This window comes from Callorhinus ursinus, unplaced genomic scaffold (assembly GCF_003265705.2).
Source record: "Callorhinus ursinus isolate GAN/ISIS: 27379988/994484 unplaced genomic scaffold, GSC_fseal_2.0 scaffold39, whole genome shotgun sequence".
Lineage (NCBI taxonomy): Eukaryota > Metazoa > Chordata > Mammalia > Carnivora > Otariidae > Callorhinus > Callorhinus ursinus.
Genome location: NW_027397101.1, coordinates 1,436,666 through 1,508,053, shown reverse-complemented (window position 1 = coordinate 1,508,053; position 71,388 = coordinate 1,436,666). Strand labels below are relative to the sequence as shown.

Here is a 71,388-nt window from a genome sequence, read left to right as displayed (position 1 = left end):
TGTTATCTCCTAGGATGTTCCTAAATGCCTTAGGATTTCACTGTAGTGAATTTAAAAAGAAAACAAGAACAGGAAGCTTTGGAGTGGATTTCCTGGGATTTAATCCCCACTCCATCGCTAAATAATTTACTTGTGCCAATGTTTTAAAATCTGTAAAATAGAATGGTATAGTGTCGTTCTAAGATTTAAATGAGATTATTTGTTCTCCAAGATGACGAGCCATTTGCTTTTTATTAGTCCTTCCTAAGATCTTATTTAAATAACAGTAAAAGTTATGTTTGGGGTAAAAATCCACAACATTGAAGAGAAAGGAAGGAAAGCCTCAGCAAACAAGTGATTTTAACAAATTTCTGGGAGACAGAAAGAGGATGGAGGATTAATGACTGATGAAGAGAGCAGGAGGGGCCACTACTTAGAATATATTCTGAGCAGAAAAGATGGCCATGGAGGAAAGCATCAACCTTACTCAGAGAAACCCAAAATGCTTAGAACTAGGAAATTCCTGTTAGGAAGGACACAAGAGTGAGAGTGGGGTCTGAAAGCAGGGGTATTATTTAAAGCTTGCATATAGAAAGCACCCACTCTCCTCTCAAAATCCAGAGAGCAAAATATTTATCAGGCAGGTGATTATCTTCTAGGAAAAAAAAGATAATAAATTAAAAAGCCATTTTCTATAAAGAAATTTATTGGGGGCGCTTGGGTGGCTCAGATGGTTGAGCGTCTGCCTTCGGCTCAGGTCGTGATCCCGGGGTCCTGGGATCGAGTCCTGCATCGGGCTCCCTGCTTGGTAAGGAGTCTGCTTCTCCCTCTGCTTCTCTCTCTCTCTGTCTCTCATGAATAAATAAATAAAATCTTTAAAAAAAAAGAAATTTATCGGACCATCTAAGAAGAATTAGGGCAGCTGAACTGGGCACTGTTGTCCTAGAAGTCCACCCAGGTATACAAAGTTCAAAGTCAATCTTTCTACTGCCTCATTCTTAAAAGTAAATGGACTCAATGCAAAGGAAACAATCAACAAAACTAAAAGGCAGCCTAAAGAATGGGAGAAAATATTTGCAAATGACATATCTGATAAAGCGTTAGTATCAACATAGCCAAACGATGGAAAGAGTCCATTGACCAATGAATGGATAAAGAAGATGTGGTATATATTTACAATGGAATACAATTCAGCCATCAAAAAGAATGAAATCTTGCCATTTGCAGTGACGTGAAGGGAGCTATATTATATCATGCTAAGTGAAATAAGTCCATCAGAGAAAGACAAATACCATATGATCTTACTCATACGTGGAATTTAGGAAACAAAACGGATGAACATGTGAGAAGGGGAAAAAAGAGAAGGAGAGAGGGGGAGGCAACATAAGAGACTCTTAATGATAGAGAACTGAGGGGGTGATGGAGGGAGGGAGGTGGGTGGGGATGGACTAAATGGGCAATGGGTATTAAGGAGGGCACTTGTGATCATGAGCATAGGGTGTTATATGTAAGTGATGACTCACTAAATTCTATTCCTGAAACCAATATTACACTATTTAACTAACTAGAATTTAAATAAAACTTTGGAAGAACAAAAAAGTATAAGTGTAGGTAGAATATTAAGTTTTAAAACATGCCAGACTTAGAAAATTTACCTCAAATACCCCAGTTTTAGAAAGTTACTTGAGGATATACTCCCACAAAAATTAGAGCATATAAAATCAGATCTCAGAAAGAGTAGATCCAAGTCAGGAGAAAAATGGGAGATAATCTAGGATGAAAGCTGAAAGGCAGGCTTAGAAAATACTGAGTAGATTAAAGCAATGACTCTGAAAAGAGGTATCTAACATCCAGTGTCTAAATCTTTGTTTCTAAGACCACTCTCTAATAAAAGGAAACAGAGCTTTTTGAGAAATGCCTGATCCTAGGTCTGGAGCAGGAACTATATGAGTTTAGAGCATCTCATAGTATCAGAAAGTACAGAAGTGTTTAAAAAAAAATTGGGATGTGTCAAAGGGACACAGGAGCAAGAGAAAGAGCTCCCAAAAGCCAAAGCTGGAACGATTTGAACAACAAAATAAAGTAATACTGAATTATAACCCACAGTATAAAGTGAATATCCATAAGTCCATATTGATATGACAATAAATTAATTAGGGAGAAGAGATAAATCTTCATGCAGAAGAATTTTCAATAATTTACGCAGATACTCTGCTCTCAAGGAAGAGATCATAAATCCCCACTCCTTACGTGTAGGTTACACACAGTGGACTTCTTCCCAAAGCATACAGTATGGAACGCTGTAGGGAAAGAGAAAAAATACCTTTACAGTGGAGAAACTGACAAACACTATCTCAGCCAGATGATCAAGGTGAATGTGAGTGAATCATGCTGATAATATGTATCCTTAATATGGTGTGATGAAAATGACACTTTACCTCTGTGGTCTTTCTCCCAACACCCAGAGGCTCAGTATAATCATGAAAAAACATTATAAAACATTACAAAAACTCCACTGAAAGGGTATCTGACAAAATACTTGACCAGCACTCCTCAAAATTGTCAATGTTATCAAAAACAAGGAAAGAGGTAGAAACTGTTAAAACCAAGAAAAGCCTAAGGAGACATGACAACTAGATGTAATGTGGCATCCTGGAGGAGAAAAAGACATTAGGTAAAGCTAAAAAATCTGAATAAGGGGCGCCTGGGTGGCTCAGTTGTTGAGCGTCTGCCTGAGGCTCAGGTCATGATCCCAGAGTCCTGCGATCAAGCCCGGCATCTGTCTTCCTGTTCGGGCGGGAGGCTTGTTTCTCCCTCTCCCACTCCCCCCGCTTGTGTTCCTGTTCTCGCTGTCTCTCTCTCTCTGTGAAATAAATAAATAAAATCTTTAAAAAATATCTGAATAAAATATGGACTTTAGTAAAAATGTAGCAATACTGATTCATTAATTGTAACAAATGTACCATCCTAATGTAAGAGGTTAATAGTAGGGGAAACTGAGCGTAGGATGTTTTAAAAACTCTGTGCTAACGTCTCAATTTTTCTGTGAATCTAAAATGCCTATTATTGGGATGTCTGGATGGCTCAGGTGGTTAAGCGGCTGCCTTCAGCTCGGGTCATGACCTTAGGGCCCTGGGATGGAGTCCCACACCAGGCTCCTTGCTCAGCAGGGAGCCTGCTTTTCCTTCTCCCTTTGCCCCTCCCCCTGCTTGTGCACAATCTCTCTCTGACAAATAAATAAAATCTTTAATTTAAAAAATGCCTGGGGCACCTGGGTGGCTCAGTTGGTTAAGCGACTGCCTTCGGCTCAGGTCATGATCCTGGAGTCCCAGGATCGAGTCCCACATCGGGCTCCCCATTCAGCAGGGAGTCTGCTTCTCCCTCTGACCCTCTTCCCTCTCATGCTCTCTATCTCTCATTCTCTCTCTCTCAAATAAATAAATAAAATCTTTAAAAAAAGATTAAAAAAATAATAATAAATGCCTATTATTAAAAAAAAAAGAGGTATCCAGGAAAAGGGGAAGATTCAAAAGATTTGATACTGTCCCTAATAAGTTGGAAGAACTTAATGATGAGATAACGGTGAAAAACTTCCCTAAAAATGGAAAGACAAACTCCAGCTCTATATAAAGATTGGCAATCCCAATAAACTACATACACCCATGCAATGACCATACTTAAATAGCTGTAACAATGTGACCACTGCTTAATGATTTTTAAGTTTTATATTAAGTTTCTAGAAAAAAAACAGATGTCATAAATCTGATTAATCAACAGAATACAAATGCTATCAGTCTCATAATGGTAAATAGAGGTATAACTGCTCAAAGCTAAGAGGTGGAAGGTGGAGATACGAAATGGAAGGGAAAGTTATGAATACGAATAAGCCTGCTGTGAAATGAGTTAGAAGAAATAGTCTATAGTTGAAAGAAGAAATGAATATTTTGATTTGATTGGCATATTGATTTTGATCTGAAGATACCTGAGAAACAGCAGATGCAGGAAAGACTCCCTAACTTTTCTTTTCTACCTAAAAGCAGGTCTTGAGGGGCACCTGGGCGGCTCAGTCGGTTAAGCGTCTGCCTTCGGCTCAGGTCATGATCCCAAAGTCCTGGGATCGAGCCCCACGTCGGGCACCCTGCTCGGTGGGGAGCCTCCTCCTCCTCTCACCACTCATGTGCTCTCTCTCACTATCTCTGTGTCTCTCTCTCAAATAATCTTTAAAAAAATAATAATAAATAAATAAAAGCAGGTCTTGAAATTCCCCACAAGGAAGGTGCCCTCCTTGTTCCAGGAAGAGAAGTTTGTTATCACCATAAGAGTCAACACTAAAATGGACCTGTACAAACAAACCTACTAAAATGACCCTTATCTTCCATTAGTTTCTCCCCTGTATTTCCTAGTCACTGTTCCACAATTTCCTAGCCCCTAGCCCAAGTTCCTGTCTTGTCCCCAACCCACAATTTATTATTTTTTGTTTTAAAAGGTATGTAAGCTTTTGGGCCTAACAGCTTCTTCAGGTCTTCATTTTCCTTTTGAAGACTCCTGTGTACACATAAAAAATATTAAACAAAATTTGTATGGTTTTCTCCTGTTAATCTGTCTAATGTCAGTTTAATTCTGAGGCCCAACCACATGACCTAGGAGGGGTGAAGTTTTCCCTCCCCGACAGTAACCAATAGAGAAACTAAAAAGAGTAATACAGTTATACAGTGAGGAGGGAGGGGAGGGGCAGAGAGATGGGGAAATCAAATATGCTAAAACTTTATCAGAGCTGGAATTTCATAGATAGATGTCTAACTAGTAAAAAATCTCCTATTATTTAGACAGTAGGGAAAAAATCAACAGATACACTAAAAACAGAGTTTAGGAGTGAGGAAGCTGAAGGGAGTGGGGGTGGAAAAGAATGAAAAGGGGATTGTTGCTTTTCATTATGCATCTGTCTATACCATGTAATTTTGTTAAATATGTTTAGGTACTACCTTGATAAAAGGATTGGTAATGTTCTGAAAATCTTTTAATGTAATAATCTTTGTAAAGCATTTAGCACAGTGCCTGGCATTCAGCAAGGAGCTTACAGCCTGGGCAAATTTTCTTGTATGTATTCTTCATCTACATGCAGCACAAAATCTTCAAATCCTACCTACTTCCAGGTTGGGACAATAGAGTGTACTCTGTTAACCAGATCTTCTAAATATTCTGCTCAAAGTAAGACTTCTCAGGACCTTTCACTGGGGCTCAGTAAGAAATAAAACACAGGAGAAAAAAAAAGTGCTGTTCATAATTTTAAATACTGTTAAAGTTAGTAAACAGCATTTAAATACTCTTAAATACTATTAAAGTTACTAAAATACAAAGCTGTTTCCTTTCTCTCAACTTTTTATGTTTTTTTTTAAGATTTTATTTATTTATTTGAGAGAGAGAGAGCATGAGCAGGGTGGGGAGGGGAATGGGGAAAGGGAGAATCGACTCCTCACTGAGCAAGGAACCCGATCCAGGGCTCCACCGCAGGACCCTGGGATCATGACCTGAATGAAGGCAAATGCTTAACCAGCTGAGCCACCCAGGCACCCTCAAGGACAGTTCTAAATGCAAATATAAGAACATGTAACTCATCTGTGGAACCATCAAAATTACAGAATCCTTATTTTGCAGCTCACTGATGTATATGTACTTTATTCTTACCAGAACAGTGGAAACACTGCAACTCGTTTTTATTTCATTTAATATGCACACATTCAATCAAATACTCTACCCTCAGTTGACGGCTGAATAAGGAAGAACTGAGGGAAAAAAGAACTATGGGTTGCCCTATCTTCCTCTCTCCTTCTATGTCATCTTTTTCAGGGACGTGGTTGGCTAAAACAGGCAAGTGACACAAGTAAGAAAGGACAATAGCATTCCTAGGTTATTTGTGTTTAATATGTCATTGTCTTCTTTCTGCCAGGTAAGTTCTGGTTCAAAAAGAAACATGGGCTCTAGAACTGTCAGCCACCCTACCTCGCCTCTTACTCAGAGGGAAACCCAACACTCCTTGCACTCCTTTGAGACTTGCTAACTCTGGCACTGTGTGTCCACTGGAATTGTGAAATCACGGGCACCTCAAAAGCTATGCACCAACAGGGCAGCAAGGAAGAGCATCAGATACACACATATTGTGCCTAGCCCCTCTGTTCCAGAGCATCCTCTGCAGTCCTACTGGATTCAGTTACAAAGCACAAGTCCAAATATAAAATTATCAAGAATTTCAAGACAGCAACAGCAGAGCATTGAACCAAGTGTGGAGGGAGCCCTGCTGGGTAGGCAGCCCTGTGACACTACACAGGTCACACACCCATGTAGGTGACTTTGCTAGGTTCACAAATTTAATTTGATTTTAAGAACACACAAAAAGTGACATCTCACACACTCAAGTTTGTGGAGTTAAGATTCATACCTGCAACAAGTGAGAGTTTTGTCCAAAATTATATTAATACAAAACTAGAATTTGGGTTGTCTCTTAAAAATGACAAACTGGTCTTAGGAATTAGGTTTGAACTTACTTATAACCTACCCAGATAGCAGAGATTCTGTGATATAACTGACTTTGTCATATTTGTGATTATACTTTTTAACTCTTAAAAAGCTAAATTTCCTTACAATGATCTTATTGTATGTTTATTTTAAAATATTGCACTGTCACTCTGATTACTCCTTTGACTATCTCCCAGACTACAAGATCCCTAGATGAAGAATTTGTTGTAATTCCAGCTGCTAATACAAGAAATATTCAATAAATGCTAAATGTTTGAGTGAATGAATGAGGAAATATGGTAGCAAGATATTTGTTTACCTTGTAAAAGAACAAAAAAATGAAATAAGAATTTTATTTTGTTCTCTGGATTTTTCCCCTTTTAGATCCCCTGAGTAACCAGGAAAGCTTTCCCTTGCTTCAGCTTCCCTTCCCAGTTTTTGGTAAGAGTGTGCCTGGAATCATTCAGGGCATTAAGCTAGAGGGAGGTACAAGAGGAAAATGAGAAATTGGAAAGGGGAGGAGAATTCCCTGAGACTGGAAAGCAGATGGTGGGGTATGGGACCCCAAATAATGAGACCATGTTCCCCTTCCTGCCAGTGCCCTAATAGGTGACAGGACTCAAGAAGAATGACTGCTTGGTCCACCTAGGAAAGTTGGACTTGACAGTGGGCTCAAACACCTAAAGAAACCAGAGTAAAGGGTCAAACAGCCTAATGGACAATCTACGGGGAAGCTGAAAAGAAGCAAGTTTTTAAAAATTCTGGTGAGAGGGGTGCCTGGGTGGCTCAGCTGTTAAGCTTCTGCCTTCAGCTCAGGTCATGATCCCAGGGTCCTGGGATGGAGCCCCGCATCGGGCTCCCCACTCAGCAGGAAGCCTCTTTCCCCTCTCACACTCCCTTTGCTTGTGTTCCCTCTCTTGCTGTCTCTCTCTGTCAAATAAATAAATAAAAACTTTTTATTTTAAAAATAAAAATAAATAAAAATTCTGGTGAGAACAAAAAACCACTACATTACCCTTCATCTTCCTGCACCATTGATATGCCCTAAGCTATTGCTGGAGCTTCAATCCTTGGCAAACCTAGATGTACCCAGCATAGTACAAAAGGAATTATTTGGGTTTATGCCATAAGTATATCAGCAGTAAACAGCGTAAGGGACCAGTAGGGCCTCACCAAGTGTTCAGTTCTTTCTAAAGCCCTCTGGAAATGTCTCATGATTTTAAGGAATGGAAACCCAACTATTATCTGTGACTGAGTTTTCTACCAGCCCAAGGACAGGGCTTAGTCAAATTAAAGATGTAGGAGAAAATGTGTGCTGCAATAGAAAATTGTCTTGTCTAGAGAACACCCCTCCTTGTTATGATAATGATCATTGTATAGGAGCTATTTTACAAGTCTGTAAGTTGTAGATAAGTCATAGCAATGCAAAATAATTCTCGTCTGTAGACCTGCCAAATTCTGTCTTATCTGACAGAGGTTCAGATGCATTCCCCCTCCTCCTGCGCTGCGGAAAGATCAGTTTTGCCTGCATTTGTACATTAATTTCAACATTCCTTTATTACATATAAATTTGTGCTTTTTAAAACTTTTCCTCTCAACCAGTTATAACATCTGCCTGGTTATTTCATTGCTTGAGTTAAATAAAATCTATAAAGTGTTCAATGTTATATCTGTATGGGAGCCTGAATTTACTTTTTAAAAAGTTATCTTTTCACAGAAAGTAATAAATGTAAGATTTCTTGTATCTCTGAGTTTATAAAGATTCATATCAGCAACAAACATGTGACAAAATAAGCCCTAGAAAGAGCTAACTGAAAATTACTTAAGGATGGGTGCCTGGGTGGCTCAGTCGGTTAAGCATCTGCATTTGGCTCAGGTCATGATCTCAGGGTCCTGGGATAGAGCCCCAAATCGGGCTCCCTGCTCAGCAGGGAGTCTGCTTCTCCCTCTCCTTCTGCTGCTCCCCCTGTTTGTGCTCGCCCTCTCTCTCTGTCAAATAAATAAAATTTAAAAAAAAAGAAAGAAAATGATTTAAGGTAATCAACACTGTGGAACAGAATCACAGGTTGTCCTAACTAGTTCTTTTACCTCTTTAGGATACAGTTCAGTCTGTACTCTACTTTAATTTCTTCTCTGAGCTACAACTGATCTTGGAAATAAATTGATATTATAGTTCATACTCATTAGATAATTGAAATGCACCACTCATCAACAAAGTCAAAAGGTATTTTAATCTATTATATAAAGACAGGTCTATACCAGTAACTCTGAATTAAATGAAGCATATCCAACACAGAATATTTAAAATTCTGTCTCTCTCTCTCCAACCACTTCCATGCTACTTGGCTTCATCACTCTGGCTGATGAAGAACAGACTAGCAAGGGGCAAGGGGAAGAGAACATCTTTTAGAAAACCTATTACCTGAGCATCCTTGATCAAGAGATAATGATGGCTTAGGGTTAGAATGATTCAAACAGGGAGAAGAGTAAATATATTGGAGCTGTGTTCTGGAGGTAATACTTAAAAGAATATTGCCTATTATCAAACCACTACTATAGATATGTGATAATAGATATTCTTCCCTCCCCTCCCCGCTTTTAAATTTTTAACTGTGGTAAGAGAATAGCAATTCTTTTTTTTTTTTGAGAGAGAGAGAGAGCACAAACAGGGGTAGGGGGAGGGCAGGGGGTGGCAGAGAGAGAGAATCTTAAGCAGGCTCCACGCCCACCACAGAGCCCAAAACAGGGCTTGATCTCACAACTCTGAGATCATGACCTAAGCCAAAATCAAGAGTTGGATGCTCAACCGACTGAGCCACCTAGGCATCCCAAGAGAATAGCAATTCTTAACCACATGTATTAGTCAAAGCTAATCAAGAAAACAGAACTCAAGGCAGGTAAATCAACAGAAAAACTTAATATGGAGAACTAGTTACAAAGGAGTTGAAAATGCTGACAAGCCTGAGGGAATCGTGAGGCAACCCAGAGATGAGCAAAGAAAACAGGAAGCTTTAACCCTGGGGCTAGAGGGATCAAGACAGGAAGTAATTACCCAACTAAAATCTGGGTGCCTGGCTGGCTCAGTTGGAATAGCATGTGACTCTTGATCTTGGGGTTGTAAGTTCAACCCCCATGTTGGGTGTAGAGATTACTAAAATAAATAAACTTTAAAAAAAAGAAAAAACTAAAATCAATTAGAAAGGGATGAGTATTAATTTTCTATTGTGTAACAAATTAACACTTAAACTTAGTGGCTTAAAACAACACACATTTATTATCCCACCATTTCTATGGGTGAAAAGTAAGGCACAGAGAAGCTGGGTTCCATGCTTAGGGTCCTAAGACTGCAGTCAAGGTACTGGCCAGGGCTTGTTGCATCTGACACTTAACTAGGGAAGGATCTGTATGCTACAAAAAAAACAAAAAACAAAAAAACACCATTACTGAAACATCTGGCAAAACTGGAATGATATCTGGGGCGCCTGTGTGTCTCAGTCGGTTGTGTCTGCCTTCCACTCGGGTCATGATCACAGAATCTTGGGATTGAGCCCTGCACCAATCCCTGCTGAGCAGGTAGCCTGCTTCTCCCTCTTGCTCTGCCTCTCCCCCTTCACCCCGTTCGTGTTCTTGTTTACTTTGCTCTCTCTCAAATAAATGAAAAAAATCTTCAAAAAAAAAACAAAACTGGAATGAAGTCTGAGAGTTAGACAGTAGTAACATAGTATTTCCTGATTTTGATGGTGCTATTCTGATTATGTACATTTACTACAACTGTTTATGGGAAGTGCTTGCTAAACTATTTGGAGGTAATATGACTTGAGTTTGCATTTCCATATAAATTTTAGAATCAGCTTGATATACACTAAAATATCCTGCTGAGAATTTGATATTGCATTGAATCCATAGATCAATTTGGGGAGAATTGACATCTTTAAAATATTAAATGTTCCAATTGAGTATTCAGTTCATAACTGAATTTACCCAGATCTTTAGTGTTTTTCAGTGTTTTGTAGTTTTTAGTGTACAAGCCTTGCATATCTTTCACTATATCTATTCCAAAGATTGATTTTTTTATGCTGTTGTAAATAGTAGTTTCTTTTCATTTTTGTTGTTGGTATATAAAAACACAACTTTTCTACAAAAATTTTTAAGATTTTTTTATGATAGAGCAAGCACAAGCAGGGGGACGGGTAGAGGGAGAAGCAGACCCCCTGCTGAGCAGAGAGCCTTTCTCGAGGCTTGATCCCAGGACCCTGTGATCACGACCTAAGCCAAAGGCAGACACTTAAGGACTGAGCCACCCAGGCACCACAACTTTTTTTTTTTAAACACAACTCTTTTTATATTATTCTACATATAGGAACCTTGCCAAGTACACTTAATACTTCTAATTGTTTATAGATTTTAATCTTCTACATACACACTGTCATTTACAAATAAGGTTTATTTCTTCCTCAAGAATACTTAAGTTTGGGGGTGCCTGGGTAGCTCAGTCGTTAAGCGTCTGCCTTCAGCTCAGGTCATGATCTCAGGGTCCTGGGATGGAGCCCCGCATCGGGCTCCCTGCTCCACGGGAAGCCTGCTTCTCCCTCTCCCACTCCCTCTGCTTGTGTTCCCTCTCTCACTGTGTCTCTCTCTGTCAAATAAATAAAATCTTTAAAAAAAGAGTACTGGGGCGCCTGCGTGGCTCAGATGGTTAAGCGACTGCCTTCAGCTCAGGTCATGATCCCAGGGTCCTGGGATCGAGTCCCGCATCGGGCTCTCCAGTCGGCGGGGAGCCTGCTTCTCCCTCTGCTTCTCTCTCTCTCTCTCTCTGTCTCTCATGAATAAATGAATAAAATCTTTAAAAAAATAAAAAAATAAAATAAATAAAAATTTAAAAAATTAAAAAAATACTTGTTTTTTCTTGCCATTCACTATAGCTAGGACTTTCAGAAGAGTGTTGAATAGAAATAGTAAATAACAGACATCCTGATATTATTCCCAATCTCAAGTATGATGTCTGCTATAGGTTTTATGTAGATACTCTTTCTTAGAATAAGTTCTTATTAATTTGGTTCTTATTATGAATACATAAATTTTATCAAATGCTTTTTCTGCACCTATTGAAATGACCTTACAGCTTTTTTCTTTTGATGTGAATTACATTGATTGGTTAAACTATCCTTGCATTCCTGAAATAAACCCCATTTTGTCATTTATTCTCCTTTTCATATTTTTATATTGAATTTACTACACTGTATTTAGGTTGAACTTGTATTTTGAAATTATACTCATGAAAGGGTTGGTCTGTAATTCTTTCTTTTAATCTCCAATGTATGTTCAAAGTTATGCCAGCCTGGTAAAGTTAGGAAATGTTCTCTCATTGTCTAGTCTCCAGAAGAATTTATGTAGACTTGGTAATATTTGGAAGAATTCAGTGGGGATGCTATCAAGGCCTGAAATTAGTGGGAAGATTTTAAATAACAGATTTGGTTACTTTTTTCAATATATTTCACATACCACAAAATTCAGCCTTTTAAAATGTAAAATTGAGTGGCACTTAGTATTTTCATTAAATTATGCAGTCATCACCACTAAGTCTAGAACAGTTAAATCATCCCAAAAAGAAACTCCATATCCATTATCAGTTACTCACCAATCATCTTCCCTCCTGCCCCTGGTAACCACCAATTATGTTCTGTCTCTATGGATTTAACCATTATGGATTATTTCATATAAGTGGGACCATAAACCATGTGGTCTTTTGTGTTGCTTCTTTCACTTAGAATAATGTTTTTCAAGATTCATCCATGTTGTTGCATGTTTCAGGACTTCATTCCTTGTTATGAATGAATAACATTCCATTATATATATATATTATACACACACACACACACATTTTGTTTATCCATTCATCAGTTGATAGACATTTAGGTTATTTTGATTTGGGAGTTATTATGACTAATGCTGTTATGAACATTCATGTCCAAGTTTTTGTGTGAGCATATGCTTTCAATTTTCTTGGATATGAACGGAATTGCTAAATCATATGGTAACTATATTTGACATTTGAGGAACTGCCAGACTGTTTTCCAAAGTGGCTGTACCATTTTACAGTCCCATCCGCAACATGAGGGTTCCAATTTCCCCACATCCTTGCCAACAACTGCCATTGTCTGTCTTTTCAATTACAGTCATCCTAGTGGGTATGAAATAGTATTTCATTGTGGCTTCACTTGTATTTCCCTAATGACTAATGATGTTCAGTATCATCTCATGTATTTATTGGCAATTTGTATATCTCCTTTAGAAAGGTAACTTTATCTACTCAGATATTTTGCCTGTTTTTACATTGTCTTTTTACTGCTGAGTTGCAGAATTGTTTATATATTCCAGATACTAGTCTCTTACAAATATGTGATTTGCTCCCATTGCTCCATTCTTTCATTCTCCCATTCTGAAGGCTGTCTTCACTTTCTTGAGTGTTTTTTGAAGCACAACTTTTTTTTTTAATTTTGATAAGGTCCAATTTATCTATTTTTGATTTGGTTGCTTGTACTTCACGGGACATATCTAAGAAATGACTGCCTCATCCAAGGTCACAAAAACTTACAACTATGTTTTCTTCCAGTGTTTTATAGTTACAGTTCTTACATTTAGGTATTTGATCCGTCTTGAGTTACTTTTTGGATACAGTGTGAGGTAGGGATTCAAGCTCATTCTTTGGCATGTGGCTATGCAGTTGTCCCAACCCCTTTTATTGAAAAGACTATTATTTCTGCTCATCAAATAGATGCAACTACTTTAACAAATATGGAGCTATTCAGATTTCTCCTTTCCCTTCTTTTTTTTTTTTTTTTTTTTTTTTTTTAGTAATCCTTACACCCAACATGGGGGCTCAAACTCACAACTCTGAGATCAAGAGTCACATGCTCTTCCAACTGAGCCAGAAAGGCACCCTTAGATTTTTTCTTCTTATATTTTTTCACTTATTTGACCACTTCATCTAAAAAACTTTTTTTTAAGATTTTATTTATTTGAGAAAGAGCACAAGCAGGGGAAGCAGCAGGCAGATGGAGAGGAAGAAGCAGGCTCCCCGCTGAGCAGGGTCCCAGGACCCCGGATCACGACCCGAGCCGAAGGCAGACAATTAACCAAATGAGCCACCCAGGCGCCCCACTTCACCTAAATTTTTAAGTTATTTATAATACCTTCTTGAAAGATTTTTAATGAATGCAGAAGCAGTGAGTGAAATCTCCATTTCATTTCTGATATTTGTGCCGGCACACTTTTTTCTTCATTTGTCTTGCTGCAGATTTGTCTTCTCAAAGAAGCAATTCTTAACTTTGTTAATCCTATTATGTTTGCTTTCTATTCCAATAAATTAAGCTCTTTTTTTCTTTTCTTTGTGCTTAATTTAGTTTTTATAACTTGAGATAAATGCTTCACTCATTTTTAGCCTTATTCCTTTCTAATAAATTAAGATATTAAGTCCCCTCTAAGCACAGCTTCATGCCTCACAAACTTTGATGTTCTATTTTCGTAATAAAATTTTTTCTAACTTCCATTGTGATTTCTTCCTTAACTCAAGATTACTTCAGAGTATGTTTTATAGTTTCTAAACATGAGATTTTTTTTAAAATCTTTTTTTTCCTAGCTTATTTTCCTTTTTTTTCCTAAAGTAAGCTTTATGCTCCAGATGCGTGGGTGGCTCAGTCGGTAAAGCCTCTGCCTTCAGCTTGGGTCATGATCCTGGGGTCCTGGGATCGAGTCCCCCATTGGGCTCCCTACTCCACGGGGAGCCTGCTTCTCCTTCTGCCTCTACCTCCCTCTCTTGGTCTCTCATGAATAAATAAAATCTTTAAAAATTAATTAATTAATTAATTAATTAAGCTTTATGCCCAACATGGAACTTAAACTTACAGCCTGAGATCATGAGTCGTATGCTCCACTGACGGATCCAGCCAGGCAACCCCTCTAGTTTATTTATGGTCAGAGAATATACTCTGTATGGTTAATAATTTTTTGACACTTTAAACTTACTTTCTATTAAGCATGTGGCCAACTTTTTGAAATATCCAACATGTACATGAAAAAAACATGTATTATGTATTGGTTGAGTACAGCAGCCTATACATGGTGTTTAGTTCTATTGTATTTTCTATAACCCTACCGACTATTTTTTTATGACTGTAATCTTCTGTGATTGTGCATTTCTCTATTTTTCCTTGTTTTCTGATAAATTTAGAAGCTATTGAATTCTATAAATTTAAAATGGCTAAACATGGGGCGCCTGGGTGGCTCAGATGGTTAAGCATCTGCCTTCAGCTCAGGTCATGATCCCAGGGTCCTGGGATCAAGTCCTGCATCGGGCTCCCTGCTCCTTGGGAGCCTGCTTCTCCCTCTGCCTCTCTCTCTCTCTCTCATTAATAAATAAATAAAATCTATAAAAATAAATAAATAAATAAATAAATAAATAAATAAATAAATAAAATGGCTAAACATTTCTGGTGAATTTGTCCTTTTCTCATTATCAACTATCCCTCTCTACTACTACTTAGTTTTTTGCCTGAAATTGTTTGCTATTAATATAGCCACAGTATCTTTCTTTTGTTTAGTGTTTATGTATCTTTCTTCACCTTTCACCTTTCTGCATCCTTACATTTTGTGTCTCTCTTGTATGTATCTGGGCTTTATCATTATCTGAAAATGTCTTTTATTGGAGGCTCTTACCCCCATTTACACTTACTGCAATTTCTGATCCATTTGGATTTAAAATGTACCACCTCGCCAATTGTTTTCCCTGTCACTTTTCCTTTTTTTTTCTGTTTTGCTTTCTTTTGGGTTGAGTGCCTTTTTTTTCCTATTGTTCCATTTTATACCATTATACTTTCACAAACCTTTCAGTGTGGTAAATATTATACCCCTAAATATTACACCATGCTACTCTGAATATTCAAGTTTAAAATGACAGCTTAATCTTTCCTTAGACATAAGGATCTTAAAACACTTTTCCATTTATCCCCCTCAACTTACATGCAATTTTCATGTACTTTAGTCCTCCATTTTTTTAAACACTTGAAAACATTATTTTTGTTTTAAAATCACTATTAATTTAAATCCCCATATTTATCCCGTTGTTCATCATTTCTTCTTGCATCTTCAAGCTTCTATCTAGTATCATTTTCCTTCTGCTTAATGACATCATTTTTGTGTAGTTTATTAGGAAAAATTTCTCTTTTTGTGTGAAATTTTAATTTTACCTTTCGAACTCTTATTAAGGACGTTTTTGCTTTGTGCAGAACTCTAGATTAGCAGTTATTTTATTCCATCACTTTGAAGGTGCCATTCCACTGTCTTCTGATTGCCATTGTTTTTATTATTTTATTTTTTTTATTTATTTATTTGAGAGCGAGAATGAGATAGAGAGAGTATGAGAGGGGGGAGGGTCAGAGGGAGAAGCAGACTCTCTGCTCAGCAGGGAGCCCAATGTAGGACTCGATCCCGGGACTCCAGGATCATGACCTGAGCCAAAGGCAGTCGCTCAATCAACTGAGCCACACAGGCACCCATATTTTTTTTTTAAGATTTTTATTTTATTTATTTGGCAGAGAGAGAGATAGTGAGAGCAGGAACACAAGCAGGGGGAGTGGGAGAGGGAGAGGCAGGCTTCCCGCCGAGCAGGGAGCCCAATGCGGGGCTTGATCCCAGGACCCTGGGATCATGACCTGAGCTGAAGGCAGTCACTTAACTGACTGAGCCACCCAGGCGCCCCAACTGCCATTGTTTTTACTGAGTAGTCAGTTGCCATATATTTAGTCCTTTGAACCATGCCTTATTCCTTACACTGCTCTAGACTTTTTTTTTCCTAGTTTTCAGTGGTAATATTTGCATAATTTTCTGAATATATTTTGTTTGAGGTTTGTGGGACTTCCAAAACCTGTAGCTCGATGATTTTCATTTTAGAAATTCCTTAAGCAGTAACTCCAAATAATCCTTTTTTCTCTTTCTGGGACTAGTTACATTAAAATTAGCCCATCTCTCTGTTATATTCTTTTCTGTTTTTTTTTTTTAAGATTTTATTTATTTGACAGAGAGAAACACAGCAAGAGAGGGAACACAAGCAGGAGGAGTGGGAGAGGGAAAAGCAGACTTCCCGCAGAGCAGGGAGCCCAATGCGGAGCTCGATCCCAGGACCCTGGGATCATGACCTGAGCTGAAGGCAGTCACTTAACTGACTGAGCCACCCAGGCGCCCCTCTTTTCTGGTTCTTTTCTGTCCTTTGGACTCTCTATACATCATTCTGAATTTTTTTCTTCTGACCAAATTTAATTCACTATTCCTACAGCTATATTTCACCTGATGTTAAACTCATTCACTAAATTCTTAATTTTAGCTTTTTGTTTTTTAAATTCCTAATTCCCTACTGAATTTTGTTCAAAAATTTAACAGTAGAATGAGAGAAGCAAATAAGTACAGTAAAACATACATAATACTAGTCGGTACAATGTATAGGACAGCATGAAAGTAGGCAGGGAGATAGTTCAATGGGCACCTAAAGCTTAAGTTGAGTTGGAAATCTATATGAAATCAATCTGGGAGGGAGGGGGATCACCATGAGCTTCAGTATAAAAACATGAGGTATATGCCCCACGTTTGGGGAATTACAAATTGATATGACTAAAATTTAGGGACAGACTAGGTAGGTGGAGAGTAACGGAGCAAGATGAAGCTGAAAAAGAAAGCAAGAGCCAGATCACAAAAGACCTTACACACTAGATGAAGAGTTTGTACTTCACCCTAGAAGTAAGGGGGAAGGAGGAGGTTAATATTAAAGATTAACAAAGAGAAAACAACAAATTTATTCTAGAAAGACCATTCAGGCAGAATTATGGGAAAAGGTTTCAGGACAAAGTAAGTCACAGATCAATAAGTAAACCTACTGGAATAATCGAGGCCAGAGAAGACCAGAACCAGAATCACAGCACCAATATAGAAGGATGTACCCAGTCTTCAGTGACTGAATATGAAGAGAAAATGAGGTCCAATCCCAGCTTTCAAGGACTAGTCACAGAGGTAAATGTTCAGGAGAACATTTAAAAGAAAGATCACAAAAGATAATGCCACCTCACTTAGATCTCTTGTAGTAAAAGAGTTATGCAAGTATACAGAAGAGGTAAAATCTGTGTTGTGCCTTGAATTCTGATTATCATCCTTCAAACACAATGACAAAGATTTTAAAAATACTTTTTACTATATCTGTATCGTAATTGTACATATGTATTTCTCTTCTAGATATTTTCCTATTACGTTATTTTAACTAAAAACACCGTGTTTTTTTCTTATTTGTTTAATGTTTTAAAACTTAAGACACTTTAGGGCACCTATCTGGCTCAGTCCATATAGCATACAACTCCTGATCTCATGGTCAGGAATTCAAGCCCCACACTGGGTGTAAAGGTTACTTTAAAAAAAACTGACTTTAAATTTCTGAAGACAAAAGATTAATAAAAGTGACTTTACTTTGCAAATGTGACTTTTTAACAGCAGCATTTAAAAAAAAAAAATTTCAGTATTCCCAACAAAACTAAAGGTAGGCTTATATATAGCACTAATTCAGAAAGGGGATGGGGGGCCGCCTGGGTGGCTCAGTCGGTTAAGTGTGCCTTCAGCTCAGGTCATGAGCCCCGTCAGGCTCTCTGCTCAGCGGGGAGCCTTCTTCTCCCTCTCCCTCTGCCTGCTGCTCCCCATTTGTACTCTCTCTGTCATAAATACATAAAATCTTTAAAAAAAAAGGGGGGGATAATACATAAGACATGCACAAAACACCTTATTTTAATCCAAAAAAAGTATTTACTGAATCTTATATTCAAGTTTTCAATATGCCATTTGAAATAAATTCTCCTTGAAAATAATTAAACCACTCAATATAATCTCTGAAATAATATCTAGTTAACCTAAAATTTGCCTTAAGTAAACCAGACAAATATTTACTATCAGCAAAATAAAAACAAAGCATTTTTGCATCTGAAAGCCTGACATTCTGATCCACTGGATTTAGATTTTTTCCCTAAGTATAATAATATTAAAAAATCTCTTTGGGTACTCAACATATTAGAAGTACAACTACCTGTTTATAATTGCTAACTTCAAACAATATGACTCATCAGTAAACACCAACACAATACTTTAGCAATCATCTTATGTGGAATGACAAGTGGAAAACAAAACAACAAAGGGTCACCAAATTCTTTCATCTGTTACTATAAAAAAAATTTATTTAAAAAACATAAATACACAAACATGATTAAACATTTAAAAATTAAACTGAAATAAGTTATAAGACTTCCTTTTTCCCTTTTACAAAAAAAGTTTCAAACATAAAAGGTCAAATTTAGTTCTAAATATTTTCTTGGGTTTTTTTTTTTAATTGTTTTCTAATACTATTTTATTAAATTATTTATCCAGTCGCTTCTTTAGGTTCTCAAGGTGTTCCATTTCAACATCTTCTAATGCCAATACCATTGCTTTAGACAAGGAGGGATTATATGAAATAGTCATTAAACAGCACAAATCTATTAAATCTCTCTGACACTTCTGCAAACCATCCAGGAACTTCTGGTATTGAAGAGGATCTTTTTTTAACTGTTTCATTTCTGGTACTGAAAACCCTATCAAACTAGTAAGTATTTCATCTACAAAGTCTACATCTAGATATGCAGTACCATCGGAAATCTTTGCTGTTATACTCCAAATGCCACCAGAACTTGAAAGATTTCCAGTTAAGGTTACAATAAATGCTTTGACCTTCACTGTTGTAACTTCCTTTGGTTTGCTGGCCATTAGAACAGACAAATAGATAAAGGGTGGAGAATATAAATCCATGGCAATAGAAAGATTAGCGCTGTTCTCTGATGATCTTAAAGAACAAGTCTGTAAATGGTGATCATTTTCATTAGAAATGTGTGAACTCCTTTTTGGTACATAATTTACCAGCTCTCCATTTGACACTGATATTTTATTATTTAAGGAATGTCCATCTGCACTAATGAAGGTTTGTTTTATTTTATTATCTGTCTCTGAGTCCTTATCTTTATTTGTAAAATCATGGGGAAGGGGTACATTATGAACTGAAAAAATACTACAGTTTTGCTCTCCAGAAGATGGACAACTAAAAGATTTGCCTTCATTAGTCATTTGTTCAGGTACATTTTTTTCATTCCAAATATTGTTTCCATTTTTGCAAATCAAAGAAAAATTATCCGGAGTATTAGGTTTATGTGAAAATCTCTCTATACTTTCATCTGGGGTTCTGTTCAAAGTCAATGGCTGCAATTCTTTAGTCTTCATTTGTTCTTTCTGGACCGTTTCTTCTAAAAGCAAAGCCTCCTCCAGTGAAAAGTCATCTAATTCCCCATCAGTGAAATACATAGATTGATTTGGTGGCTCCTCCTTTGGTTTTGGAGAAATAATATGTCGTGGTTCAAAACTTGACTGCTTTGTGGGAATAGTATTTGAGGAACTACCTGTACTGAAACATCTTCTTTCTAAGGAGATGTCATTATTTGCTACAAGCTCATTATTTTCATCAAGACTTGCCAAGAGTTCTTCATCAGAAGGTCCTAATGCAGGATCTAGAACATCTGTAATTCCAGGGATGCTTTGGTTAGGATTATTTGGTATGACTGAAACTATAGGATCAGGTTCCCCAACTAATCTTGCAAGTACTTTTTCTTGGGCATATTCCTCTAAAAGAGCATCTACTTCTCCTCCCAATACCTTCACATTTTCTGGTTTCAATAAGAGAACACCAAGACGGAAAGAAATGTTTCCATAAATCAAAATTTTTGTACCTGGGGGAAGATCACTATGAAGAGCTGGAATAGACTGATACTCCATTCCCTGCATTTGTACTATTCCATCAGTTAGCTGTAGCATCAACATTCGTGAAGGCTTTGCTTCCCAAGGTTTTGGGGTTACTTGTGTTTCAGCTGTAATTTGGTCATTTGTTGTATTCTTTCCTCTCAACTTTTGTATCTGGGAATACGCAGGTTGACTGACATCAACCAATGAATTAATCTGCAGAGCGAAAAATCCATTCAGTTCTCCTTTTGGAACTTCTAAAATGCCATCAGGTAAAAGAGGATGTTCCAAATCTCTCAGATCAGTAAGAAGCCATTGCTCAAACACTTGTTTATTCATTTGTGCCTGACTCAAATTAACATTATCATTTTCTTCTTGGATCCAGTTAATACAAGCTTTCAGCCACATTAGAGGTACTTTAACATGCCATGTAGCTAAAAGCCAGGTTTCAACTCTTAATGCAATATTAGTTACACTCATTTCTTTTAAAATAAAAGAAATATTATGCATGTATTACCTGAAAACAAAAAAACAAAAAAAATTATAATTCAGTACATTTAAATATAGTTTCTACAATTTTCTACAACCCACAGGTATAACCACACCCATTAGATTTTTCTCTCCTTAGCATCTTAAAATTCTTTGACTTTCTGCATGGCCAAAATTCAAATACCACAAGTCATCAGATTACAGATACAGTGAGAAAAGCAAAAGGTTTGAGACAGATATATTCAGGTTTGAAAGCTAACTGTCAAATTACAAGCTCTGTGACCTAATAAAAATCTCTTAACTTCTCTAACCCAGTTTTTTCATCTGTAAAATGTCAATACCACCAATCTATCTTCAAGGGTTCTTGTGAAGATTATATGATTAACATTTGTAAAGCATAATGTCAAACCTATGAAAGATAGTCAGTAAAAGGTAGTTATTATTATATTAATAATCAGATTCTAATCACTTAAAATTTAGTCAAGAAACAATAGTCACTAAGGTTCTCTTCATATCTATAATTCATATTCTATTAAAACTTTTACCATTGTGTTTGCCCATCTAGTACTTAAATATGTGGTCTATAATAAAAATATAACAAATAACAATAGATTCTGAACTGATGTAAAGAATCTTATTTGTTTGGCTAAATAAATCTCAACAGTCCTATACTTCTGATTTTCTCAGTATAAAAGTGGTTTCAAAACACTAAACATTAATTAACCCCGTGTTCATAAAAGTATTTTTTTTCCTCCCACAGATGAAAATATCTAGAGTTAAAATTTACAAAAGTTTTAATATGACCACAAGAAAACTTACCATTTGGAACAGGAACATAGGATTTGATGACAGGATTTGGAACTGGTTGTTCAGTGGAGTAACTGTTACCTCTACTGTTCAGAAATGACCCTGGGACAAGAAGCAGTAAGGGTTAAAAGGCGAAGCTGCAGAAAGAATACTGGTCTATTTGCAGGAGTGTAAGAGTTTGGTGGTATGGTTTTGGGGGTTCCTATTATCAGTCAGGGCAGAGTGGAGGTAAAATAATAAAAACATGAGGTTTGGAGTGAGCTAAACAGAAGCAAGTGACCATGAGAAATTTATACAGTCCCTCTAAGTGTGCTTCCTTGTCTATATGCTTAACTCATAGAGTTACTTGTAAAAATTAAAAAAGATAGGAGAGGATGGCCCACAAGGCACTGGCACAGGCACATATCTTGGGCAGCTGGGTCAGGTGACCCAAGGGAGTGATCCAGCTAGCCTCAGCATCCCCACCACCATGGCCAGTCAGTCACAGGATTTACAGCAGCTTCTATAGGCTGGGAAGTGGGTGCCCAGAAAGTGTCCAAGGTCCACAAGCAAAAAGAAATGGAAGCTGAAGCAGGCCAAGGCAGCTCAAGCTGAAATAGAATAGTACAGCCTAAAAAGAGAGAAAAGTGTCCAAGGCTGAAGAAATTGCAGCTCTGGGATCCCATGGCAGGGGTAGTACTGAAGTGGAGAAGGATACTCAAGAGATGATGACCATCCTCCAGCCCTAATTCCAAAACAGGGATTAAGTCCTACATAACCTCTTGGCCTTTGAGACATCAACCAGAAATCCATAAAAACTACCACATAAATGGACAGGGGAAGAAGAAAGAAGTGCTTGTTCCAAGGATTGGAATTTTGGATGCCTTCATGGAATATGAAATTTTAGCAAAGCTTGAATTATATTCTTGTGAAAAGGCAGTAAATTCTTTCTGCATATTATACAGTAGGTCCTTTTACTTTTTGGAGAATAATAAATCTAGCTTCTTTGTATGAACTTAAAGCTTATCCTAATGTAAATGGTAACTATAGTTAATAATACTGTACTTATTTGCAAACTGCTAAAAGAACAAATCTTAAAAATTCTCATCACAAGAAAAGAAATTCTGTAACTATATATGGTGATGTTAACTAGACTCATTGTGGTAATCATTTCACAACATATACAAATATCAAATCACCATGTTGAACCACTGAAACTAATAGAATGCTGTATATCAATTATACCTCAATTTTTTAAAAACACACACACACACAAAAGAGCTTACCTAAAGATTTCATTTTTTTACCTTGTATTTCTTAGAAATTTAGTACGTATACATTGTCTGGTTCCCTATGTCTTTTTTTTTTTTTCCACGCAGAACGTGCCCCCTTTAATACCCATCACCAAGCTAACCCATCCCCCCACCCCCCTCCCCTCTAGAACCCTCAGTTTGTTTTTCAGAGTTCCCTATGTCTTTTAACTCAAGCAACATATACATCAATAGTGACTTTTTCTTTATTAGATGTAAAATAAATGTTTTGAAAAAAAAGGGGGGGAATTACATGGTTTTCCCCCCTAAAGCTTTCTTGAGGATCAGCGGCTTTATCTATGAGAAAGTAGTAAATAGTTATTTGTAACCTGTGTTAAGCAGCAGACAGCCTTAAAATAGTCTTTTCTGGCTAAGAGTTAGAACAATAGGGGCGCCTGGATGGCTCAGTCAGTTGAGCACCTGATTCTCGATTTTTGGCTCGGGTGGTGATCTTGGAGACCTGCCTTGGGCTCCATGTTGAGTGTGGAGCCTCCTTGGGATTCTCTCTCTCCTTCTCCCCTCTGCCCCTTGCACACATGCATGTGCTCTCTCTCTCTCTCAAATAAATAAGTACATACATACATACACACTAGTATAACTGTTTGGGCTGCTTTTAGTTCCTCTTAATCAAAATTACTCTATGACAGAATTCAAGAACTGGTTACATGTTATTACATGTTATTATTGGGTATACTGATAATCATTTAAAAGTAAAGACTACCATGCACAAGAACAAAATAAAACAAAATAAAATAGATGGGAGAGCCAGTATATAGTCTAGTGATTCAGAGTATAACTGCCAAATTATCTCACACTTACAAACTTTGTGACCCTAAACAAGTGATCACATTATTAATTTAACAAATGGTTACAATTTAAAGGAGTTATAGTTGGGTTTACATGAATAACATTTTAAAGGAAGGGCTAAAAAGGTCATTATAATTACAGAACTGGTAAATCTTTAGAGTGAAAAAAAGAGAGAATATATTTTTTTAATTATATACAAAAACAATATAAAATTTCAAAGGTAGGAAAGGTCCCTGACCCATTGTGATGAAAACTGACCATGTAGAGATTGATCAAAAGACTCTTTAAGGCATTTAAGACTATGGCACCCCTATCCCAAGTCATAGAGACTGCTCCTAGAGAGGGTAAAAAAGATCTCTAGACTAGGGGATGCCAGAGTACAGCTAAAGTGGAGATAACATACTGAAAATAGGAGGAAGAAATAAATTCCTAATTCCCAAATGCTGACCACATACATATTACTCTCTTTTCCAGAAATACCACCGACTAGGCCTATACTCTCCTAGAAAGAAGACAAGAAAATCTTTCTTTGAGCAATCTTACTACCTTAACAGAAAAGACCTAAGGATATTAACACAAGAGTTTCTCCAATTAAACAGCCCATTTGAGACTGTATCCACAGTCTCAGAGTTTCAACCAGCTTTCTAGTTCCCCTCTCTTAACTATAACAAGATATCTGAGAAAAGCTTCTAACAAAAAGGCACATCAAACAAACAAAAAAATGCAATGCATTGACTATGAAGAGAGACAAAAACTTCAAAAAAGCTATCATTAATATCCTAAGATAATACCTGTGTAGTAAGAATAGGATTCTATAACAAGAAATATTCATAGGATAAAAAACAACTCTTAGAAATTTAAAATATGATAGTGGAAATGAAAGACAGTAGAACGAATGGAAGATAAAGTTAAGAAAATCTCTTCCAAAAGTAAAACATCAGTACAAAGAAATCAATGAAACACACAGGAGAAAAAAAGAAGAGCCCAGTTAGTCTAACAAACTAGCAGTTCCAGAAGGAGAAAAGAGAGAAAACAAAGGAGGGAGGGGGAAGGGATAATCAAAGAAATAAATTAAGAAAAATTTCCAGGGATGCCTCGGTGGCTCAGTCGATTAAAGCCTCTGCCTTCGGCTCAAATCATGATCCCAGTGTCCTGGGATCAAGTCCCTCATCGGGCTCCTTGTTCAGTGGGGAGCTGCTTCTCCTTCTGCCTGACGCTCCCCCTGCTTGTGCTCTCTCTCTCTCTCTCTCTCTGATAAATAAATAAAATCTTTAAAAAAAAAAAAAAAGAAAAAGAAAAATTTCCAGAACTTAATGATAAGAGCTTCTGGATGGAAAGAACCCAATACAATGAATAAAACAGACATACAACAAGGCATTATCTTTATGAAATTTTAGAATACAGGGATAAAGATGCTGCAAGCTTCCAGAGAAGGATGATAAACAATGAATGAAAATGGTTTTAGATTTCTCAATAGAAGCTGGAAGGTAAATGAGCAATTCCTTCAAATTTCTGAATGAAAATTATTTCCAACCTATAAACTTCTACCCAGGTAAAGCATCAATCAAGTATGACAGTGAAATAAAAACATTTTCAGATCAGCATTGTCTAAAATAATTTTTGTAATGGAGGATGTTCTCTAACATAACAGAGAAATAAACCAGGAAAGAGGAAGAAGTGAGGGGAAAAGCATTATAGTGAGAAGTATTTGCAGGATGTAAAGGCAAACAGCTCAGAGGCCTGAGGAGAAATTATTTTTCAAAGAAGATAAAATCATGTGAGACCACTATTTCTAGGATCTCATGTCTTTCTCTTTCTTGGTTTACACCTCTGTTAGTTAGAACATTAACATATCCCAATGTAGAGGAGAAATTTAAGTAACCGTAGGAGTTAGGGGTTGATCTGATGAAAAATGGTAAAGAAAACAAAAAAAGGCCACAAGAGAAAAGAAAATGTTGTACAGGAAAGATAAAGCAATATTTGTATACTACATGGCTTAGTTCTTTTTTTTTTTTTTTAAAGATTTTATTTATTTGAGAGAGGGAGAATGAGAGATAGAGAGCATGAGAGGGAAGAGGGTCAGAGGGAGAAGCAGACCCCTGCTGAGCAGGGAGCCTGATGTGGGACTCAATCCCAGGACTCCAGGATCATGACCTGAGCCGAAGGCAGTCGCTTAACCAACTGAGCCACCCAGGCGCCCCACGTGGCTTAGTTCTAAATAACATGTGTGTAGTAATAACAGACACTCTGAATTATCTGAAACTTCAACATAGTTATACAGATTTAATAGCAAAATGGAAAAAGATATGTGTGAGGGTAGGGGTGGGTGAGAAAGGTAGGTGGAGAGAGCTAAATTCTCATCTCTATAGTAAAAGTCAACAGATAATGCCTAAAACTGAAAAATCAAGATGTAGCAATATCTGTATGGTTTCCAGAGTTATAGAAGTAAATACAAAAATCAATCTCCTAGAGAAGTTGAAAATGGTTGCTTTTAGGGAAAGGGAACAAAGGAACAAACAAATCTGCTATTTTTCAAAATAATTCTTATTTTTTTTAAAGATTTTATTTATTTATTTGAGAGAAAGAATGAGAATGAGAGAGAGAGAGAGAGAGCATGAGATGGGGCAGGGTCAGAGGGAGAAGCAGACTCCCTGCCGAGCAGGGGGCCCGATGTGGGACTCGATCCTGGGACTCCAGGATCATGACCTGAGCCAAAGGCAGTTGCTTAACCAACTGAGCCACCCAGGTGCCCTCAAAATAATTCTTTAAAGTTTGATTTTTAAATATATATAAAACTTTTTATTTTAATCTTCTTCCATTGATTTCTTTGTACCAATGTTTACCTTTCATGTGCTCTGAGTTTTTCATTCCATTAGAAATAAACAAAATGGTACAAAAGTATGTATGTTTTAAAATTAAAGGTATGAGTTACAATAGCGATATATTGAGACAGATGGTAGCTACACCTGCGGTGAACGTAGCATAATACATAAACTTGTTGAATCATTGTTACACACCTGAAACTAATATAATATTGTATTAACTATACTAAAAAAAAAAAACCAAAGGTATGAAAGACAAAATGCTTTCCCCCGGAGATCAAGAATAAAACAGATGTTGGGGTGCCTGAGTGGCTCAGTCAGTTAAGCGTCTGACTCTTGATTTCAGCTCAGGTTATGATCTCAGGGTCGTGGGATCTAGCCCCACACTGGGCTCTGTGCTCAGCGCAGAGTCTGCTTGAGATTCTCTCTCCCTTTCCCTCTGTCCCTTCCTCTGCTCACACGCTCTCTAAATAAATAAAATCTTTTAAAAAAAGAATAAAACAGATGTCCTACTCACTTTGGCAGCACATATACTAAAATTGGAAGGATACAGAGAAGATGAGCATGGCCCCTATACAAGGATGACATGCAAATTCATCAAGTGTTCCAAATTTTTATGAAATAAAAACTAAAAAACAACAACAACAACACACACACAAAAAAGGAATAAAGCAGGGATGCCTGGGTGGCTCAGTCAGTTAAGCGACTGCCTTCAGCTCATGATCCTGGGGGTCCTGGGATCAAGTCCTGCATCAGGCTCCTTGCTCAGTGGGGTGCCTGCTTCTCCCTCTGCCTCCTATTGCCCCCTGGTTGTGCTTTCTCTCTCTCTCTCTCTCTCTCTCTGACAAATAAATAAAATCTTTAAAAATAAATAAATAAATAAAGCAGAGGTCTATTCTCAACATTTTAACATTTACTGGAGGCCTCTGTGAGTGCAATAAGGCAAGAAAAAGAAATAAAAGGTATATCGATTAAAACAGAAAAAAATAGCATGAAGATATATAGACCAAAAGAACAGCATGAAGAGCCCAGAAACAAGCCCTCATATATATATATATACTCCAGTGATCTTCGACAAGGGTGCCAAGAAAACACAAAAGAGAGGATAGCCTCTTCAATAAATGGTGCTGGGAAAACCAGATATTCACATGCAAAAGAATGAAAATGTACCCTTGTCTTATACCATATTCAAAAATTAACTCAAAATGGAGATCTAAATGTAAGACCTGCAACTATAAAACTACCAGAAGAAAATACAGGAGGAAAACCTTCATGACACTAGAATAGGCAATGATATCTTGGATGTGACACCAAAAGAATAAGTAACAAAAGCAAAAACAGACAAATAGAACTACATCAAACTTAAAAGTTCTGTTCAGGGGTGCCTGGGTGGCTCAGTCAGTTAAGTATCTGCCTTCGGCTCAGGTCAGTCCCACATCTGGCTCCCTGCTAGGTGGGGAGCCTGGTTCTTCCTCTTCTCCCTGCCAGTGTTTTCTCTCACTATCTCTGCCTCTCTCTCTCAAATAAATAAAATCTTAAAATAATTTTTTTAAATAAATAAAACTTCTGTTCAGCAAAGGAAACAAAAGAGTGAAAAAGCAACCCAGGAAATGGGAGAAACATTTGCAAACCATAATCTGATAAGGGTTTAATATTCAGAATATATAAAAAAACTCCTCAACTCAATAATTAAAAAAATATAATGGGCAAAAAACATACAGAAATTTTTCCAAAGATATACCAATGGCAAACAAACATATGAAAAGATGCCCACCATCATCATCATCATCATCATGAGAAATGCAAATCAAAACTGCAATGAGATATCACTTCAGATCCCTTACAATGGCAACTAGCCAAAACCAAAACCAAAACCAAAGAAAATAACAAGTGTTGGTGAAGATGTGGAGAAACTGGAACCCGTACCCACTGTTGGTGGGATTGTAAAATGGTGCAGCAGCTATGGAAAACAGAATGGAGGTACCTTAAAAATGAAAAACAGAACTGCCATATGATCCAGCAATCCCAGTTCTAGGTATATATCCAAAAGAATTGAAAACAGAATCTCCAAGAGGTATTTACAAACCCATATTCATTATGGCATTATTCACAATTGACAAGATGTAGAAGCAACCTAGTTGTTCAACAACAGATAAATGGATAAAGAAAATGTGGTACATAGATAAGAAGGAATATTAATTGGCCTAAAAAAGGGGGGGAGGGAAGAAAGCACATCATAGGCTATAACAAACATTAACCTTAAGGACATTATGCTCAGTGAAATAAGCTAATCACAAAAGACAAAAACTGCATAATTCTACTTACATGGAGTATGTAAAGTAATCAAACTCATAAAAACAGAAAGTAGATGTGGTTGCCAGAGATGAGGGGAGGGAAAAATGGGGAGTTGTTATTCAATGTATACCGAATCTCATTCATGCAGGATGAAAAAATTCCAGAGATCTATTGTACAACAATGTGTATATAGTTAACAATATCATAATGTACACTTAAAGTTGTTTAGAGATTAAATTTATGTGTGTTCTACAATAAGAGAGAAGTCAAGAGTGAAGGGAGAAAAAAACAAAAACAGAAATTACTTCTAAAATAAAGATAACATGAATGTTTATGAAGAAAGCACTGAAGAATCTACAAAATAGCTACATGGCCTAATAAATGAGTTAGCAAGATGCATCTTTTCCATGCTATTTGGTGCTACATTTTTCACATTTTTGTGCTTTTTGTTGCCGATTTCACTGTTTCAAATGGCCCCCAGCATAGTGCTGAAGTGCTGCCCTGTGTTCCTATGGGCAAGAAAGCTGCAATGTGTCAAATGGAAAAAAATGAATCTAACAAAATACATACAGGATATTTATCCTGGAAACTGCAAGTTACTGATGAAAGAAATCAAAGATGACTAAAACAAATGAAGAGAAAAAAAAATGAAGAGACCTGCTGTGTTGAAGACTCTTTCTTAAGGTTTCAGTTCTCCCCAGCTGATCTATAGATTTAATGCAATTCTATCCAAAATCCCAGCAATCTGGTTTTTTTTTTGTAAAAAATGACAAGCTGATTCAAAAAATTTGTAAGGAAAAAAATAATAAAATAACAATAAAATTTATAAGGAAAGGCAAAGGAACTGCAATAGTCAAGATAATTTTAAAAGCAAAATACAAAGTTAAAGGACTAACACTATCTGACTTCAAGACAGTATAAAATTTCATAATCAAGAGAGTGAGGTATGGCAAAAGGATTAACATATAACCCCATGTAAAGAGAAGACAGTCTAGAAATAGACCCAGGCATAATACAGCCAACTAATTTTCTACAAAGTTGCAGATTCAATGCAACTTCTACAAAGTTGCAAGTCAATGGAAACAGGATAGTCTTTTGAACAATTGGTGTTGAAACAACTGGACATTCATATGCAAAAATAGGAACCTCAACCAATACCCCACACCTTATATAAAAATTAACTCTAAATGAATCACAGACCTAAATGTGAAAACTGAAACTATAGAAAAGCTATAAGAAAAGTTAAGAGAAAAATCTTTGTGACCTTGGTTTCTTAAAAGTTTTCCTAGGGACAACATCAAAAGTTTATCTAAAAAACTATAAAAAAGAAAGAAAATAAATTGGCCTTTAACAAAATTTTTAAATTTTGCTCTGTGAAAGACACTGTAAAGAATATAAATTTTGGGAGCCTGGGTGGCTCAGTCATTAAGCGTCTGCCTTCGGCTCAGGTCATGATCCCAGGGTCCTGGGATGAAGCCCCGCATCAGGCTCCCTGCTCTGCGGGAAGCCTGCTTCTTCCTCTCCCACTCCCCCTGCTTGTGTTCCCTCTCTCACTGTGTCTCTCTCTGTCAAATAAATAAAATCCTTTAAAAAAATTTTAAGAATATATTTTTTTTAAATTTTATTTATTTATTTGAGAGAAAGTGAGAGAGCACGAGAGGAGGGAGGGTCAGAGGGAGAAGCAGACTCCCTGCTGAGCAGGGAGCCCGATGTGGGACTCAATCCTGGGACTCCAGGATCATGACCTGAGCCAAAGGCAGTCGTTTAACCAACTGAGCCACCCAGGTGCCCTGACACTGTAAAGAATATAAAGCCACACACACACACACACACACACACACACAAACACACAAGAAAAACCACAGACTGAGAGAAAAAATTAACAAGACTTATATCCAGAATATATAAAGAATCTATACTTAAAATTCAATAAGAAAACAAACTTATTTTAACATGAATAAAACATCGAATAGGCACTTCACTGAAAAAGATATGCAGATGGTAAATAAACACATTAAAAGATGCTCAATATTATTAGACCTTAAGGAAATGCAAAATTAAAATCACAGTGTGGTACTACACATCTATTAGCATAGCTAAAATAAAAAATAACTGAGACTACCAAATATTAGAATTTTCATACATTGCTGGTGGGAATACAAAATGGCACAGCCACTTTGGAAAACAGATATGCAGTTTCTTAGAAAGAAAAACATACACTTAACATAACAACCCAACAATCACATTACCAGGTAATTACTCAAGAGAAATGAAAACTTAAACTACTTAATTTTGTGAATGTTTATAGTAGCTTTATTCATAATCGCCAAAAACAACCCACATGTCCTTCAACTAGTGAATGGGTAAATAAATTATGGTACTTCATTACAATGGAATACTATTCAGTAATAAAAAGGAATGAACTACTAATAGATGCAAAAACATGGACGAATGTTGCTACAGATTGTATCCCCCCCAAAATTCATATGTTGAAATCCTAATGCCCAATGTGATGGTATTAGGAGTAGGGCTTTTGGGACATGCTTAGGTCATGAGGGTGGAGCTCTCATGAGAGAGATTATGGCTTTTATAAGAGACCGCCCCCCCACCACCACCACTGAGCTACCTTGCCCCTTTCCCCGAGGGAGGTTACAGTGAAAGATGGCCATCCATGAACACAGAAGTGGGTCCTCCTCACCAAACACTGAAACTGCTGACATCTTGATCTTGGACTTCCCAGTCTCCAAGAAGTAAATTTCTGTTGTTTCTAAGCCACCCAGTTTATGGTATTTTGTTAGAGCAGCCTGAACTACACTAAGACAAATGTCAAATGCAGTATGTGAAGTGAAAGAAGCCAAAGACTGCACAATTCCATTTACATGACATTCTAGAAAAAGCAACATTAGCAATGAAAAACAGTTCAATGGTTGCCCAAGACTGAGGGTATAAGAGGGACTGACTAGAGGGCCATAAGGAAATTGGGGGCAAGGGGGGGTGATGAAACTGTTCCAACTCATGATGGTGGTGGTGATAGTGATTTGGCTACGTTTGTTAAAACACACAAAGCTATACACCAAGAAAAACACAAATGTTACTGTATATAAATTATATCTCAATTAAAAAACTGAAAGTAAACATCAAAAGAATAGAAATATAATCATTTCCAAACTAGCCAAGGAAAACAAATAAAGAAAACAATCCAACAGAAGACACAAGGAACAGCCCACTACTATAAATAGAAACAGTAAAATGGCAGAAACATGTCTAAATAGATCAGCAATCATAATGAATATAGATTAACTCACCTGTTAAGAGATATTCTCAAAATGAATAAACCAAATCCAGTTGTATACTTAAAAGACAGACCTAGAACAAAATAACATCAAATATGAAATTAATTAAAAGCATGTTAAAACCTCCAAGCATGATTCCATGAAGCCATAGCTTAGTGACATCTTATCCTTAAGACTAAAAGATCTGTACAGTTGACTCTTGAACACAGGTTTGAACTGCACAGACACACTTTGATGCGGATTTTTTTCAATAATTATAGTACTGTAAATGTATTTTCTCATGGTTTTCTTAATATTTTCACCATTTTCCTTTACTGTAAGAATACAGTAGTATATAGGGGTGCCTGGGTGGCTCTGTCAGTTAAGTGTCTGCCTTCCACTAAGGTCAGGATCTCAGGGTCCTGGGATCCAGCCCCATGACGGGCTCCCTGCTCAGCGAGGAGCCTGCTTCTCCCTCTCCCTCTGCTCTACCCCAACTACCCCCTTCCTAATGCTCTCTCTCTCCATCTCAGATAAATAAAATCTTAAAAAAAAAAAAAAGAATACAGTATATAGTACCTGTAAAATAAAATACGTGCTAACTGACTACTCATGTTATTGGCAAAGCTTCTGGTCAACAGTAAGCTATTAGTAGTTATAGAGTAGTCGAAAGTTAAGGGGATTTTCGACAATGTGGGGGTCAGCATCCCTAACCCCAGCTCTGTTCAAGGGTCAATTGTACTTACATAACCTAAGATTCCAAAGTGCTATTTTACTGCATCTGTTGTCATTTTTTTTTAAAGATTTTATTTATTTATTCATGAGAGACAGAGGGAGATAGAGAGAGAGAGAGAGAGAGAGAAGCAGAGGGAGAAGCAGGCTCCCAAGGAGCAGGGAGCCCGATGCGGGACTCGATCCCAGGACCCTGGGATCATGACCGGAGCCGAAGGCAGACACTTAACCATCTGAGCCACCCAGGCGCCCTGTTGTCATTTTTTTAACCTCAAAAATTAAGCCAGAGTCATGGCTCTTAGGTGTGTTCATTCAATAAGTTACCTATATCCTCCACAAAATTTAAACACATTGGCAGATGGACCTAGTATAATTTGCAAAGGTGTTCTAGTAATGTAATAACAGTCATTAAGTAAACTGAAATTCGGACAAAGTGTAATTTCAGTTGAGTTATAAACTGTTATAAAGTAAATTATCAAGCATAAATGTCACAATTACAATTAAGTTGTTTGCAGAATGTTTTGTACTATAAATCACTCTGGGTATATACCCCTAAAATTATGACATGCAGCCACATAAATATAAATGCTACTTTCTAGCTGACCCTTTATATACTAGGAGATAATACTATGGATACTTCTAGGAGGAGGAAGGAACAAATGAGAAAGGAAGAAAGACTGACTGGCTGTGAGTTGAAAAGGTCAAGGCTGGACAGAAAATGAAATGAACAAGGATGAATTTCAGAGCTATCCATCCTATATCCCAGCAGGTAACAGCTGTATAAATAGAGATAGAGATAAGGGTTTGCTGAAAATAAAAATTAGAACTTTTTATTTGTAAGATTTTTAGCTTTTTTCAAAGTACTTTTACATCTGTAATATTACACCTAAACCTCAAAAATAATAACATAAAAGAGTAATTACTGTCATCTATTTAAGATGAATAAAACTGAGGCAAGAAACTACTGGGTATTTACCCCAAAGATACAAATGTAGGGATCCAAAGGGGTACATGCACCCCAATGTTTATAGCAGCAATGTCCACAATAGCCAAACTGTGGAAAGAGCCAAGATGTCCATCGACAGATGAATGGATAAAGAAGATGTGGTATATATACACAATGGAATATTATGCAGCCATCAAAAGGAATGAGATCTTGCCATTTGCAACGACGTGGATGGAACTGGAGGGTGTTATGCTGAGTGAAATAAGTCAATCAGAGAAAGACATGTATCATATGACCTCACTGATAGGAGGAATTCTTAATCTCAGGAAACAAACTGAGGGTTGCTGGAGTGGTGGGGGGTGGGAGGGATGGGGTGGCTGGGTGACAGACATTGGGGAGGGTATGTGCTACGGTGAGTACTGTGAATTGTACAAGACTGTTGAATCACAGATCTGTACTTCTGAAACAAATAATGCAACATATGTTAAAAAAAAAGAAAAAGAAAAAGATAGCTGGAGGGGAAGAATGAAGGGGAGTAAATCGGAGGGGGAGACGAACCATGAAAGACGATGGACTCTGAAAAACAAACTGAGGGTTCTAGAGGGGAGGGGGGTGGGAGGATGGGTTAGTCTGGTGATGGGTTTTAAAGAGGGCACAGTCTGCGTGGAGCACTGGGTATTATGCACAAACAATGAATCATGGAACACTACATCAAGAACTAATGATGTAATCTATGGTGATTAACATAACAATAAAAAAATTTAAAAAAAACTGAGGCAAGAAGATTAAGACATAAAGATCTTATATAGTAACAGACCCAGAACTAGAATGTAAGTTCTTCTAATATCCATTCCTAGGCCTTTTGCTAGACTCTGTTGACTTCTGCGAAAAGAGGAAGTATAGCCAGTCCCTCATTTACATATAAAACCCACTTACTTACAAAACGCAATCATAAAAAGTCATGCTACAAGAGCACTACACTGCTATTATAATGACAGACTTTTCTCAGATCTCATTTAAATAATAAGCTCATCTAGTGCATTCTAAATTATTTCATTTGCAATGTCAAGTGAAAGAAAAACTTAACATTACCCACTGCATCTATCTGCAACAGCTTCAAAACAACAGTGCCACGATTAATTACTACTTTTCCTCTGCTATAACTCTGCAAAAATACCAGATAAAACAACTTCAAAATTTTTTAAAATTACAAACTAATATTTTAAAACATGTATCCATTTTTTTTTTAATTTGTCCTTTACTTCAAACATGAACTTCCTTGTTAGCGTTGTTAACATGACAACTGACAAACTCCTTTCAAATGACAGTTGGGACAAATTCTGAGAAACACTGCTCAGCGAACCACAACTAAATTGTTCTATTAATGTGTGGCATTCCTAATTAATAATTTTCTCCAAGTACTAACCTCTTGGATTTAAATCTCCACTTCTCGATCTGACATACTATAATTTTATAATAATGTTACCATAAATAGGCAAAGAAAAAAATTCTAATGACTAAAACCCCAAAAGATAACCAAGACATATTTAAAACACAAGTAAATGTGATAAGACATACTCAACATTGTGCCAAGCACTCAAATATAGCTAATCTCAAGTATTTTACCAAAACAGTCAAGAACTTTGGGGGAAAACCTGACTACTAAATGAACATTTGTTACATAGAATTCTTCATTTAAAAGGAAAGTAATTATAGGCTATACTGATCAAAGACATGGATGTAGTCCCCCAACCGACCAGCTGCACGTTATAACAAATGCAATAAAAAGAGGATTCCATATATAATAGGATTTTTTCCTACAGATTAGAAAGAAAATTTTATTTAAAAATTTAATTAAATGGAGGGACACCTGGGTGACTCTGTCAGTTAAGTGTCTGCCTTCAGCTCAAGTCATAATCCCAGGGTCCTGATATCTAATCCCACATCGGGCTCCTTGCTCAGTGGGGAACCTGCTTCTCCCTCTGCCTGACACTCCCCCTACTTGTGCGCTCTCTCTCTCTCTCTTGCTCTCTCTCTGACAAATAAATAAAAAAAATCTTTAAAAAAGAAAACATTTAATTAAGTGGAAAAAGTATTATCACGTGGGATCTATATTTATTATGAAGTTTAGACTGGTTTTCAATAACCAAACCTCTTAATAATTTAATAAATTGTATTACTTGCATCTACTCCTTAGAATTCTTAAGGTTTTCTTTCCTCTCTTTCTGGAGAAATTGAGCAATCACAGTCACAGCAGGTAGAAACAACTTAAGAGGGAAGGTGTGAGCTGGAGAGCACCATTTCCCAACTGCTCATACACAATGAACAGCCCCTGATCCTCAAGAACATCACTATCCAAGAAAAGAAAAAAAAAATATGGAAAGGTATGTTTTTTAAATTGTACATTAAGAACTGTTCATACCATCACTTCTTTGACTCTCCAAAACGAATCTTAAGAAAACAATCAGAAAGGAGGACAAAGATTTATGTGCCAGAATGTTTATCACTGTTTCTATAGTATGGAAAAAAAGAGAAACAATCTAAATGTTCAACAACAGGGGGGAAAAATAACACTACATTGGATCCATGAAAGGGAAGGTTATAGTCTTTAAAAAAAAATTCCTAAAACCCTTTTTAATAACATGAAAATATGTTCATATTTTGTTAGGAAAAAGGCCAGATACAAAATTACATACATCTTAATCCTCATTAATTTCACAATCATGAAAAAATGCTTTCTAAAAAACTGATTTTATACACACTACGCTTAACACAATAATCTACATTTAAGTCCTTGACTGCAGGAATTGACCAGGAAATAATAAAGTAGGAAAATCCTACCATTCACCACAAAGACTTAGACATATTGGACTTATAAGTTAATTTTCAGTGAGCCTCACCTATTCCATTTTTTAAAAACTGAACAAATGGCAGAAGTACCATCCTTTTGGACATTGTATGTGGCAGTCAACAAATAGCTGAGACTTAAAAGCACTAACAAATATTGAAATCATAATCATTCCATGTTTACATTAGCTTCATCTAAAAAGTATGTCTTAACTCACTGGGGATAACTTCAAAATTTTGAGAAGGTATTCTCTGAAAGTTAGGGGGAAAAGTTATATTTAATGACTGATATTAGAAGGAAGTTATCAGTGGGGCTGTTTGTGGATCCTCCATAACCTATTGTAAGGAAAAGACAGAGAATAGGTTTAGGAGCTTGAATCCCACCTCTGCTATGTGACTTAGGACACATTCTTTAACTTCTCAGTCTTAATTTTCTTTTTTTTTTTTTTTTTAAGATTTTATTTTTTTATTTTATTTATTTATTTATTTTTTTTTTTTGAGTAAGAAAGCCCAAGCAGGGGGAGCAGCAGAGGGAGAGGGAGAAAAGGGCTACTGGCTGAGCAGGGAGCCCCACCCAGGGCTCAATCCCAGGACCCCAAGATGATGACAGGGGTGGAAGGCAGACGCTTAACGGACTGAGCCACCCAGGCGCCCTCAGTCTTAATTTTCTTATCCATAAAACAAAGATAACCACAACTTATTCGTAAAACTGTAGTAAGCTTTAAAACTGCCAGCACAAGCTAGGGCACATAGTGAGGAACTCAGGAAATGGTAGTTATAAATACAATCATCCAGCTGGCTAGTGTACAATCTCAATTATGTTAGCTTATCTAAAGTAAAGTAAATACTAGCTCTAAATTCACTGAGAGTTCAAAATGACCATAAAATTAATTATACAAGACAGGAGCCACTGAATGCATCCATCAAGTTGGCAAGTCCTTGAATAAGCAAAAGTACAATACAGTAGTTTAGTTGAAAACAATAGATGAAAAAATGGTGAAAAGACAAGACTTTCCTGTTATTTAAAGAGTAACCCTAAAAAGTAAACTAAAACAGGTTAAGGAGAAAACACGTGGAAAAAGAAGAAAGAAGAAAAACCCTATCAGGTACTGGCATCTAAAAAAGGTCAGTTAACAGCTTTCACCAGTTAGGGTCCAGTCAGAAGACTGTAAAACTGGGAGGAGGAAGTTCTTAGATAGAGCTGTGTAATTAGTTTTCCTTCTCTTCCCTTTATCAAAGTAGAAAATGATGGCTACACCAGAAATACTAGCTTAAAAGAAAGCAGAAGTAGTACAGTACCCCTATATGTGCCTATTAAGAGTTAGTAAAATGTCCCAGGTTTTAGACGGCAATTAAATGTTGCAAATCTTGACTAGCAGATTAAATCTCTATAATCCAAGTATTCCCAACCCCTACATACATGCATCAATTCTTGGTTGAATATTTAATAAAGACCTGAACCATGTAACATAGAATCAAAACGTGAACTAAGTTACCTCTTAACAAGACTCTCCATGAAGATACAGTCTTCATGGAGGGGGACATTCACAAAAAATTACATTACCACTTAAAGGGACCTATAAACTCCACAATCCCAGGCACTATGCTCTAACAGTATTTAACTATCCTCCTAGCCGGTAAATGTTCATGCTTCAAGAAGTCCTCAGCTCCCCCAAACAGGAGTTTCTTCCTAATTAGGCAAGGAAAAGATAATGGATGAATGCAAACAATAAACGACGCAAAATGGTTACATCCATTTTGCGAATTATTCAAGAAGGAAATCAAGTTACAATAGGATGAATCAGCACAAATTCATTATTACAAAATATTTATGTGTATTCTGCTAATGGTGGACTTGCCTTTATATGTAAGTTATAACATCTTTATGCTTCAACACATATTTGGGGGTGTGAGTGAAGGCTAGATGGTCGAAGAGTAAGGCTATGGATACGGCTACTACCAGGCCAGGCGATTTCCCAGGGTCGTCACCGATTTGAAGTGACCTTAAGGGCCTTAACAAAAGAAATCATCAAAGCTTGGCACAGGGCCTTAGAAGTAACCGAACACAAAGCCAGGACAAACTTGAACACGCTACAACAGTAACAAAATATTTGAGGACGAGGTTGTGGGTCTGTTTTCATCACTGCCGAATACCGACTCACTCGGTCGGAGCTTCAAACAGCTGAACGAACAGAACGCGGACGTCTACAACTTATTGTGCAATTTGCATTCATTTGGGGAGATAGAATGCAATACTTCCAGAAAATTTTTCACAGATAAACTGCAAGCGACAACACTACAAGATACTCTTCTAATAGGCTCCATTAACAAAAATGGGGGCGGCGTGGGGGAGAAGAAAAAGAGGAAAAAAAAGAATAATCTCCTCAGAACGCCCGTGAAGACGCTTGGGATCTTCAGGGAGCGCTGGCTGAGGTCGGAAGCAAAGGGGGATCGTTCTCTGGGACTCCGAGGCTGGCCCGCCACAAGCCAGCCGACCCGCCCGCGTTTCCCGGGATCCCGCCCGAGCCGACGGAGGATGGCGGGCCGCAAACTGCCAGCTGTGCCCCGGATTCGGGCCGCGCCTCAGGGGCGCCGCGACCCGTTACAAACAGCGCGTTTCCCCGGCGGGCCGCACTCACCGCCGCGCAGCTCGCCCCGCAGGCCGGGCGGGAAGCGGGGTGAGAGGTGGGAGGGAGACGCGAGTGTGAACTGTGGAAACGGGGGCATTCCTCTGGGCCTAGCACCGACCTGGGCGTCCCGCCTTCCTCTCGCGCAACAGCGGTCCCTGGGCCGCGCGACTGTAAGAGCAGGAACCGCCACGGTGCGCGCCCTAATCCTTTTTTGCCTCTTCCCGCCCTGTTTCCCGCGCGCTGACGCCCCTCCTCCAAACCTAAAAGAGTCTTTCGGCCCTGAAAACGCCCCTTCCCCGCCCCCTCCCAGTGCGCGTGAACGGGGGTAGCCTTCAGTTCTCGCGAGAGGTTTTTTCCCCCTCCCTCCCCTCTGCTGCTAGTGAGTGCGCGAACGAGAAAGGAGGAGGGCGCTCCAGGCGAAAGCACTGCAGACGCCATTATCCTCTGTTTCTCTGCTGCAGCAACCTCGACGTCTTGCCTACGTCCCTCTTTCTTGCGGCCTATAGGTAATTGGGGTTTTTGGCGCTAGTGTATTATAGATTCAGGCATGGGTTTGGCCTCCCTAAAGGCTGCGTTGACTTTTTTGAAGCCCGGCTTTTCTCGGGCCCTTAGCGGCCTCACAATCTGAAGGGAGGCGCCGGTGCGAGGCGTGGCGTCGCCTCCTTCGGCGCTTTGATTGACGCGGCCTTGGGCCAATCGCTTTGCCCTCGCGCCACCGCTAAACCCCGGGCAACCAATTGGGCTCGGCGGCGGGGTAGGAGACTGCGGGGAGGCGGGGGAAGGCGGCGGGGGCCTGCGCTCGTTCTCTGTCTAGCTCTGACCGGCTGAGGCGGCGCGGCGGCACAGGGACGGAGGCCTCGCGCGGTGAGGAGCGGGGCTGGACGAACGGCGCGTGGGGGCGAGGGTCAGAGATGAAGTTGGTCGCTTGAGGGAGGCGTTTGGGGGCTTGCTTGGTGGTTGGCTGATTCTCGGAGAGGGAACGTTGCCCGGTTTCCCCTCCCCCCACCTCCGCCATTTCCCTGAGCGTATATCCGCAGTCCGCGTTGTGGTGCTAGAGGCTTCGGGTAATTGCGAGGCGTGTGCCTGTAGGATGAGTTGTAGTTTCGTAGTCTTAGTAGTCTTCAGAACTAGGCACCTTGTGTAGGAAGCAGAAGCGGCCGACGGGCGGGACGCGAAGGCAGTGGAGAACGCCGCCGCTCTCTTTGTGTGGGTCCCGCCGCACTTAGGCCCTCCCGGCCCGGGCTGGGAGCTGGAGCGGGGGAGATGGAAGAGTCGAGGCTGCCTCGGTTGCTTTGTCTCTCCCGCGGTGGGGGGAGGGTGCGGGGGATGAGATCTCGGGACCGCGTGGTGGGTGGGGGAGGGGGGTCCGCGCTCGGCTCCGCCTAGTAGCACGTAGTCGCCATTACGCGGGCCGCCATTTCCTGTCGGGTCCGGGTGAGGAGCGGCGCGGCGCTTCTGCTCTCTCCTTCAGCTTTTTCAACTCCTGTTATTCGGCTGTTGCTGATCCCCGGTACCGTGCGGGGCCGGGCTGGGGGGGGGGGCATGTTTGCGTTCGGCTGGTCGCTCCCATATTTAGCGATTTGAGGAATAGCGACTGAAGGACCTGAACGGTGAACCGTGGCAACGTTTTCCTTACAAGTAGAGCCCGCCGTCTTTAAGTTCCTTCATCTAAACCCATCATGCCTTAACATTTAGCTGCGTGATGGGCGGTGAGGGTAGCGTTTCAGTTAGTCGGTTATTGACAAACGTTACGGGAGAACGGGAGCCATAAATGTAGCTCTGGGCTGCCTAGGTATTCGTCTTTTACCTACCAGAGGCCACCTGTCGCCTCTTTCTGCTTGTCCTGTGAGGGCTGGTGAAAGGCTGGTTGCATTCCTATTACTCCGGCGTTAAAGGTGTAATTGTTAGGTTATAGACTTTCAAAACCTACCTTAAAATATTCTTGTAGTGGCAGTATTAGCGTTCTAGGGCTTCATTTGCTCTGTTTGAACAATCGGGTATTATTGGCAGTTGAGGTCTGCTTCTGTATGAGGTTTTAAGATTTAATCTTCTCTTCAGTACATTGACCTGATTGTTGAATGTCGCTTGAATTTGCCTTCATATTTGTAAACTTCAGAGATTGCAGAGAATGGCATTTCAGGTCACCAGAGGGAAACCCACCCGCAATTTAAAAATCCAGTATAACTAATTTTATACATCTATAAATGTGTGCTTTTAGGGACAAAATTGAAGGCTCTTGGGCTTATGTATAGTCTTACAGACCTTTGGTCTTTATTGTATAAAACAATTAGTTACTGTGGTGGGACTCCCGTCCAGTGGCTAAAAATTGCATGGTTTTCTTTTTGCAAAAAATCAGGGTCCTTCGGTTTTGGTTTTTGGTTTTCCTAAGGCGATCATTTGAGAGTGTAAGACCCAGTTTTAGAAAGAGCTGTTTAGTTTGTATTCAAATCACTGTTCATTAGTATTCAGTAATAAGCAACCAAAAAGCAAAACTGATTTATGTTGGTTTTTATAGGCTACTGCAGCACTAGGGTGTCAGTTGGTCCCGCCCAGAACACTTCAGTTCTGCTCTGCAAGGATATATTATACCTGGTACGTTCTAGAAGAGTGTCATTTCTTTGCCTTTTTTTTTTTTTATTATTAGCGAGACACAAAGTTTACTTTTCCGGTAAACCAAATGTACTAGTCTCTCTCTTTTTCAACAGATTGGTGTATCCATTTAATACAAGAAAATGGAAACTGAACAGCCAGAGGAAACCTTCCCCAACACCGAAACCAATGGTGAATTTGGTGAGAAGACATTTTAATTTTAACAATTTTTGGATTTTCCCGTTTTGTTAGTTTTGTTATTTAGAACTGTTTAGTCTGACGTCCCTGTCAGTTTTTTCTTCACTTTTATGAACTACATGTAATTGTCATTTGCATTGGTGACTCTAAAGATAGAGATAATAAAAGTACTTTTTCTTCGCATTTTATAATTTCAATCCTTTGAAGCGTTTTGTCACGTTGTTTTGTTTAGAAATTATTGGAAGGGAACAGGCTTTGATTGAGTTAGCAACAAATCTCCAAACAGAATGGAGCTGCTTTCTCTGACCTATGGGTTGAAATTAAAATGTAATTGAATTAAAGGTACTTTTTCTTGCTGATAACTGGTGCTTTCTTTGAAATCTGAACTGTTAATTTCTAGGTAAACGCCCTGCAGAAGATATGGAAGAGGAACAAGCTTTTAAAAGATCTAGAAACACTGATGAGATGGTTGAATTACGCATTTTGCTTCAGAGCAAGGTATAAATTTTATTCTTGGAAATTTAAGAGTGGTTTTTAACTAAAGTAGAAATTAAAAGTTCTGGTTTGGCCCTCTGGGACGCATTCTAAGCCTTACAGATTGAAGAAAGATTTATGTGGCTCTTTCTAAACAAATTTATAGGCCACGTTATTCTGATAAAATGAGAGTACTTAATAAAATTGAGTCATTGCAGGTCAAAGTAGCAGAAAGGGTGTAGGTGATGCTTAAAGCGTTAGTGGATTAAAGTTTTATACCTTGATTGCATTGTGGGGAAAACACCCTAGTTGGCGGCTTATTTGATTGATAATACCATATGTCACAATGTGAAGGTACCTGATAATGTTTAAATTGTTTCTCAGAAGAAAACTTAATCAGTGCTTAACTTTCATGTTCCGTGTACTTTTTGGCATGCTGAAATTCCAAAGCTGTCTTGATGTTTTAGTCCCTAAAGCACAGACTCCTCATATTTCTTTTCTTAACCTGATGATTTGAGTGTTGTCTCTGATAGATTTCAGCTCTCTGACCAAAAAAAAGAGAGGTTAGGTTTTCCGGCTTGGGTGTTTTGTTTTTGTTTTGTTTTGTTTTGCTATAGTTTAAGAGCACAGGAAAGCGTTAACATAAGGAAAAGGAAAAGTAAGCTGCTTATCTTTTTCTCTTCTCCAGAATGCTGGGGCAGTGATTGGAAAAGGAGGCAAGAATATTAAGGCTCTCCGTACAGACGTAAGTATTAAAGAGTTTAAATACTACACGAGCAGCTTCAGTTTGTGTGTAGAAATTTAAAGATTTTGCATCATAGAAATCATTTAATAGCCTAGATACAAGCCATTTGTAATAATTGATTACATAGATGATTTCAGTTTGCCATTCCTGATTTAACAAAGCCCAGATTGAGTTTGGGGAGGGGTGGGTCTGTATTAAACCTCTTCACTTTCTGATAACTTTCCACCAAATTATTCACTTCAAGATAACATTTTAATGAGAAAATAACGACAGTGTAAAAACCCTTAATTACACCATTTACTGTGTGTGAATCAATTACAGTATATCAAAAACCATTGCAGGTGGCTGATTAAACTCAAATTTTTATTTCCTTTTTTTAATCGTCCATCTGTTTAACAGTTTGCACATGGAGCACAGATTAATGTTCAGGTTGCATGATTTAAATATGGGTAAAGAATAGACACTTAGTGGGAAACCGTTTGTCAATGCCAAAGATTGTTTGAGTCTTCGTATTTTATAGTGGGTTGACTCTTGTGATTAGACACATTAAATGTTGGTATCACCAGAAGTGAGCATATTTCTAGGACTTGGCTACACCAAAATTCCTAAATTTTTTTCTCATAGTGTACACACTCTTTTAATGTTTCCTTGCTAAAGTTGAGGCAAATAATAACTTTGTGTTGAATACTTATTGACAGTATTTCATTTCTCTCTTGGTCGCAGATCTTTGTATGTTCCTCTTGTAAACTGAACTTGAAATTTTGTTTAAAATTTTACTTGCCTGCTAGGATCTAGGAATGCGTTTTAAACCTCCAGGAAACCAAACCTGATCTTTTTAAGAGTTAGGGTTTTTGGTGGTGTGGGAATTTTTGTTTTGTCTTTTATAAACCTCTCTCCTCTTAATCCAGATGTTCTATATAATTATCTGGGTTATTTCCCCATTTCCTCAAGAATTTCAGTAAACTGAGTCATGACAGGTTTTGTGTCTACCCTCATGAGCCAGCCTGCTACTGAAACATCGTTTGTTTTTTTAAAAAAAAAAAAAAATAGTACCATCATTTAAGGTCCTTAAATGTTAAGCCACAGTCAGATATAGAGAAGTCCATTATTGTGTTAGTCTTCAGAACAACTTAAGCTTGTTTCATTAATTGAGAGTATGAGTATAGTTTGTATTAAATTAAAATTTATTGCTTTTCCCCCTTTTCCCTCTCCTTGTTTTTTTGGCCATATATCTCCGTTGCCCATGTACTGGATCGACTTACCCCTGCGTTGCCCACCATGACGTTGGCCCATCCGCCCCTGAACGCCCATGTGAAAACCCTGGTTGGCTATGCCCAAAAATGTGCTCGTTGCCAAACGGGTACCATACTTGACAACTTCTGATTGAATGCCCATGCCCAATGCCAACATCCACGAACGCCAATGACCAATGCAGTACAATGCCAGTGTTTCAGTCCCAGACAGCAGTGGCCCCGAGCGGTATGTCCCAACAGTTTATGCCTCACTGCCTGATTAGAAAGAGAGAAATGTATTTTATTACCTGCCTTTTATATAATTAAATAGTATCCCCTTTAGACGGTGTATTGTTTTTCAAGTTTCTGTCTTATTTTCCCCATTAAGTCTTTTTGTCACTGAACTTTTACCGTGAGTTGCCCACCCAAACGATCCACTAATTTTATTTCGATGGAAGGAGCACAGCTTCAAGTGTTGCATATTTGCTGCATTGTAAATCAAATTGTTACCAAAATAGTCTCTCGCTCTGTCTTTGTGGCCCACCTTGCTTCCCAACATTGCCTGTTCATAATTTTTTCTGATGAAATGCTAACTCTGGTTCACTTTCCTTCACTTCTCATTTGTGTTGTCTTTGTTTTGTCTCGCATTTGTATTTGTTTTCTTGCAGAGCCCATTAGTGATCTAATTTCTAACTGGTATCCATAACCTTACTCCAAATATAATGTTCACCACTTGCATATTCCCCCACTTTTGCCTAAGAGAAGGTGTGCCAGTTTTACCAATGTAACAGCGAGGGTATCCTTAACTTAGTGGTGGCGGGGAACATAAATATTCAACTCTGCTTCAGTTCTGGTCAATTTATTGCCCACTTAATCTGAGCCCTTCCAAGAGCCCATTCTCTCTGTCTCTCTGCAAGTCTCCTAATATTGTTATCATGTCTGTATTGGGCATAAAACAAAATGCATGTGAAAAATCTATAAATAGGCTACTTTAAATGGGGAGATTAAATAATTGTATGTAACTTCTCTGTAAAAGTTTGTATGACTACTGATGATGAACACAAAACTCATTTTTCTTTTCCACCTTTTTTGTACTATCTGGTATTTGTGATGTTTGACAGCATATTGAGTATCAGTGCTGATATTGAAACAATTGGAGAAATTCTGAAGAAAATCATCCCTACCTTGGAAGAGGTAGGCTCTTTTTTTGTTTTTAATGTATTTGGCAATTGAGGAGGGATTGTTGAAGTGTTTTATTGGGGCTAAATGGGGGCTACGGAGAGAGAGTGGCTATAACAGTTTGTAGCAGCGTCTTATATTACATAATGTGCATGGTTACTATTCCACATTGTTTTAAAATGTAATCTGAAAAAATTTTTTAATGTAGTCTGGCCACTCCAGAGTAAACATGAACTACCTATGGTCATGCACATGGGTTTAGCATGTATTTTATGGACTGTGGTTATAGGGGAGGTGTTTTTTTTAAATTAGAATATTGATTGTGGGACTGTGTTGGAGAGAACTATGATCTAGTTCAAGGGTTTTTTTTTTAATTCTATGTAGTCATGTATTTATTGGGTATATAGGAGAAGGTTACACATTGATTCTTAAGAATAGATCAGCAATTTTTCTTTAACGGTATAGATATGAAATATGTTGTAGTAGCTTTACCAATATATGCGACAATAGCCTGATCACACTAGACACTTAACCTATTACTCTTATTTTTCTACTTTCAGGGCCTGCAGTTGCCATCACCCACTGCAACCAGCCAGCTCCCGCTCGAATCTGATGCTGTGGAATGCTTAAATGTATGTCATAGTGCCATTGAACCCCACTGAAGTATGGAGCCTGGCCCGTAGGATCAATTTTATTTTTAACATAGCGTACTTTTCCCGTCTCTAGAAAAAGGCTTAAAAACATGATAAATGAATGGTCTTACAACTCACTGTTGACCCTGCTCCATGCTGCAGTGGGAATTAACTACATTTGCAAAGTGCTTTGCAGTCATTTTTATTATGGTGTTATTTGAATGTTAATAATAATTTTGTGGTAACAGCGACATGCTAAATGGCTGCAGTGTGGGTATGGTGTTGCAGGACCTGAAAATAAAATAGTTTTTTAAGGTGGTGCAGAATGTCCTTTTTGGGCCTGGCTATTGAGGATAATAAGCACATAACTGGTAAAGTTATTGAAATATAAATTCAGGTTGCTCACTGCAACAGTATATTGTCATGCTTATAGCAGATAAGTGTGTATTGGGGATTCCTTAATTTGGGACTAAAATTCTATAATTCTCCCTCTGCAGTACCAACACTATAAAGGAAGTGACTTTGACTGCGAGTTGAGACTGTTGATTCATCAGAGTCTGGCAGGAGGAATTATTGGGGTCAAAGGTGCTAAAATCAAAGAACTTCGAGAGGTAAAAAGCAGTTGTTTCCTTGCTGTATTACTAGACAATAGTATTTCATATAGAGTTGGGTCAGTGGGCTTCTCTCATTCCCCCTTTTGAGTTCTCTCCTTAAATTCCTTATAGTTTGTTTATCTACTTCACTTTTAAAATCTAACAGAAAGACCTGGACATGCTAGGACACGTTCTTTCACCAATACCATGGCAAAGTCCTAGAGTTACTAATGGTTTTTATGGGGGGGGGGGTGTTCCTGGATGTGAATGTAAATTTTTCTGAACCCCAGAAACTTACTTTTTCCTCTTCTGATGAACGCCTTCCCCTTTTTCATAAACTTACCACAGAACACACAGACAACAATCAAGCTTTTCCAGGAATGCTGTCCTCATTCCACTGACAGAGTCGTTCTTATTGGAGGAAAACCTGATAGGGTTGTAGAGTGCATCAAGATCATCCTTGATCTTATATCAGAGGTATCTTTGGAATATTTTATTATGTTTAATTCCATGGAACAGATGTTTTATTCTAACTTAGTTTCCCAGTGTTGAGACAAATGGTTTTTATTTGTCCTTACTCTTCAGCTAATTTTTTAGCTATCGTTTCAATTTAAAAATTTGAGGGGGGGGGGAGAGGTCATTTGATCATTGGTGAAGATTTTTAATAGCCTTTGGTCCTTCAAATGAAGTTTCTATAGTTTCTCTATAGTACCACATTGCTCAGCTTCCCAACTGATGTGCTTCAGTATGAGTTACAAATTTATAATAAGATACTGATTGCCTCAGTCCTTGAGATAGTTACTTGTAGTTACTTTGTTCTCTACAGACCCCATTGTGAAATGTATGAATGGGGTTTGTACAAGTCTCTTGAGATGGAACAAGAAAAGCAGGCTGCTAAAACTTTGTTTAGGACTCAACAAAAATACTGCATTTTTTAAAGTTCTTTCCTACTATTAACCTTTGCCTGCATTCCTTTCCCTGTCACAAGTACCTCCCAGGAGAAATAAAGGACTTGAAACGTTTGGCTTGTTAATCATTTGATATGAAACAAGGCTCTTTTCAGTCTGTAACATTGCTCTATTTTTGTTTTAGTCTCCCATCAAAGGACGTGCACAGCCTTATGATCCCAATTTTTATGATGAAACCTACGATTATGGTGGTTTTACAATGATGTTTGATGACCGCCGTGGACGTCCTGTGGGATTTCCCATGCGGGGAAGAGGTGGTTTTGACAGAATGCCTCCTGGTCGGGGTGGGCGTCCTATGCCTCCATCTAGAAGAGATTATGATGATATGAGCCCTCGTCGGGGACCTCCTCCACCTCCTCCTGGACGAGGTGGCCGGGGTGGTAGCAGAGCTCGGAATCTTCCTCTTCCTCCACCACCACCACCTAGAGGAGGGTAAGTTTCTTCCATCCACACATTGCTAATCTGTAAGAGGCTTCACTCTATGGGTAGATAGGGTAGATTTTTATTTGGTGTGTGTGACATGTAAGCAAACAGATTACAACAAGTTACTATGCTTGCAGAGATCTAATGGCCTATGACAGAAGAGGAAGACCTGGAGACCGCTATGATGGCATGGTAAGAACTCATTTATCAACGTATATGAGAGCTTTTAGGGTTCTAAAGTCACGTAGTTGACACTGTTGAAGATGATTAATTGGAAGCTTGCTTTACAAATGGACTTCTTAGACAACTAGTTAAATCATTTCAGTTGTTAGCTGGAATATTAAGACTTTATTTAGCTATTTTTGTTTCTGGAGAACATGTGATTCCTGCCAATGATACATATTTTAGTGATGCAGGATAGAAATGAGGCGTATAAAAATGGTAGCTCTGTGTCTGAAACAATGCAGGTTATGTTAATAGTTTTATCTCTGATACAGGTTGGTTTCAGTGCTGATGAAACTTGGGACTCTGCAATAGATACATGGAGCCCATCAGAATGGCAGATGGCTTATGAACCACAGGTTGAGTATCATGGGTGTTTGTATTCATATCAGTAACAATTTAAAATGCTTGCCTACTTGCCAGTGTTTGTTTTCCCCTTGTGTAATGTTTTTGCTTCTGTGCTATGTACCTGAAGAGTTTCTTCCCCCAAGGATTGTCTTCTGAAACATACTAGGGAGAAAATGGGAGGACTTAAGTTTTCTAAACTAAGATTTTAGGAATATTAAAATACCTGAAGAATAGTTTTGAAGGCAAAGTAATTTTTTATTTTTTCTTTCCATTTTTAGGGTGGCTCCGGATATGGTAAGTTTTTTCCTTTGTGAAATCAAAACATTATTTCATGCTTTCTAAATGAACTTAATGCTCATTATTTAAATCAGATTATTCCTATGCAGGGGGTCGTGGCTCATATGGTGATCTTGGTGGACCTATTATTACTACACAAGTAACTATTCCCAAAGATGTAAGTAGTATTCTTTAAATTTTTACGTTCTTGTAATGTTACAAGAAACATTTAATGAGCATTTTCTTTAAATTCCCCGTCTGAGGGTCTTAAAGTACTGAATCTTAGGATTAAAATTGTGTTTTACAGACTTCAGCAAGATGTCTTTCTCTGGTTTGACTTCTTTAAAAGCAGAGGGTTCTGAACCCTTGATTTGTTTATTAAAGGTTGATGCGCAGCGTAAATACATTTTAATTCAAACCTTGACGAGTTGGAGATCTTTAATCCTAGAATGAACTGTGCAGTGTTAATACTTGACATTCATTGAAAATACCAGTGATACGGTTATTTTTAAAGTATATCATAAACACTTGTTTTTAAAAATCTTTTCAGTTGGCTGGATCTATTATTGGCAAAGGTGGTCAGCGGATTAAACAAATCCGTCATGAGTCAGGAGCTTCGATCAAAATTGACGAGCCTCTAGAAGGGTCTGAAGATCGGATCATTACCATTACAGGAACACAGGACCAGATACAGAATGCACAGTATTTGCTGCAGAACAGGTCAGTTTGGGTTTAGCTTTATGTTAGCATACCCATACTAAAACTTTAAAAAGCTTTTCTTCTCAATTGATTTTTCTTTTAGAAGCCATGGTGTCTCAACCTTTTGGGGACCTAACTTCTAAACATCTTAATAGCTTTGCTTTAATTTTCTTCTGCTTTCTTACTAAAAACGAAGACATTCAATACTAATCTTGCTGGAAGAAGCCTTAACCAAGCAAACTTCTCATTTCTCTGGTGAAAACTGCTGCCAAAACCACTTGTTATAAATTATACAGAGCCTGTAGAAAATATAGAAGATTCAGTGGATGTTGGTCTAGTTCTGTGTGGAAGACTAGTGATTTTGTTGTTTTTAGATAACTAAATCGACAACAAATCACAGTCTGCCATATGGCACAGGCCATGCCTCTACAGGACAAATGATTGGTGCTGTAAAATGCAGCATTTCACACCTTACTGGCATTTCTTTGTCTTTTCTACCAAGTATTAACAACTTTTAATTTCATTTTCCTAATTCTGCTCTACTAATGTCTGATTTACTATTAATCATTTTCTTGAATTTTACATTGCTCTAATTTTGTAATTGCTAATGTTTTAATTCTTATTTCTAATTGTAATGGACATGTTTATCATTTTAATTTAGCATTGAAATTGTCTTAATGTTGATTAAGATGTTACGAACAAAAATTCTAATTCGTACTTTTTTTTCTTTTCTTTTATAGTGTGAAGCAGTATGCAGATGTTGAAGGATTCTAATGCAAGATATTTTTTCTTTTTTATAGTGTGAAGCAGTATTCTGGAAAGTTTTTCTAAGACTAGTGAAGAACTGAAGGAGTCCTGCATCTTTTTTTTTTTATCTGCTTCTGTTTAAAAAGCCAACATTCCTCTGCTTCATAGGTGTTCTGCATTTGAGGTGTAGTGAAATCTTTGCTGTTCACCAGATGTAATGTTTTAGTTCCTTACAAACAGGGTGGGGGGGGGAAGGGCGTGCAAAAACTAACATTGAAATTTTGAAACAGCAGCAGAGTGAGTGAATTTTAATTTTTGTTCATTGTTGGTGGTTTAAAAGAAAAAATTCCCCCCATGTAATTATTGTGAACACTTTGCTTTGTGGTCACTGTAACATTTTGGGGGGGGTGGGACAGGGAGGAAAAGTAACAATAGTCCATTTGTCCCTGGCATCTATTCAGAGCAGTGTGCAGAATGTAATGCTCTTTTGTAAGAAACGTTTTATGATTTTTAAAATAAATTTAGTGAACCTATTTTGGTGGTCATTTTTTTTTTTTAAGACAGTCATTTTTCAAATGGCTGGATCCCCAACCCACCCCAAACTAAACACTAAGTTTGATTTTCAGCTCCTCTGTTGGATATAAATAAATGCATCTCTTCTTGGACATAGGCAAAATATCTTGGCTAATTCCATTCTGGTGATTTCTTGATGATTTGAAAGTCTATTGCTTGGGAAGAAATTCCGTCATACACATTTATGCTTATAATAAGCTGGGGATTTTTTTTGTTTGCAAATGCTTGCCCCTACTCTGCAACAGTTTTCTATGTTAGTAATTGTGAGTGGAGAACCAAGGTGGGGAGCAATACTACAAATTGAGTAATGGTATAAGTATAAGTATATGCCAGAAGCCTAATGGCAGCAAGTTTTATTAATCAGAATAATACTTGGTTATGGAAGTGACTGATGCTAAATAAATTCTTCTTATTTTTTATTAGATAATTTTTCACCTATAGACAAACTGTCAGCCTGCTAGTGTCTATTAGTTAAACTTTGTAAAATATATATATATTCTTGTTTTTTTCCATTGTATGCAAATTGAAGGAAAAAGATGTACCATTTCTCTGTTATATGTTGGATTATGTAGGAAATGTTTGTGAACAATTCAAAAAAACGATGAAAAAAGTTCCTGTGGATGTTTTGTGTAGTATCTTGGCATTTGTATTGATAGTTAAAAGTTCACTTCCAAATAAACAAAACTCCCATAATACTAGATTTGATGTGTACCCAATTTGAACAAGGGTTGGTGACTACCTGTAAAATTTGTTCAAACGTTCCTCTTGTAAGGAAATACAGTAATCTTAAATTACATTTTTTTTTCGTGTGAAGTGTTGTTTCTAGAATAAATCTGGTAGGGGTGATAAATACAAAATCCCAATCATTAAGCTCTTTATTTGTTAAAGGGGGAGTCTAGCATATAGAGAGCTGGAATTGTTATCCAATTCTTTAATAAGACTACTATGACATTACCTGTGAGAAATTTGGGGTTTCTTAGGTTTTTATCTTTAAGATAGCTCTAGTTTAATGTTTGAAAATAATGACCAATAAATGTTAACAACTGTGGAGTTTGGTTCCTGGCTCACAAGTTCCAAAAATCTCTACCTGTTAACCTCCCAGCTCTCTAGAAAACATGAGAACAGCTCAATTCTGTGGAAAATACTTAATGCCATTCTGCTTTTTTTAAGCTTAGGAAAAAGACTTGAATGTAATAGAAGAAGTGTAGGTAGTTTTCTGGAATATACATAAGTAGTACATGCATGCAAACCACATTTAAAGGCAGAATTTTGGTGGAACTCCTTTTAGTGTTTTCTTGATAAGTGAAATTGTCACAACGTCACTTAAAACTTTGAATGAAAACTGATATAGTTTCCCAAAAGAAATTGGGCTGCACTGCCACACCCCTTGGGTATTTTAAGTATGGGTGAGCTGGAGGGGTTTAGGGTAGTACAATCTTTTGAAATGAGCCTTTCCACTAGAGAAAAAGTGACAGTGTTTTAGTTAAACTTAAGTGTTACTGGCAGCATCCCTGGAGGTAACACTGGCTTTCAGAGCAGTCATTGGTCATTCAAAAATGAGTCATGTAAGAACATAGATTATTAGCTGGATTTTCATTTTTGCCTTTTAACAAGTTGAGACGAACATAACCTACTAAAAATTAAATAGACTTGAGAATATCTGGCACTGAAGAGTTGGGTGTACCACTTGGGAAGGGAAAGGCCTTTTGTGTTGTCACTATTTGTAAATGGTGTTTGAATATGGGCTGGAAATTAAGTGAAGTTCTCAGTAAAACATGCTTGTGGAACGTTGAACCAATTTTATAAGAAGCAACTAGTACATATGCTGATGTATGGAAGCCTCACGTTTAAATGTGCAGTTCCTAAAATGTTTTAAGCTTAACTTTGAAAGCTGTTACCATAATGCCAACAGACATGTTAAAAAACAGGTTGCTAACAGTTTTTTTAGGAATGAAAATTTTAAAAACCTGTGCTATTCAAATTTTAAGTTTGCCTTTAAAATGAGACTACAGGGGCACCTGAGTGGCTCAGTTGGTTAAGCGTTCAAACTTGGTTGTGACTCCGCTCATAATCTCTGGGTTGGGAGATAGAGCTCCATATCAGGCTCTGCACTCAGCACAAAAGCTGCTTCAGATTCTTCCTCCTCTCCCCCTCGTGCTCACTCACTCTCAATACAAAAAAAGATTACAAAATTTTTTTGTGGAATAATCCCAATATTTTACTCTTAAATCTGATAACATTCTACTGGAATGCATAGAGACTGGAGAAAAATGATAAGCGTTTAATGCTATCAGTTTTTTAGAAAGGGATTCAATCTTGGTGGCTAAATGTAAATTAAATCACTTTGCATCTCCCATATATCACCAAGGGTTGCTCATTGCTGGCAAGTTTGTGGTGAAATGGGCTCAGTTTCTTTATGGAGCCACTGAACTTACGGAAAGCCTTTTCAGTGTTTCTCAAAAAACTTCATAGGACCACCTTTAAAATCAGTGGTGCTGGGGGTGCCTAGGTGGCTCAGTCCTTAAGCGTTTGCCTTCAGCTTAGGTCATGATCCTGGGATCAAGCCCCACATTGGGCTCCCTGCTTGGCAGGGAGCCTGCTTCTCCCTCTCCCACTCTCCCTGCTTGTGTTCCCTCTCTCGCTATCTCTGTCAAATAAAATTTTTTCTTAAGATTTTATTTATCTGAGACAGCGAGGGAACACAAGCAGGGAGAGTGGGGGAGAGAAGCAGGTGCAGAGCAGGGAGCCCAATGCGGGGCTCGATCCCAGGACCCAGGGATCACGACCCAAGCCGAAGGCAGACACCCAATGGCTGAGCCACCCAGGTGCCCTGCAAATAAAATCTTAAGGAAAATACTAGCGGTGCTGGTTAAACATGAAAACATCTGGACCGTACCTCAATTTGAATCACAATCTCTAGAAGGGGGTACCAGGAATCTGCTTATTTAACAAGCTGAAGTTAATAGAGGGTTTTGTTTTTATTTAAGATTTTATTTGAGAGGGCACACGACCAGGGGGAGGAGCAGAAGGAGAGAGACAAGCAGACTTGAGCGCAGAGCCCCATACAGGGCTTGATCTCATGACCCCAAGATTGTGACCTGAGCCAAAATCAAGGGGTGGGTGCTCAACTGACTGAGCTACCCAGGTGCCCCAAACTCAGTAGTTTGAAAACTAACATAATACAGCAATATGTAGTAAGAAACAAGTATGGGGGCACCTGGATGGCTCAGTCGGTTGAGACTCTGCCTTTGGCTCAGGTCCTGGATCCCGGGGTCCTGGGTTTGTGCCCCATGTCGGGCTCCTTGCTCAGCAGGAAGTCCGCTTCTCCCTCTCCCTTTGGCCCTCCCCCCTGCCCCCCGCTTGTGCTCTCGTTCTTTCTCGAATAAATAAAAAAATCTTAAAATGTTACCATACCTTTTCATTAATTCACCCATACTTAGTTACCCAGGTGTACAGGTACAGTGGTAGACCCTAAGGATGCAGTGGTTAGGAATCATTCATTTGGAGAGACAATCCAGTAACAATGAGAAAAACCAGTGTTGTGAGATGTGTTTAGGAAAGCAGAAACCAATGTGTGTGTACATACATGTATACACATTCACATTCACAACATGTACATACATGTATACACATTCACAATGAAACACTGTAGAGTTAAAACCGGGAAAATCCCTGTGCTTTGACCCAAAATTCTGTCCCCTGCTCCTCTTAGCAGATGAAAGAAGTAAAGACAGCTGTGTACATAAGTAGCCATCATTTGCCCCAACCAGGCCTCAGCACCTAGAGAAGAAATCTGACCTGAGAGAAAAAGGTAATACCTAGAAAGTTAAGCACTTTACATTTGTCTATATTTAAAATGGGGAGTTAATCTGAGTCAAGGACATTGGAAAATCTAAGATGCAAATGTTTTACAGGCTTGGGTTCCTGTTTACCAACAGGGTTGTGGTTTAACAGATACACCAGCTATCCTGTGACCTCAAACCTTCTTAGCCTTCCTAGTCACCTCATTTTCTGTCCAGACCTGTCCTCCCACTCAGTACCTCCACGCATTTCCCCCTGCTCCCCCAAACTCAGACCTGTAACCGCCAGCCCTGTAGTTGTGAGAGAAACTATGTCAGCAGAACTTCAAAACTTTTAGAATCGTTTCAGTATTTTATGCTTTTGGTCATCCTATCCCCCTTACCCTGAAGTCTTTTTTTCCTGAAGTCTTCCTATCTTTAAGGATGGGCTTCATGGAAGGGAAGGGCCAGTTCACCTAGAACAAAATGTCTGGGGGTTGGGGGTGGCGGTGTACATAAAACAGCTGCTTATCAGAGCAAAAGGGGGAGAAGTCATTTTGATAGTGAAGAGAGATTAGGCAGGAACAGAATAGAAGGCACCAGCCAGGTCCCTCAGAAACCTCCCTAGGGTTCATCCTGAGGCTGGACAAGTAGAGGATTAGTGAGAGCAGGAACTCCAGGAAGGTTAAATAGGAAGCTAAAGGCAGAGAAGGCTTAAGCCTCACTTCTGTTTGGAACGCTGCAAAGTACTCCTATGACCACATGGGCTAGTAAAGCACAGCAGAAATTGAGGCATACCATGTTTTGGCACAGGGACACAGATTTTATGCGCGCGCGTGCACACACACACGCACACACACACACTCAGGATTTGCTTTGATTCCTAGATGGCAGAAGAGGGACACCAGTTGAGTGCTAATGGGCTTGCCATGGGGTCACCATGGTGAAGGTCACCATGGTGAAGGGGAAGGTTACTGCATTGCTGGGCTACCTACCTTACAGCCTCTGCTATGACCCAGCAATGCAGTAACCTTGCTGGTCTTGGAAAGGTGGAAGTGAAAGAAAGACCTTTTAGAAAAAAACAGCCTTAATAAGGGGTCTGACCTTTAACTGAATAATTATTTCCCTTAAATTAGACCATTTAAAACTGGAAAAGACCAACTTGCATTTCACTTGGCAAGCTTACGTGGTTTTTTTCTACCATCACTGGGAATGGGAACTTATGAGAAAGAGGGCATATGGGAATCTGAGAGCCTCTGGAAGTCCCCATAAAAGCAAGAAAGGTGAGGCAAATACAAACAAATCATAAGTTCTAGGTGGAGGTGGCCCCAGTGGGCTCGGGGTCTTCATTTGGTAGATCAGGTAGCTTTTTATCTAGATCATTTCTTCGTATCTGTGTTGTAGATTGGCACCAATTCTGTGTACAGTTCAGACTCCAGAACTCTGTGCGATCAGGCCCTGCTTCCATGGCTTCCTTTCACCTGAGAGCCTTCCTCTAGTGAATCTCTTGCACAACAATCCCTGGCTGGAGCTCTGCTTTTGGGGACATGATCTAAGATGGTTGAGCTGCAGGTAGAGCAGAGATTTACATCACCCAGACATCCTTGGCTTAGATTTTGATGCAGTAAGTAATGAGACATAGAGTTATCTTCTGAGGAAGGGGTGAAAGTTTTTCATTTTAGGGAGAACAGCTGCATTCTGTTAGGCAATATGTTTTAAAGTATATGTCTGTGAACAAAATAGTCATAGGGGTGAATTGTAATGGACCTTTTTGTTAAACGACACAGCTTCACTTTGCCCTCTTCAATAGTACCCAGCTTTGCTTTTGCAGTTTTTCTCTCGCAGCTATATGTAGGCTTGACAAGATAGAAATCCTGGTCCTGGGAGAGTAAGCATTTGCCCCAGGCTTGCCTAACCTGGGAATTTGTCCTGGGAATTTAAATCTTGAGCAGAATGACTGCAGGCAAGTTACAATGATTGCAGTAAGTTTGTGGGGTTTGTTGTTGTTGTTGTTGTTTGTTTTTTCAGCAGCACTAGTAGAAGAAACCTTTGGGCAGTTTCTAGAAATGCCCAATTGCTGTTTTGAAGTCTTGTTCCCAGTCTTTCCTTCTATCCAGAGAGGTTTTTCATAGCTTTTCAAACAGTTCTCTTTGCTTAAGTTAGCCAGTCACTATCTGGTACAGGCAGCCTGGCTAACTTCAGGGAGGACAACAAAAGTCTGGGTAGCAGCTGCTTGCTCCACCTCAGCAGCCATTGCTGCCAACCAGTGTCACTTGGGCCTTCCCAGTTCGGCCATCTGGGGCATAAATCAGTCATTTTCTGGGGGACTGCCAGGCCCTATCTCAAGGCTGCCACTGAACATCCGAGGCAATCAGCAACATGCCTCAAGTTTCTCGCTTTTGCCTCCACTTTCAGACTTGAATAAAATGCCACACCTCACAGAGAAGAGAACTGACTTCTGGAGCAGCTACCACAGCGGCTGGATGATGCCATGTGGAAGGAAAGAGGAGTCAGTTCCGGAGGGGAAAGCTCCAACCAAAGGGTAATCAAAGCTAGGAGAGAGATGTGCCGCCGGGTGAGCAGCCCCCTCCCGCCACCTAGCCCGGCCAGCCGCGGACGCCTGGGCAGGCAGTCGGTTTGGCCCAGGCCACCCAGCCGTCTAAAAACGCTTGGTGTTTTTAGAGATACAAAAAGAATTGTTAGACTACAATAGAAGTTGGCAGTAATGCTCTTGAAATGAGCCACAGGCCGTCAGCTTTTGCTAAGATGATTAACAACACAGAATCTTGGACAGAAATTGCTAGCTGTTCTGGACGACTACAAGGTAACTTTTGTGCACAGAGGTGTGTCAAAGCCAGTCCCCTGCTGTCACTCTTAAAACCCAGCTGGCCTGAAAACAAGAAGGTGTGCTACATGCAAGGTGACAGGTGCTTAGTTAGCTAAGGCAGCAGGAGCCTAGAAGTTTGGGGATGTGAATATTGTCTATCCTAAACTTGGGAGTTTTGCAAAAATTCCAGATCCAAGACCCTGGAACCTCAGCCCGGACACCTCCTATGGGCATTACTGGGCCAACGAGACCATGCACAGAGGGGAGTTTGCCTTTATCTGTGATGTCAAGGGAGCCGTGGTGGTTGGCCCCGTGTCCTCCAAAGTTCTATCCAAGCTGGCGGATGTTTCCTAGTTTGGTGTGATTTTTGCTGGTGCTCAGAAGAATGTTGGCTCTGCAGGGATCACATTTGTGATCATTAGTGATGACCCCCTGGGGTTCACCCTCAGAGAGTACCCTTCAGTCCTGGAATACAAAGTATAGGCCCCCAATCACTCCTCAGACAGCATACCTCCGTGTTTCAGCATCTATGACACGGGCTGGGTCCTGAAGTGGATTAAGAACAAGGCAGTGCAGCCATTGGAGAAGCTCAGCTGCATCAAAGCACAAATGATTTGTGATATTGATAATTCTCAAGGATTCTAGGTATATCCAGTGGGTCCCAGAATAGAAGCAAGACAAATATTCCATTCTGCAGTGGCAGTGCCAAAGGACATGATGCTTTAGGAAAAAAGATTACTTGCTAGAGCTCTTGAACTCTTATCTGATCTCCTTGAAAGGGGTGGGCCTGTGGGAGTCATCCGGCCTCTCTGTATAATGCTGACAGGATAGAAAATGTCTAGGATCTGGCAGCATCCATGAAAAATCTTTGGAGACGCATCAGCTATGAACACATCTCAACCAACATGTATTCTGCCCTTGAACAATGTATAAAATTTAAAGTAACTTGAGAATGGCTACAAAAACAACAAATCCGGTATTTTTGTTGAATGAACATTTTATTATAGATTCTTCTTTTTTCAAAGAACAACAGCAAAACATTCGCAGCTCTGCAAACCTGGTGGGACTTAACAGACACCTTAATTCTTTTTTTTTTTAAGATTTTTAATTAATTTTTTTTTAAAGAGAAAAAGAGTAGGGCAGGGAGGGACAGAAGGGGAGGAAGAGAAAAAATCTGAAGCAGGCTCCACGCCCAGCGCAGAGCCAACAAAGGGCTTGAACCCATGACCCTGAGATCATGACCTGAGCAGAAATCAGGAGTCCGACACTTAACCAACTGAGCCACAAAGCGCCCCTAAGATTTTATATTTTTAAAGTAATCTCTACACCCAACATGGGGCTCAAGTTCACCACCCTAAGATCAAGAGTCACATGTTCGGGGTGCCTGGGTGGCTCGGTTGGGTGTCTGCCTTCGGCTCAGGTTATGATCCCGGGGCCCTGGGGTAGAGCCCCACATCGGGCTCCCTGCTCAGTGGTGAGCCTCCTTCTCCCTCGACCTCTGCCCCCCCCCAGAAAAGAGTCACATGTTCTTCTGAGCCAACCAGGTGCCCCAACAGACACCTTAATTGTGACTTGAACTGGAAACATTTTTTAAAAATCTTCCTTTTGCTTTTATAACAAATCTAGCTTACGTTGTCTTTTTTTTTTTTTTTAATGTTGTCTTTGGCGCTAATTTTTCTAGCTAGATCTCAGTATTCAAACTTGTCTGTGGACTTAATTATGCAAATTGTAGCTAATTGCTTCTGGAGACACACAAACACACAGCATGGAGGGTGAATGGGGTCCTCTGGGTGCTAAATCTTGATCCGTTCCAAAATGACAGCAGTGGGGTCTCCTGGGTTCTGCACCTGTTAATTCAGGTCCACACTGCCTGTGTGGTGAGTTTTCCAGGCTAAAGGGCAAACTGGGGATCTTTCTTTATCCTGTTATTTTCATAAAGAGATAAAAGTGACATACTATGTGTTTATATAGCAAGGTCTGTTTTTAATACCAAATAGTTTACATCTTTATGCATTTATATTTCTAGTAATACAGTTCTCAGAATCCTTGACTTTGTGCATTATAACATTACATTAGGTACGGTTGTAGTCCCCATCCCACCCTCCACCCCACCTTTTAAGCTGCTTGACAAAAAAGATACAGTTCTCTGATTCACTTTTGCTTTCCTTCCAACGGGTAGAAGAGTGAAGGCTGTACGTTTGGTTCTTTATTTTTTAGTTAAGCCGTTGAAATAAAATTCTCTGTCAAACTTCCTTATCCTTTGTTGATTTGACGGTTCTCTTTATAGTGTTTGACCAGAATGATACTATGGAGTTCTGGAAGATCTTTGCTGAAGAGTCTTTTCCCCTACTGTTTATCCACTGTCAGTGTCTTATGTTGAGTATGTGAAGGACATTAAAATCCTAAAATATCTAAAAAGAAAGAGACAGAGACAGAAAGAGAAAGAATTTCCTCTCAAACTGCTCTGAGGCAGTTTCTCCATATAGTCCGTCCAGGGCAATGGAACTGTGACAACACCCTTGCACTGTGACTGTGTCTCTTTGAGGCTCACCATGAAGCAGTGGCTAACACAGTATCCCGTCCCCTTGTATTACTTTCCATCTGAACCTTTTTTCCTTTCCTTCACTGTCGATGTCCTCAGAAGGCACCTCACAGATAAAACATCAGCACTTAATCCCTGCCTCAGATAAATCCCTGCCCCCTTCAAGATAAATATTCCTTTGTATCTGTTTACTTTTTGTACTTTTTAAAAAATATTTTTTAAATTTATTTGACAGAGAGAGAGAGAGAGAGCACAAGTAGGCAGAGGGAGAGGGAGAAACAGCCTCCCTGCTGAGCAGGGAGCCCGATGTGGGAGATGTGGGACTCGACCCCAGGACCCTGGGATCATCACTTGAGCCGAAGGCAGATGCTTAACTGACTGAGCCACCCAGACGCCCCTGTACTCTTTTTTCTAAGATTTTATTTTTAAAGTAATCTCTACACCCAACGTGGAGCTTGAACTCACAACCCTGAGATCAAGAGTCATGTGCTCTACTGACTGAGCCAGTCAGACACCTCTGTACTTTCTTTAAAAGCAGGTTTTTACATTTATGGTTGTTGTGTCCCCCTCCCTCACTTTTTGCACTACAGTCTAGCTGACTGATCTATTGCCATCTGGCACCAATTCTCCAAAGTGTGCAAGGGAAGTACACTTGTGTGATCCTCTTTAATAGAAGATACACCAGGCAACCTGTCTACTTCTGTTTCCCAGAAGTACAATAACTGGAAGGCCTGCTGCCCCTCTTCTACATAGTTGAATTTCAGTTCTGGAAATTTCTTCAGCCTGTGTGTGCAACAACCCCTTGCTTGATAATTTCCAGGATCCATTCCACTAACAGCTCAGCTTCAGCTTCTAGCAACATTGAACGAAAGAAGGTGGTTACCAGATCAGTATTTTGCATTATATCCTGAAGTGGTTAAGTTCAAGATTGTTCAAAGAGATCTCATTTGTAAAGCAGTACATGCACCAAGTCTGGATTGTGGGGAAGAGAATCTGTCAGGCAGGAACTGATGATTTTCAACATCGTTCAAATCACCTCTTCAGTGACATTTACTTAAATGCATAACCTATAAAGGAACATTAATGGAACTCAGAAAACCTCTCAAGGACTGTGTAGCTCGTTCCACAACTCTTGTGTTTTTTAGATAGCAAGGAAAACAAGCAGATTACTGGTTTATTATAGAAGGATATAACTCAGGAACAACCAGATGGATGTATAGGGCAAGTTACCTGGGAAGGGGCATGGAGCTTCCATGCTCTTTGAGCATGTCATTCTCCCCAAATCTCTAAGGGTTCATCAAACTGGAAGCTCTGCACTGTTTTTTATGATGTTTATTTAGTTCTTTTTCCCAAGTGGGAAATATTAATTTCACTAGTTAAAGGCAAACTGCGGTTCAAAAATTCTAATTGATTTTGAACTGTAGTAATGTTAATGCTATATAATGGAGATAATATATTTATTCCATTATAACTAAATATTTTAAAACAGAAATTATTTAAGAGAGTTTTCACCAAAAGAGTCCACTCTGTCCCTAAGCCAAAGCCCGTAGATGGAACATTTAACACACAATAAGAAGAGAGTAGGAAGAGAAGACCTTCCAATGGTACTAAGAAAACCAGGGTAATACAATGACCCAAAAGCCAAGAGTGAATTTCAAGGAAGTAGTCAATTTTAAATGCTATAAATGGATAAATCAAGGAGAAAAGGAAGAGGAAAATTACTACACAATAGCGAACCATATCTCTTTTCTGCTAAGACTCCTTGGGGCTTTAGTGTATTGATCACTTTAGGAGAGTCTGGGGGGAAATGAAAATAATTGAGATGTCCCATCTTCAAAAATTCATTTTACTTCTCTGCTTTCCTCCTTCCGCATATATGAAGAATGACAGCCTCCTCTCTAGCAATGTCTACTGTCCATCCATTGCTCTTGCCAACTTTTGCAGCTTTTCCTCAACAATACCTCTTAACCCACTATTTCTTTAAGTTTCTGCCATAGCCTATCATGACAGAAAATAGCTTATGTAGCAGTGATCATTGCCAATGCTTGACATTTAATTTAGCTCTTCAGAATGATGGCTTTCTTGATGACTGGAATAATCTACTTTGGATACTGTGTAGGAGGGGGAAAGGTGATAGGGACGCATCATTTATCATGCCTCCTCCCTTTGTTAACCCTGAAAATACAAGTTTAGGGACTATTTAGAGGTCATCTTGATCTTCTCTTCAAAAGCCTATGCCTGCAGGGTAGAGCCTCTGGCAAAGATTTTCAAAAGAAAAAAACTCAGCAGTCATGTTCCTTTGGCTCTTTGCCCCTTTTATTTTCATCTTTGTGTGCACACAATGTCCATAAGGGTAGAGTCATCCTACAACCATAAAGACAAAAGTCATATACTAGGTATCCCTAGTCACACAGAAAGCAAGGAGCCTAGTTCCTTGCTGACATTCTCAAATAGGCACATCTGCTATGGGTTTATTATATGAGAAAAACAATCCCCTTTGTATTAGTCACTTTAATCTAGTTTTCTGTTGCTTGAAGTATAATACTACCCATTTGACTATCTGCCTTCCTCACTAATCATAAGATGTCAGAGACCATGTCTGTATCTGCCACCTGTGCAAGATAGAAAACTTTCATAGCAAGTTACAGAAAACCCAACTCAAAATTGCTTTAAACTATAAGGAAGTTTATTAACTCACATGAGATCCAAAAGTGGGACAGACTTAAGACAGACAGACATAATCCCATTACTCTAGCTCCATTTCTCGGCTATTCTTTTGGCCTCCCCCATGTGCTGACCTCATACACAGGTTGCCATCAAAAGGATGGTAACAATTTCACACCTCATATCCAAGCTCAATCATGTCCAGAGGGAGCGTGAATCTCTTCTGGAAGTTCTCCTGGAAAAGCTTTTCTGGAAGCATCCTACAAACCTATCTTTGCAACTCACTGAGGTGAACTAGGGAACATACATGATCCTAACCCAGTCCCTTGCAAGAGGGTGATATTACCCTTACACCGGTCCAGACCACTCTTGGAGATCAGGATGCTGAGCTACACCAGTTGTGGGTAAGAGGGATTCCTGAACAACCTCAGGATTCTGTCGGGAAGGAAGAAGGAGGGAAAGAATATTGAGTAGGTAAAGAACTCCCTTTTTGTATTCCTAACAGCTTGTACACATTTTAAAAAATAAACCCACCTACCACGCAAAATTTATGCTTTATCTCAACAATAAGTTGAGAGAAGGAAGCTTATTTCCTTATTCATACTACTCCTAGTGTCTAACTCAGTATCCTAAACATAGTAGGAATCTAAGTTGTTGGTTTTCCATTTCTGTCAATAAGTCTCGGTGAGAGAAAATGGCCTAAATTATATAACCTCCTGAATTCTTTTGTAGATTGCCAGATTTTCTTGCTAACCAATTTTTTAAAAGATTTTATTTATTTGAGAGGAGAGCGCGAGAGAGCGAGCGAGCACGAGTGGGGTGGGGGGACACGGTGCAGAAGGGCAGAGGGCAAGGGAGAAGCAGACCTCCTGCTGAGCAGGGAGCTCCATGGGGGGGTCGAGATCCCAGGATCCCGAGATCATGACCTGAGCCAAAGGCAGACGCTTAACCAACTGAGTCACCCAGGTGCCCCTTTTGCTAATTAATTTGACTCCAAAGACTTAGAGCTGCTGGGGTAGACAGAAAAATTCCAAGTCAACAGATTTACATTTATTCAACAACATATTAATGTACTAGTGACTTCTACTGTAAAAGCAAATCATAATGAAATCCTTAAAAGTTTCTTTTTCTTAACAAAATGAAGAAACTGCAGAGATGAAGATATTCTGCTTCTCTGGGGGCACAGTTGTCAAACTTGAAAATTCTAAATCCTCCAAAAATTCTCTAATTCCAAGATTTTTTACTGTCAATAACTAGAGATGACTACTGTTATTTTTAATAGTTGATTTTCAAAAAGGCATGAACATTTCATATTATCCATGGAGATTTAAGTCTGAAGGACAGCACAAATACATTACCTCTGTACTAAAATTTCATCAATAAGCTAATTTGGATCATCACTAATTGACTAGGGTACCTCTCCTCATCCCATTAAAAAATATTTTTTAAAAAAAAGTTTGGGGCTGTAAGGTGATACTTACTTCCTCTAATAATGTCTCCTCATTAGGGCCACTAATATAGTCACTACTTGGCCAGAATGGTTGGCATTGGTAGGCTGGTTCATAGATAGTGCCCCAGACTTAAGGGTTTGAATCCCAACCCAGACCACTGTTGTGACCAGGGGCTCACCGCTGCACCATACAGCTTCTCTTGCAAAACGAGGAGTACAACCGCCACTGTTGCCACGGCCCAGGACAATAGGGATTCAGTACGAAAGCACAATTCCAGGCACACAATGTTAATTTTAACAATACATTTGTTTCCTCAACCATTTCTCCAAACGTCTCAGCTAATCTTAAACGTCCATACGGACTCCGAATGCGACAGTAATTTAGCACAAGAGGCCTGCCTGGGAGATGGGGTTGTGGGGGACCCGCCAATCCGTGTCACAGCCTGGGGGCGATTTAGCCCCCCGCCCCCCCCCCCCCCCCGCACCGGAATGGGCGCCACCAGGCTCGTCGCGGCCCCGGAACCCGGATGCGGAGCGTCGCCGAGGGCATCTTGCCCACACTTCGCCCACTGGGTAGAGGGGAGGGGCGGGAGCGAGGGAGGGCAACGCCGTACACCGCTTGCAGTCATCGCGACTCGGGCCACGGCGGGGAGCCGCAGTACCACGTGCCCGAAGGGAGGTTGGAAACGTGCACAAAATGGCGGAGCCCCACGCCTGGGCGGGAGGGAGCGCAACTGCGGACCCGCGGGCGCCGGACCCTCCGGCCAGTTTCCGGACCTTCGGAACCAGAAACGGGTCCCAGGCGCGCGCCCGGGGGAGAGTGGGCGGGGCCTCTCTCCCGGAAGTGCCTCGGGTCCTGGCCGGGCGCGCGGCCCCGCGGCGTCCACGGCTCCGCCGCAGTGCGCGATGGAGGGAGGGAACCCGGATATCGCCCGCGCTGTCGGCTTTCAGAGCCGCTCCGGAAGGGCGGGGCCCTGTGAGGGCAGCGATCCTACGGTGGGTAGGGAGGGACTGGTGCTGAGGGACCCGCACCCTTGCCCCGCTCAGGGAGGAAAGCGAGTTTGGCCAGCCCGCGGGTGAAAGCGCCTTCACCAGTCCCAAAGGAAAGGGCGGGATGGACGGGCCCCTAACTCCCAGGGAGTCCGCAAAATTCATTGCAGAAAATAGTCGGGATGTGTTCATTGACGGCAGAGGCGTGCGGAGGGTGGCCGAGCTGCTGCTCGCCAAGGTCTCGGGGCCCGAGCTGCACCTGGGGGGCTGGAAGGCCCTTCACGAGCTGAATCCCAGGGCGGCTGACGAGGCCGCGCTCAACTGGGTGTTCGTGGCAGACACGCTCAACTTCTCCTTCTGGTCGGAGCACGACGAGCGCAAATGTCTGGTGGGGTACAGGGGGAAGACGTACAGTGGGTACTGGTCCCTGTGCGCCGCGGTCAACAGAGCCCTCGACGAAGGTTGGTGCCCCTTCTCCGGGTCAGACCCAACAAACGGCCTGTGAGGTTTCGGTTTACCGGGAGGGTCCCGAGGAACGAGTCGGGAAATGGCATACGTGTTCATAAGGCGAACTTTGAAGTTCTTCACTGCAGTTCTTATCTGCTTAAAATACAAGTGTGAGAAGAAGCTGGCGTTAAGTCCTTAGTGAGAAATGATCCTAATGTTTATCATCATGGCTAAGTATACAAGTTTTCTAAAGAACGCCACTTTGATGACATCTGAAGAACAAAGGGACAGATATAACACATTTTATGCAGTCAAAATACATCTGGTGTAGTATAACAATTGCTAGAAACGGATGAATAAGTACAGATGAGAAAATAGAAAATGAAGGGTATGCTTCTGATTTAATTCTTCACCCGTTTTTAGTGCATTTCTGTAACGCTCATTTGCTTTCTTATTATTGTATGTTGTAAAAGCAAGGGTCTGATGAATGTAAAAGTATGACGTTGTTCCTCTGCATTTTCTTTTTTCCCTAAGGGATACCTATTACCAGTGCTTCCTACTATGCCACAGTGACCCTGGATCAGGTTCAGCACGTATTCCGTTCTGACACGGACGTTCCCATGCCTTTGATCGAAGAGAGGCATCGGATTCTTAATGAAACCGGGAAAATTCTGCTTGAGAAGTTCGAAGGCTCTTTTCTTAATTGCGTCCGAAAAAGTGAAAAAAGTGCACAGAAGTTAATGCACCTGGTAGTTGAAAGCTTTCCTTCTTACAGAGATGTGACTCAGTTTGAGGTGAGCTGCTTCTGCTGGGGATTTTAGAATTCTTAATTATCTTCTCAGTTAACTTTTTTACTTCCAGAACTCCTTCTGAGATTTAAAAACTTAAGTATTTTTGAAGTTCCTTCCTTGTGGACAAGGAACAGTAACAAAATTGTTAAGTAGTGTTTCAAAGACATTACTTTTCTTAGTTTTCTAATTAATATATTTCCTTTCTTCTTTTTTTTCTTTGTCCTTTTAAAATGTTTCAGACCTACAAAACACTGAACCTTCAATATGATGCTACTTAGGGACAATGAGGTACTTTTACAGCTTCAAAAAATTTACTTCATTGGATGAAAATCAGAATGTATTTCTAAATCCTTTCTAATAAAAAGTATTTTTTGAGGCTCTAACATATATATATATATATACACACACACTGTGTTTTCTTTTTCATACGTGGAATACTTGAACAGTGTTATTTTCTTTTTCTTTACACAGATGTACTTTTAAAATGGTAAACATTTGGTATACCTTCCCACTGTACACCTGGGTTCTGTTTTTGTAAAATTCTTTTAGAATTCGTTATCATGTGTTTTAACTGTGACGAATTGAAAGCAACTTCAGAGGAATCACATAAATCTATTGAATAAGTTCATGAATGCTTAAATCATATTGAAATTTTAAAGCTACCCTTTTGAAATCACAATTCAATGACTAACAAAAATTACCAATGATATTGTTTATTTTTTTATTTTTTTTAAAGATTTTATTTATTTGAGAGAGCGAGAATGAGAGAGAGCACATGAGAGGGGGGAGGGTCAGAGGGAGAAGCAGACCCCCCCCCCCCGCTGAGCAGGGAGCCCTGATGTGGGACTCGATTCCCAGACTCCAAGATCATGACCTGAGCCGAAGGCAGTTGCTTAACCAACTGAGCCACCCAGGCGCCCCCAATGATATTGTTTAAATCGCTCTTTATGATTTATAAGGTGTTTGCATGTACACTCTCATTAGATCCATAGAAGAGCTCTGTGGGGCCTAAGGACAAGGGTCATTATTGCCCTGTTTGTAGACCAGGAACCAAAGTCTAAAGAGAAAGGTTAACTGGTTTATCTTACATCATTTAGTCAGGGAATAAATAGCTAGCTTTTCAATTCTGTAAAGTGAGAGATGCCTGATTATGTTAAGATTCTTTTATTTTTTAAAAGATTTTATTTTTATTCATTTGAGAGAGAGAGTGAGCATGAGCAGGGGGAGAGGCAGATTCCCCACCAAGCAGAGCCGGATGTGGGGCTTGATCCCAGGACCAGGAGATCATGACCTGAGCCGAAGGCAGATGCTTAACCATCTGAGCCACCCAGGTGCCCCAGTTAAGATTCTTTTAATTGCAAGTGACGGACACAAAACTAGAAAAACTTTAAGCAAAATGAAGAATTTGGGGATAGGAACATCAAGGATCAAGGACTCAGTGCCATCAGGATTCAGTCACTACTCTTTGCTTCTCTTGGCTCTGTATTTCTCGCAGACTAGCTTTCTCCATGAAGTAGAAGATGTTTATGAATTTTGCATCTTATTGCTTCCACCACCAGAGAGAGAGCGGGAGGGAGGGGTAGACACCCTCTCAGGTACTGTTCTAAAATTCCTGGTTAAACACTGATCAAATCAGCAGGGATTATGATCAATGAAGTGTGACTGAAGGGGCTGTGGGTGGGGCAGAGGCAGTTCCTAGAAAAGAGGCCCTAGGCCACTGCTAAATTTCATTTTGTTCTGACTAACCATTTTGCTGATGCAGAGGTTACTTTGAGATTTATTTGTCTTTTTTTTTTGGCTCAGATGGTTAAGCGTCTGCCTTCGGCTCAGGTCATGATCCCAGGGTCCTGGGATCGAGTCCTGCATCGGACTCCCTGCTCCTTGGGAGCCTACTTCTCCCTCTGCCTCTCTCTCTCTCTCTGTCTTTCATGAATAAATAAATAAAATCTTAAAAAAAAAAGATTTTATTTATTAGAGAGCAAGACACACACACATACACACACAGGGTGGTGGTTGGGAGAGAGCATGAGCAGGGGGAGGGGCAGAGGGAGAAGCAGACTCCCACTGAGCAGGGAGCCTGATGCGGGTCCCAGGACCCTGGGATCAGGACCTGAGCCGAAGGCAGACACCTAACCGACTGAGCCACCCAGGCACCCCTGTCTTTGTCTTTAAAGTATGTCATTTCAACCTTTTTTAAAGAAATTGTGGATCAAGTTCCTTGGTTCATGATTCAGGCCATCTAAGTATATTCGTGTATAAAAAAATCAAACTGCCATTCATGTGGCTAAGAATCCATGTATTTCAGAATCAACATTGGTTGTAGCAGAAGAAGGGCTGAGAGTAAATTCAGGATGACTTCAGGATGGCATAAATTCATGACATGTAGTTTGTTTGTCTTGAAGTAGTCCTGAGTTTTTGTTTTTGTGGAAGAAAGTAAACTTTTTTGGTAGATGGTAATACCAATTTAGTAAGCAGCTTGCTGAGTTTCTATTTTATTACAGCACAGTGCTTTTGATTTACTTTGCTGAAAAGTTCAATTTTTCTAAAAACTGTGCCAGGAAGGGTGCCTGGGTCGCTCAGTCATTAAGCGTCTGCCTTCGGCTCAGGTCATGATCCCAGAGTCCTGGGATCGAGCCCCACATTGGACTCCCTCAGTGGGAAGCCTGCTTCTCCCTCTCCCACTCTCCCTGCTTGTGTTCCCTCTCTTTCTGTCTCTCTTGTCAGATAAATAAATAAAATCTTAAAAAAAAAAAAAAACTGCCAGGATATAGATTAATTTTAAGGCTGATATATTTTAAAATGAATATTACTACCTGAGCCATTTCCCATCAGTACTAATTTCTAAAAAGCATTCTTATAGAAAAATCCCCAAAATGTAACAAAAATCATACTTAAGGATTCTGACACTTTCTTAAAGGAGTATTATATTTTTTCATTTATTTTTTTCCAAAAGATTATCATTAGTGTTACCCAAAAGCAACGTATTTCCTATGATTCCTAACATAGCACAGATCACATATTCATTTAAAAGATATGTAAGGGAGCCTGGGTGGCTCAGTTGGTTAAGCAACTGCCTTCAGCTCAGGTCATGATCCTGGAGTTCCGGGATCGAGTCCTGCATCAGGCTCCCTGCTCAGCAGGGAGTCTGCTTCTCCCTCGGACTCCCCCCTCTCGTGCTTTCTCTCGATCTCATTCTCTCTCTCAAATAAAGAAATAAAATCTTTAAAAAAAAATGAAAATAAAAATAAAAGATAGGTAAATAGTAAGGAGTGCCTGGCTGGTTTATTCGGTGGAGCATGCGACTCATAATTGGGGTTGTAAATTAAAGCCCCATGTTGGGTGTAGAGATTGTTTAAAAATAAAATATACATAACGTACTTTGGGCAGTTAACTCCAAATCTAGAGGAGTTCTGAGCCTTTTAGGACTGCTTTTGAAATTGAAAAAGTGTTAAACTCAAGTGTATGTTTTTTGTTTTTGTTTTTTTAAGATTTGTTTATTTATTTATTTTAAGATTTTATTTATTTGAGAGAGAGAGAGAGCACAAGCAGGGGGAGGGGTGGAGGGAGAAGCAGGCTCCCTGCTGAGCAGGGAGCCCGATGTGGGGCTCGATCCCAGGACCCTGGGATCATGACCTGAGCTGAAGGCAGACGCTTAACCGGCTGAGCCACCCAGGCACCCCAAGATTTATTTATTTTAGAGAAAGAGAGCACAAAGTGGGGTAGGGGCAGAGAGAGAGGGAGACAAGCAGACTCCCCACTGAGCAGGGAGCCCTGCCCAGGGCTCAGTTCCAGGACCCCAAGATCATGACCTGAGCCAAAACCAAGAGTCAGATGCTTAACCTACAGAGCCACCCAGGGGCCCCATTAAACAATAATAATAATAATTCTCTCACAGCACAATTTTTTCATGGTACCATTTTTAATGACTTCACAGTAGTAGTATTCCACTATATGGTTGTACAATCCCATAATTATTTGCCCAACAATTGCGTTTGATACACAGTTTTATTTTTTAAATTGAATTTTATGTCATGTTGTTTTCAGTTTTATGTGATAACAAGCAATACTGCACAATCCTTTAACACTTGTAATTATTTTCTTAGAATGAATGGAATCATAGTAGTGGAATTGCTGAGTCAGAGCATGGCCTGGATCTTCAAAAGGCTTGTAATATATAAAAATGCTAACAGTTCTCTCGAAAGATGATAATGAAGATGATCAGCAGCAGCATAGGAGAGTGCTATTTTCCCAGCTCCTTCTTAACATGGTGATAGTATTGGTTGCTATATTTTTTAATATTTAAGTTGCGTAAAATAGTCAATTGTTTTTAATGTATATTTATTTACTGAGATTACCAATCATTTTTAAACATTATAAACAAATTGATAAAATTTTAATTTGGGGGCGCCTGGGTGGCTTAGTCGTTAAGCATCTGCCTTCGGCTCAGGTCATGATCCCAGGGTCCTCGGATCGAGCCCTGCATCGGGCTCCCTGCTCCACGGGAAGCCTGCTTCTCCCTCTCTCACTCCCCTTGCTTGTGTTCCCTCTCTTGCTGTGTTTCTCTCTGTCAAATAAATAAATAAAATCATTAAAAAAAATTTAATGTGGACAGATTTTATTTATTTATTTTTAAAGATTTTATTTATTCATGAGAGACAGAGGAGGAGAGAGAGAAAGGAGAGAGAGAGAGAAGCAGAGGGAGAAGCAGGCTCCCAAGGAGCAGGGAG

The 71,388-nt window shown here is 39.4% G+C and overlaps 4 protein-coding genes and 1 non-coding gene across 15 annotated transcripts in view; 4 read left to right on the top strand and 1 right to left on the bottom strand.

Moving 5' to 3' along the window:
- Positions 1-18,018: 18,018 nt before the first annotated feature.
- Positions 18,019-39,536, bottom strand: RMI1 (RecQ mediated genome instability 1). Of its 2 annotated transcripts, none has more exons than XM_025851613.2 (4): positions 39,392-39,536; positions 32,152-32,212; positions 21,646-21,735; positions 18,019-20,854 (listed from the first exon to the last, which is right to left on the bottom strand). In XM_025851613.2, exon 4 carries the CDS (start codon positions 20,845-20,847, stop codon positions 18,931-18,933), a length of 1,917 nt encoding a protein of 638 aa, XP_025707398.2. In that variant the 5' UTR covers positions 20,848-20,854; positions 21,646-21,735; positions 32,152-32,212; positions 39,392-39,536; the 3' UTR covers positions 18,019-18,930. The 2 variants fall into 2 exon arrangements, with proteins under 2 accessions (XP_025707398.2, XP_025707399.2); XM_025851614.2 differs by having other exon boundaries at positions 39,283-39,405.
- LOC112808591 (U6 spliceosomal RNA) lies at positions 27,058-27,167 on the top strand. Its single transcript, XR_003204398.2, has one exon. It is a non-coding gene; the product is annotated as a U6 spliceosomal RNA (small nuclear RNA).
- A 99-nt stretch (positions 39,537-39,635) lies between the features above and the next one.
- Positions 39,636-51,967, top strand: HNRNPK (heterogeneous nuclear ribonucleoprotein K). Of its 9 annotated transcripts, none has more exons than XM_025851619.2 (17): positions 39,636-39,779; positions 41,789-41,865; positions 41,979-42,063; positions 42,461-42,558; positions 43,223-43,279; positions 44,715-44,758; positions 45,633-45,705; positions 46,251-46,322; positions 46,820-46,933; positions 47,264-47,392; positions 48,008-48,315; positions 48,444-48,498; positions 48,804-48,887; positions 49,155-49,170; positions 49,248-49,330; positions 49,703-49,872; positions 50,652-51,967. In XM_025851619.2, exons 3-17 carry the CDS (start codon positions 42,006-42,008, stop codon positions 50,680-50,682), a joined length of 1,392 nt encoding a protein of 463 aa, XP_025707404.1. In that variant the 5' UTR covers positions 39,636-39,779; positions 41,789-41,865; positions 41,979-42,005; the 3' UTR covers positions 50,683-51,967. The 9 variants fall into 9 exon arrangements, with proteins under 9 accessions (XP_025707404.1, XP_025707400.1, XP_025707407.1 ...); XM_025851615.2 differs by having other exon boundaries at positions 50,592-51,967; XM_025851616.2 differs by lacking the exon at positions 39,636-39,779 and adding an exon at positions 40,014-40,137 and having other exon boundaries at positions 50,592-51,967.
- Positions 51,968-56,903: 4,936 nt separating this feature from the next.
- On the top strand, positions 56,904-58,666 carry LOC112808527 (phosphoserine aminotransferase). Its single transcript, XM_025851648.1, is given in 6 exon segments — positions 56,904-56,913; positions 57,633-57,661; positions 57,663-57,730; positions 57,732-58,431; positions 58,557-58,641; positions 58,644-58,666. Coding segments are annotated over 6 exon segments (915 nt in total).
- A 6,500-nt stretch (positions 58,667-65,166) lies between these two features.
- The window catches only part of QNG1 (Q-nucleotide N-glycosylase 1), a 14,744-nt gene continuing 8,522 nt past the window's right edge, over positions 65,167-71,388 (top strand). The window contains exons 1-2 of one of the 2 annotated variants that reach the window (XM_073880669.1): positions 65,167-65,884; positions 66,405-66,664. In XM_073880669.1, coding sequence (XP_073736770.1) covers positions 65,548-65,884; positions 66,405-66,664 — 597 coding nt within the window. In that variant the 5' untranslated portion in view covers positions 65,167-65,547. The remainder of the gene's footprint in view (positions 65,885-66,404; positions 66,665-71,388) is intronic. The other variant, XM_025851683.2, reaches the window with a different exon arrangement.

Coding starts and splice junctions, on each gene's coding strand:
- HNRNPK (XM_025851615.2), top strand. CDS start 42,006: ATGGAAACTGAACAGCCAGAGGAAACCTTCCCCAACACCGAAACCAAT. Junction 47,393..48,007: donor TCCTTGATCTTATATCAGAG/GTATCTTTGGAA, acceptor TTTTTGTTTTAG/TCTCCCATCAAAGGACGTGC. Junction 48,316..48,443: donor CCACCACCACCTAGAGGAGG/GTAAGTTTCTTC, acceptor CTATGCTTGCAG/AGATCTAATGGCCTATGACA.
- RMI1 (XM_025851613.2), bottom strand. CDS start 20,847: ATGCATAATATTTCTTTTATTTTAAAAGAAATGAGTGTAACTAATATT.